At 38.1% G+C, this 72,089-nt stretch overlaps 2 long non-coding RNA genes across 2 annotated transcripts; one reads left to right on the top strand and one right to left on the bottom strand.

The window, feature by feature from the left end:
- The first annotated feature begins 16,936 nt into the window (after nucleotides 1–16,936).
- On the top strand, nucleotides 16,937–56,793 carry LOC134484638 (uncharacterized). Its single transcript, XR_010062164.1, has 3 exons — nucleotides 16,937–17,224; nucleotides 56,077–56,178; nucleotides 56,422–56,793. It is a non-coding gene; the product is annotated as an uncharacterized LOC134484638 (long non-coding RNA).
- LOC134484637 (uncharacterized) lies at nucleotides 31,360–49,696 on the bottom strand. Its single transcript, XR_010062163.1, has 4 exons — nucleotides 49,607–49,696; nucleotides 46,398–46,624; nucleotides 44,924–44,995; nucleotides 31,360–31,665 (listed from the first exon to the last, which is right to left on the bottom strand). It is a non-coding gene; the product is annotated as an uncharacterized LOC134484637 (long non-coding RNA).
- Nucleotides 56,794–72,089: the final 15,296 nt, after the last annotated feature.

Below are 72,089 nucleotides of genomic sequence, written 5' to 3'. Positions count from 1 at the left end.
CTGCTCTTTTACAACCCCCATTATTGTCTGCTTTCAGTTCACTGGTTTGCCACTAGAATGCACTTCTGTATTTGATATGCTCTAGCTGTGTCTCACATGGAAGATCTATGTACAGTTCCTGTCAGCATTCACTTCTTAGCTTCATCAATCTTATCTATTTTGGTGAGTGATACATACATATATATATATATATATATATATATATATATATATATATATATTTATATTTCTGCCACAAGTTCGGCATGATCTTAATGGGATTCCATCAGTCTCTGCTCTAAATTCATAGATAGTATTGTTCCACCTTTTAAAAAGGAGTGAAGCATGCACATTTTGTGTGTTCTTTTCTTAAGCTTCCAGTTGTCTGTGGACTGCATCTTGGGTAACTTGAGCTTTTTTGCCAATATTCACTTATGATGATTTCATACCATATGTGTTTTCCTGTAATTGGGTTACCTCAATCAGTGTGATATTTTCTAGTTCATTCCATTTGTCTATAACTTTTTTGAGATCATTGGTTTTGATACCCTAGTAGTACACCATTGTATAGATTTACCATATTTTCTGTATTCATCCCTCTGATGAATGCCATTAGTGTTCCTTCTAGCTCCTGGGTATTATAAATAAGACTGCTATGACCACAGTTGAGGATGTGTCCTTTAAGTATATTGGAGCATCTTTGGATTATATGCCAAGTAGAGTTCTATCTGGATCCTCAGGTAGTGAAATTTCCAATTTTCTGAGGAATCTCCAGACTGATATCCAGAGTGGTTAACCAGTTTGTAATCCCACCAACAAAGAAGGAGCAATCCTCTTTCTTGACATCCTTATAAAGATCTGCTGTCTCCTGAGTTTTTATTTTAGCCATTCTTACATGTGTGAGGAGGAATCTCAGAGTTGTTTTCATTTACAGTTCCTTGATGACTAAAAATGATGAACATTTCTTTAGATGGTTGTCAGATATTTGATATTCCTCAGTTGAGAAATCTTTGTTTAGTTCTGGACCACAATTTTAATAGGGTTATTTGTCTCTCTGTAGAGTTACTTCTTGAACTCTTTGTATGTATTAGGTAATAGCCCTCTGTCACATGTAGGATTGGTGATATATATATATATATATATATATATATATATATATGTATATACATATATATATATATATATATATATATAATCTCAAAGTTATTCTGTTCCTTGATACCCACTAGCAAGTTACTCAATAAGGAGTACAACAACAAGGAGTTGGTGAGCAAAGTTCCTCTATTAGGGGCTTTAGCAAGCTGAATGAATCCTCAGGCCTCCATATTTGTTAGGACAGGAATCTATATGGATGTCACACTGTCATTTAGACAGAGTACACCAAAAACATCATATTATTTCCACAGTACAGTATTGAAGCTACTCCATATCACACACATGGCATGCTGAGATTATTGTTAAACAGAGATGACAGCAATCTCTCCCTCCTCTTGTCAGGAATTTATTCTTCCATAAGGAAAATCAGTGTTTATTTTTATGTTTCAAAGCCTATATAAAGGTCTGATCCTGAAAAAGGGTTTATAAAGTTCATCCTGGTTTTATATGAGAAATTTGGAAAGCCAGATGTATCCCCATAGTATTTGTGACATCTAATAAGCACACAGTGGCATGTGTTGGCTGAAAGAATAACATAGTGTACAACAAGGTACACGATCAGCCTGCTGTAAAGGTTATTTTTTTTCACAGGTGAAAGGCTATGTATCATAGGATTTGTGTATTACAACAGCAGCTGATGACAAGTTTGAAGAAGCATTCCTGAGGGCTCCAATAGATTTTCAACACAGTGATATGCCATGGCAAGTAGGGCCTAGCAATCACTTGACTTGGAAACATCATATAATGTGATGTTTGACAGCTAGGTTGGATGATTCTGGATTATTGCTAAATTAGCACAAAAGAATGTAAATACAAGAGGCCATTCCAGAGCAATGCAGAGTCATTGTGAGGACCTTCACCCAGAACAAAGAAACTTGATCATGTACTGCAATTAAAGGCACAAGTCAGCACTATCAGGCATCTGAGGACTCTTAAAAATATCTAAGCAACCATACAACTTGTATTTAGACAGATAGTATCTGAATCTGTAACTAACACATCAGTAAACCTAAGAAGCTTATAAAATGTAATTGTAAGGTGTTTGGATGATGTCATAGTTGGTGATTTCATTGTCATGCAAATATGAGGACTTGAGTTTGCATTCCCAACAAGTATGTAAAAACCACCAGTTGCGAAAATAATTTTTTTTTTATGATGGCTAAACTCATCTAAGAATGCTGGTTCAAATGAGTTATGAGTTTTCTTTTTATGTTCAAAGAATGTTTATGTTTTAATCATGTGAATGTGTGCATGCATGTACACACACACACACACACACACACACACACACACAGACCCTCACATGCACATGCATAATCCCATGCACACACACAGGTATTTGTGATGTTTGTAGGAGCCAAAACGGATTATTGGAAGTCTTGAGGGTGAATTTACTGTCAGGGTGGGGTAGGAAGGCAGATGAGACCCAGAAGAGAGAACAGAGTGAAAAGAAGAGGAACGTGCAATGGTTTTTGGTTCAAAAAGGCATGGACATACCATCTGGTCAATTGGAATCAAGAGAAGGCCAGATAAAACATAGTAATAGTGTGGAATTATAGATAGAAAATATGTTTTAATGAGATAAAGTGTAAATATCTGGGCATTTCGATTTCTCAAAATGGCTTATCTTAATATAAAATATGTGTGTGTGTGTGTGTGTGTGTGTGTGTGTGTGTGTGTGTTTTATCAGGGAATAAAATGGACAAAGGCAGGGTAAAAACACCAGAATGGGAGTAAATTATTTTTTACAACAAACTACCTCCTTGTTTTTTGTTTTTGTTTGTTTGTTTGTTTGTTGTTGTTTTTGTTGTTGTTGGTGGTGGTGGTGGTGCTAGTGGTGGTGTGTGTTTGTGTGTGTGTGTGCATGCGTGTGTGTGTGTGTTTGTGTGTGTGTGTGTGTGTGTGTGTGTGTATGTGTGTGTCTTTTAACAGGGAATTAAATGGACAAAGGCAGGGTAAAAATACCATATTGGGATTAAATTATTTTCTACAACAAATTACCTCTTTGTTGTTTTTTGTTTGTTGGTTTCTTTGTTTATTTTTTGTTGATTTTGTAGTTGTTGTTGTTGGTAGTGGTGGTGTTTGTGTGTGTGTGTTCGTGTGTGTGTGTTTTGTGCTATGTCTTCCTATTGTCTCAAAGCTCCAAGGTCACCTTACAGAGATCAGGGTTAGCGTAAAAAGAATCATATGTCCTAGAGGTCCTGTGGACAGTCAGTGTGCCACAATTGCCTCATATAGCCAGGCTCCCACTGTGACATAAAAAGAGGCATAGATGCTGCTGTGCATTATGGATTAGTCAGACATACTTCCAAGGACAATGCACTCTTACAAGGCTCTTTGGTGATTTCTTGCCTTCCTAACCATCATTTCTCCTGGTGGCCCTGTTGCATACAATCCAGATTACAGTGTTCTAGTACACCAGGAAAGCACCCTTTTGCCTGGTTCTTCCTGATTTACCAGAAAGCAAGTAGAGGAACTCCACACAAAACTTGCACTCAGGATTCAGCAGCTTTTCCCACCCACTCCCAGCTTTGCATTTTCTCCCCTTAAAGGACTGAAGAAAAGATTCTGTCATCCACAATTGGTAGAAATCAGCTTCGAAAAGTGTCCTAGAAGGTTTCTAGACAGCGAAAATCAAAATATGACTTGAGGTGTGTTCTACAGCTGGCCTCCTTCTCAGCAGACAATCAACAAATATTTCTCCAGGCTCTTCAGTGTCACAGCTCTGTGCCCATGTCTGGGGGCCCCACAGGTGTGTGAGACAAGGGACATAAGTTAGGGATAGGAAGACTGCTACACAGTAAGAAAATCTGTGGGAAAAGTAAGTCATATGGCCAGTAATTCCTTTGTTTTAATTCCCTTCATCTGTTCCCTTTGCATCTGGATTACAGCCTTTCCCAAGTCCTCTCATCCCATTCCCACACTCACATGCTCTTCTTCCATTGCTCCTTATCCTTCACCTTAGAGAAGGGGGATTCCCACATGTGTTCTAACCTGCCATGCTATGCACCCTTTTTTTTTTAGTTGGGAGACTTTTAATGATTGTATTTCCTTAGGGGCTTTACCTTTATTCAAGTTGTTTACCTGATCTTGATTTAAATTTGAAATTGACTATTTTGTTCTGATTTTCCAATGTTAAGGAGTATATGCTTTTTTTTTTTTTTTTTTTTTTTTTTTTTTTTTTTGAGCTGGGGACCGAACCCAGGGATTTGCGCTTCCTAGGTAAGCGCTCTACCACTGAGCTAAATCCCCAGCCCGAGTATATGCTTTTGAAGTAAAACCTAAGGATTCTTTGAATTATCTCATTGTTCCTCGTTATGTCTTCCTTCATTTTTGTTAGTTAGGAGAATGTTCCTCCACGTTTGAATTAGATTGGCTAAGTTGCTAATTTTCTCAACTCTTGGGACCCTTTTTAATATTACTGTCTTCTTTTTTCTTATTTATTGATTCCAGCCTTGAGTTTGATAACTGCCTTCTGATAACTGCCCCTGTGGCATGTTTGTTTGTTTGTTTGTTTGTTTTCTTGTAGAGGTCTTCCCTGTGTTTTTAAGTTACTGGTATGTGATCTCTCTGATTGCATTGGAAAGGCCATTTTTGTAGTGATCTTTCCTCTTTGCAATTCTCTCATTGTTTCTCATGAGATTGTGTATGCTACTCCTTCATTTTCACTGAATTTTAGAATGTCTTTAATTTCTGTATGTCCTCTCCAGGCCATCAGTCATTCGGTAAAAAGTTGTTTAATTTACATGAGTTTGTAGAGACTTTTCCTTGATTTTTAATGCCAGCTTTAGTCCATGGTGATCTTTTCCTATATCTGTGTTCTCTTAATGTATGTAAGATATCTGCCTAGGCCCTTCTGACTTTTAGACTTTCTGTTAAAAATTAATATAGTTTTGTTAAGTGTGCCTATGTTTGTTACTTGGGCTTTTTTCTTTGTACCGTTTAATATCATTTTTCTGTATATTAAGATTTGATTATTATGTGGACACATTTGTTTGTTTTCTTTTCTTTTAATCCAACATATTTCTTGTTCTGTAAACTTCATGTACATTCATGGACATCTCTTCCATTGGTTTATGGGAGTTTTCTTCTATTACTTGGTTGAAAATAGTTCCTGGACTTTCAAACTGAGAATCTTCTCCTTGTATTCCTATTGCACTTAGGTGTGTTTGTTTGTTTGTTTGTTTTTTTCTTTTTTCATAGTGTCCCATATTTCCCGGAGGTTTTATATTTAATATTTATCTTTGCTGATAGATTAATTCCATCTGTCTTATATGCCTGTGATTGCTGCTCCCATCTCTTGTACTCTCTTGTTGATGTTTGCATCTATAGTTTCTGTTCTCTTACGTAGGGTTTCCATCTCCAGGGTTTCTTTATTTTATGTTTTTCTTATTTCTTCTATTTTTCTTTTCAGGCCTTGAACAATCTTATTCATTTTCTTCACCCATTTGATTTTATTTTCCTATATTTATTTACAGGGATTATTCATTACTTCTTTAAAGTTAGCTAGAATCTTCATAAGATTAGATTTAAGGTCATTTTCTGCTGCAGCTGTGATTTAATATTCAACAGGCTGCTTTAGTATAGTTAGAACATGGTTATACCAATTGCCCTGGGTGTTATTGATTGTGATCTTATGTTGCCCTTTAGCCCTCTTGGTTTTGCAGTTATTATGGATTTACATGATGATTTCTGAGATTATCATTGTTGGAAAAGTGCTTTTGGATGCCCCACTCCATTGATTCCTGTTTTCTTTCTGACTTCTGCTCTGAGTGTCCCAGAGCACAGGTTACTTGCAAAAGTTCAAACCCAGTAGGGGTCTATCCACAGGTTTTTACGGCCTATGCGGCCTCTTGGGTTTTGGGTCCTAAAATTGTTTCTATGTTACCTAGTATAGGTTTTGTTTGGGAACCCAGTTACCACATTAATCTAGAGCAAAGAAGGTGGAAGTTGTTCTCCAGATAATGGACCCTAGGTAATGGGGTGATATTTAAGGTTCCTGAGTGTGCTTTAAGGGGTCTTGTTACACAAGGAATTGGGTCAGGATCTTTCTTGGTTAGTCCTTGTCAGAGCTGGTCTCCATGAAAGCAGTCAGAGTTGTGCATCAGAAAATGGAGTGCAAGATTCAGGGTGTAGTTTAATCCTGCAGAGTGTGCTTTCAGGGGATTTGCTCGCAAGTGCTTGAAGCAGTGTCTTCCTGGTTGTCCATTGTGCCGGTAGGCCTCAGGGAACACAAGCGTCGTTTAAGCCTTGAAATGTAGTGCTAAAGACAGAGTCTAAATGCATGAAGCTTAATTGAAACCCAAATACTTTACTGGCATTCTTTAACTTTATTCTTAAGATACCTATAAACTCACACACAGTTTTGTTTATGTCCTGTGTAAGTGAGGACTAATTTGTGGAGTAAGTTTGCTTCCACAGCAGTAACAGATATCTTGGATTGAGAAGAATTAAGCACCAAGTACCTGTGACATGATTGGAGGCACCTACTCTATCCTGGGTCTATACCGATTTCACACAACCTAATATTAATCTATGTGTCTACTTATATGTCTAGGTATCTAGGTATCATGGTAGGTAGATAAACAGACAGAGAAGTATTGATCTGAGATATGCATATATATATACATAGATATACATATATATACATATATAGATATACATATATGTGTGTGTGTGTGTTTGTGTGTGTGTGTGTGTGTGTGTGTGTGTGTGTGCCTGTATGTGTTTGTGCACATATGGGGAGAGGAGAGATTATTTGAGTGACTTACAGGCTCTGGTACAGCTAATCCAACAATGGCTGGCTGTGAAAGTTAAGGTCAAGAATCTTCCAATTGCTGTGTGACCAAGAATGATGTCTTAAGTTGTCTTCAGTGGTTTTGGCATTCTTTCGAATTAAGATTTAATGCCAGTAATGAAATAAACTTGCTATCAAGACAGACCAAGCAGGATAAGAACAAGCATTTCTTTCTTCCTTGTCCTCCTATAGGCTTCCAATAGAAGGAATTGACCACATTGTAGCAGGATTAAATATCTGGATTCATGGTGTGTTTTTGTATTTTACATATTCAGACTAGAAGTAGATCTTGTCACTTTGAATGAAACCAGAAGTGCTTCAAAGATATGCCAATTATTTTATGGTTTTAGATAATTCCTGTTGCATTCACGTAGGCAACCGAAAATAGCCATCACGAGTCTACTTCTTGTCAACTTGAGACAACATCATATTTTCCTATATTGTGAATAATTTGTAAATGAAAATAATAACCAAATTATAATGGTGCCTTGATAAAATAGAATGATCCTACTTACAAATAGAAATGCATTATATATTTAACCAGGTCATAGTTATACTGAATGTGATATAATTATCAATTCCACAATGTCAAACACGTTATACATTTAGAATAGGTGCATTGGGTTTCATGGCACATTCTTTTAGTATCTCAAATTTGAAATGAATATGAAAATGATTGTATTGTCTTAATTGATATTATATTGCATGATAAATAAATGGAGGAAAGAAAACACAAAAATCTATAGAAACACTTTATTAACAAAATATGAAGGAATTATTGATTTCAATTATTAATCATTTTCTACTCTAGTTATGGTTATATAGACAACCATGTGTAAATACAACCTTAGGTTGTATTTATAAATACCTTCTTCACTACCCTGTTTTATTTTCTTCCCCCAACAGAAGCACCTCATTAGATACCAATCTCCATGCCTGATGGGTTTGCACCCTTTGTCATTCTGCACGAGTTTGACTATTTTCTTTTTACATTGGCTATGAGGACAAACATCTCTCCATCTTTTCCAAGTGCAAGCTGTCTCTCATTTCTACCAACTGGCCTGATAATGTTTCTGGCAGAGAACCCAACTCTTTTCTAGAAACTGAGAAGTTGAAGTTGACCTAGCTGACCGCATGTTCTTGACTCTTGTTAAACTTTCTTGTTTCCCTCAGCATTAGCCAAATAGGATGCATTTTTGTTCTTGTATACTTTTTCTTTAAAACTGAATCTGGTAATTTGCATTTAGAGTTAGTCTTCCTAAAATATTTCCCTCCAAGCCTTGGTCATTCTGAGTGGTCTTTCGATTTTACCCTGTAATATCGTGAAGCCATAGATTTATCTTTTTGAAATTGTAACCAGTTTGAGCAAATTATACATTTCATCATGTACTATGACCCTGATGTGTGTAGGTTTTTTTCAAGGTGCTACCTGAGGCATTCCACAGGGAACCAAGATAAAGAAACTCTACAGAGTGATTGAGGGACCTGTGATACCCTGGTCTACATTTCCTATAGAAATTTTCATGTATTTTGTTACTTTTAGAAGTAATACTGGATCTAAAACCTTCTGTTGAACACATAGTGATGGCCATTTTTACTGCCTCTAACAGACATCAAGATTCTAGGGAGATGTCTCCAAATGACACTTTTCCCAAGTGCATGATTTTGTTGTAGCCACCATTTATTGTCTCCTTATATTCATTTATTTGTTTATGTGTTGTCTATCTCTGTCTCAGCTGAAGACCTGTAGAGAGGAAAAACTAAAAGCCCAAAAGCAGAACATTCTGTCCCCATAACTGACTGAAAGAGAGGAAAACAGGTCTACAGCACTCCTGACACACAGGCTTATAGGACAGTCTAGCTACTGTCAGAAATAGTAGAACAAAGTAACACTAGAGATAATCTGATGGCGTGAGGCAAGCGCAGGAACCCAAGCAACAGAAACCAAGACTACATGGCACCATCGGAACCCAATTCTCTCATCAAAACAAATATGGAATATCCAAACAAACCAGAAAAGCAAGATCTAGTTTCAAAATCATTTTTGATCATGATGCTGGAGGACTTCAAGAAAGATGTGAAGAACTCCCATAGAGAACAAGTAGAAGCCTACAGAGAGGAATCGCAAAAATGCCTGAAAGAATTCCAGGAAAACATAAATAAACAAGTAAAAGCCCATAGAGAGGAGACACAAAAATCCCTGAAAGAATTCCAGGAAAACATAAATAAACACGTAGAAGCCCATAGAGAGGAGACACAAAAATCCCTAAAAGAATTCCAGGAAAACATAAATAAACACGTAGAAGCCCTTAGAGAGGAGACACAAAAATCCCTAAAAGAATTCCAGGAAAACACAATCAAACAGTTGTAGGTATTAAAAATGGAAATAGAAGCAATCAAGAAAGAACACATGGAAACAACACTGGATATAGAAAACCAAAAGAGGAGACAAGGAGCTGTAGATACAAGCTTCACCAACAGAATACAAGAGATGGAAGAGAGAATCTCAGGAGCAGAAGATTCCATAAAAATCATTGACTCAACTGTCAAAGATAATGTAAAGCGGAAAAAGCTACTGGTCCAAAACATACAGGAAATCCAGGACTCAATGAGAAGATCAAACCTAAGGATAATAGGTATAGAAGAGAGTGAAGACTCCCAGCTCAAAGGACCAGTAAATATCTTCAACAAAATCATAGAAGAAAACTTCCCTAACCTAAAAAAAAGAGATACCCATAGACATTCAAGAAGCCTACAGAACTCAAAATAGATTGGACGAGAAAAGAAACACCTCCCATCACATAATTGTCAAAACACCAAACACACAAAATAAAGAAAGAATATTAAAAGCAGTAAGGGAAAAAGGTCAAGTAACATATAAAGGCAGACCTATCAAAATCACACTAGACTTCTCGCCAGAAACTATGAAAGCCAGAAGTTCCTGGACAGATGCCATACGGACACTAAGAGTATACAAATGCCAGCCCAGGTTACTGTATCCTGCAAAACTCTCAATTAACATAGATATAGAAACCAAGATATTCCATGGCAAAACCAAATTTACACAATATCTTTCTACAAATCCAGCACTACAAAGGATAATAAATGGTAATGCCATACATAAGGAGGCAAGCTATCCACTAGAAGAAGCAAGAAACTAATCTTCTTGGCAACAAAACAATGAGAAGAAAAGCACAAAAACATAACCTCACATCCAAATATGAATATAACGGGAAGCAATAATCACTATTCCTTAATATCTCTCAATATCAATGGCCTCAACTCCACAATAAAAAGACATAGATTAACAAACTGGATACGCAACGAGGACCCTGCATTCTGCTGCCTACAGGAAACACACCTCAGAGACAAAGACAGACACTACCTCAGAGTGAAAGGCTGGAAAACAACTTTCCAAGCAAATGGTCAGAAGTAGCAAGCTGGAGTAGCCATTCTAATATCAAATAAAATCAGTTTCCAGCTAAAAGTCATCAAAAAAGATAATGAAGGACACTTCATATTCATCAAAGGAAAAATCCACCAAGATGAACTCTCAATCCTAAATATCTATGCCCCAAATACAAGGGCACCTACTCACGTAAAAGAACCCTTATTAAGCTCAAAACACACATTGCACCTCACACAATAATAGTAGGAGATTTCAACGCCCCACTCTCATCAATGGACAGATCATGTAAACAGAAATTATACAATGATGTCGACAGACTAAGAGAAGTCATGAGCCAAATGGACTTAACGGATATTTATAGAACATTCTATCCTAAAGCAAAAGGATATACCTTCTTCTCAGCACCTCATGGTACTTTCTCCAAAATTGACCATATAATTGGTCAAAAAACTGGCCTCAACAGGTACAGAAATATAGAAATAATCCCATGCGTGCTATCAGACCACCACGACCTGAAACTGGTCTTCAATAACAATCGAAGAATGCCCACATATACTTGGAAATTGAACAATGCTCTACTCAATGATAACCTGGTCAAGGAAGAAATAAAGAAAGAAATTAAAACCTTTTAAAAATTAATGAAAATGAAGATACAACATACCCAAACTTATGGGACACAATGAAAGCTGTGCTAAGAGGAAAACTCATAGCACTGAGTGTCTGCAGAAAGAAACAGGAAAGAGCATATGTCAGCAGCTTGACAGACACCTAAAAGCTCTAGAACAAAAAGAACCAAATACACCCAGGTGGAGTAGAAGGCAGGAAATAATCAAACTCAGAGGTGAAATCAAACAAGTAGGAACAAAAAGGACCATAGAAAGAATCAACAGAACCAAAAGTTGGTTCTTTGAGAAAATCAACATGATAGATAAACCCTTAGCCAGACTAACGAGAGGACACAGAGAGTGTCTCCAAATTAACAAAATCAGAAATGAAAAGGGAGACATAACTACAGATTCAGAGGAAATTCAAAAAATCATCAGATCTTACTTTAAAAACCTATATTGAACAGAACTTGAAAATCTTCAGGAAATGGACAATTTCCTAGAGAGATACCAGGTATCGAAGTTAAATCAGGAACAGATAAACCAGTTAAACAACACAATAACTCCTAAAGAAATAGAAGCAGTCATTAAAGTTCTCCCAACCAAAAAGAGCCCAGATCCAGACGGGTTTAGTGCAGAATTCTCTCAAACCTTCATAGAAGACCTCATACCAATATTATCCAAACTATTCCACAAAATTGAAACAGATGGAGCCCTACCGAATTCCTTCTATGAAGCCACAATTACTCTTATAACTAAACCACACAAAGACACAACAAAAAGAGAGAACTTCAGACCAATTTCCCTTATGAATATCTACGCAAAATATTCAATAAAATTCTGGCAAACCGAATTCAAGAGCACATCAAAACAATCATCCACCATGATCAAGTAGGCTTCATCCCAGGCATGCAGGGATGGATTAATATACAGAAAACCATCAAGGTGATCCATTATATAAACAAACTGAAAGAACAGAACCACATGATTATTTCATTACATGCTGAGAAAACATTTATCAATATTTAACACCCCTTCATGATAAAAGTCCTGGAAAGAATAGGAATTCAAGGCCCATACCTAAACATAGTAAAAGCCATATACAGCAAACCCATTGCTAACATTAAACTAAATGGAGAGAAACTTGAAGCAATCCCACTAAAATCAGGGACTAGACAAGGCTGCCCACTCTCTCCCTACTTATTCAATATAGTTCTTGAAGTTCTAGCCAGAGCAATCAGACAACAAAAGGAGATCAAGGGGATACAGATCGGAAAAGAAGAGGTCAAAATATCACTATTTGCAGATGACATGATAGTATATTTAAGTGATCCCAAAAGTTCCACCAGTGAACTACTAAAGCTGATAAACAACTTCAGCAAAGTGGCTGGGTATAAAATTAACTCAAATAAATCAGTTGACTTCCTCTATATAAAAGAGAAAGAAGCCGAGGAAGAAATTAGGGAAACGACACCCTTCATAATAGACCCAAATAATATAAAGTACCTCAGTGTGACTTTAATCAAGCAAGTAAAAGATCTGTAAAATAAGAACTTCAAGACACTGAGGAAAGAAATTGAAGAAGACCTCAGAAGATGGAAAGATCTCCCATGCTCATGGATTGGCAGGATTAATATAGTAAAAATGGCCATTTTACCAAAAGCAATCTACAGATTCAATGCAATCCCCATCAAAATACCAATCCAATTCTTCAAAGAGTTAGACAGAACAATTTGCAAATTCATCTGGAATAACAAAAAACCCAGGATAGCTAAAGCTATCCTCAACAATAAAAGGACTTCAGGGGGAATCACTATCCCTGAACTCAAGCAGTATTACAGAGCAATAGTGATAAAAACTGCGTGGTATTGCTACAGAGACAGACAGATAGACCAATGGAATAGAATTGAAGACCCAGAAATGAACCCACACACCTATGGTCACTTGATTTTTGACAAAGGAGCCAAAACCATCCAATGGAAAAAAGATCGCATTTTCAGCAAATGGTGCTGGTTCAACTGGAGGGCAATATGTAGAAGAATGCAGATCGATCCATGTTTATCACCCTGTACAAAGATTAAGTCCAAGTGAATCAAGGACCTCCACATCAAACCAGACACACTCAAACTATTAGAAGAAAAACTAGGGAAGCATCTGGAACACATGGGCACTGGAAAAAATTTCCTGAACAAAACAGCAATGGCTTATGCTCTAAGATCAAGAACGAAAAATGGGATCTCATAAGACTGCAAAGCTTCTGTAAGGCAAAGGACACTGTGGTTAGGACAAAACGGCAACCAACAGATTGGGAAAAGATCTTTACCAATCCTACAACAGATAGAGGCCTTATATCCAAAATATGCAAAGAACTCATGAAGGTAGACCGCAGGGAAACAAATAACCCTATTAAAAAATGGGGTTCAGAGCTACACAAAGAATTCACAGCTGAGGAATGCCGAATGGCTGAGAAACACCTAAAGAAATGTTCAACATCTTTAGTCATAAGGGAAATGCAAATCAAAACAACCCTGAGATTTCACCTCACACCAGTGAGAATGGATAAGATCAAAAACTCAGATGACAGCAGATGCTGGCGAGGATGTGGAGAAAGAGGAACACTCCTCCATTGTTGGTGGGATTGCAGACTGGTAAAACTATTCTGGAAATCAGTCTGGAGGTTCCTCAGAAAATTGGACATTGTACTGCCTGAGGATCCAGCTATACCTCTCTTGGGCATATACCCAAAAGATGCCTCAATATGTAAAAGAGACACGTGCTCCACTAAGTTCATCGCAGCCTTATTTATAATAGCCAGAAAATGGAAAGAACCCAGATGCCCTTCAACAGAGGAATGGATACAGAAAATGTGGTACATCTACACAATGGAATATTACTCAGCTATCAAAAACAATGAGTTTATGAAATTCGTAGGCAAATGGTTGGAACTGGAAAATATCATCCTGAAGGAGCTAACCCAATCACAGAAAGACATACATGGTATGCACTCATTGATAAGTGGCTATTAGCCCAAATACTTGAATAACCTAGATCCCTAGAACAAAGGAAACTCAAGAAGGATGATCAAAATATGAATGCTTCACTCCTTCTTTAAATGAGGAAAAAGAATACCCTTGGCAGGGAAGGGAGAGGCAAAGATTAAAACAGACACAGAAGGAACACCCATTCAGAGCCTGCCCCACATGTGGCCCATACATATACAGCCACCCAATTAGACAAGATGGATGAAGCAAAGAAGTGCAGACCAACAGGAGCCGGATGTAGATCACTCCTGAGAGACACAGCCAGAATACAGCAAATACAGAGGCGAATGCCAGCAGCAAACCACTGAACTGAGAATAGGTCCCCCGTTGAAGGAATCAGAGAAAGAACTGGAAGAGCTTGAAGGGGCTCGAGACCCCAAAAGTACAACAATCTTAAGCAACCAGAGCTTCCAGGGACTAAGCCACTACCTAATGACTATACATGGACTGACCCTGGACTCTGACCTCATAGGTAGCAATGAATATCCTAGTAAGAGCACCAGTTGAAGGGGAAGCCCTGGGTCCTGCTAAGACTGAACCCCCAGTGAACTAGACTATGGGGGGGCAGCAATGGGGTGGTTTGTTAGGGGAACACCCATAAGGAAGGGGAGGGGGGAGAGGGATGTTTGCCCGGAAACCGGGAAAGGGAATAACACTTGAAATGTATATAAGAAATACTCAAGTTAATAAAAAAAAAAAAAAGCGTGACAAGAGAGTATCAGGCCATTGTGACACTGTCCTCCCATTAGAAACATGGAAGTGTTGACAATCACAGGTTGTGGTATCATGTCTGAACTTTGACACCCAGCTAGGCAAAGGTTAACCTGTCAGTTAGCTTCCTGAGTACCATCCACAAGACAAGGGTAGGCTCAGATGATGGAACGTTGAAGATAGCTGCTATTCATTGTGAGCTACTTTTCAGGGTAAGTGGAAGACCATTTATCCTCTTGTGACATTGGAGATCAGAGTAATGAATGGGGACAGAGGAGACAAATCTGTGTTTTGTTTTGTTTTGTTTTCTGGACAACCATAACTACATTTTCTAGGCTAAGGATTTGCACATGGAAGTCTAGTGTCTCACATTGGTATATACCAATCTTGTCTGATCTCAGTAGCACAACTGGTTCCAGGCTTCTTTCTTAGTTACTGCGATTTACAGGCAGTCATTTATGTGTTGTCTCCTAGATTCACAAATTATTTTCTGGCTTCATATACACAAGGCATATTTTTACACTCTGTCTCTCTGTGTATGTTTCTTTCTCTGTCTTTCAGTCTCATCTCTCTTTCTCCTTCTGTCTGCCTCTCTTTCCTGTTTTTCAGCTTTCCTACAATAATCTTTACTAATGATAATATATTTCATTTCAGTTCAAGCACTTTATTCTCTCATAAACTCCAGTGTGATCTGAAATTGCTCTCTATTGTAGAACCACAATTAAAAATATAACTGATGTCCAAATCTACTAGACTAGAACTTTAACCACTGAGAAGATGTAGAATATCAATAGCTCCCAACAAGCCTAGGGGCCAACGATCATGTATGGAAGAAAAATTTTCAGAGATAAAAGAAATGCATGCCAGGATGACCATGGCTTCTCTTTACAGGGACTACCAGCATCAGGAGAAAGGTAACATGGGGCTTTAATAAACATGCATCGTGTAACAATACCTAGTCTCTTCCCTTATGTTACACTTCCCTGTCTGTATTTTCCTAATGGATGTTGTATATAAATGTAGTAGTGACTGCCTTTCAGGAGTATAGACGTTGTCACATGTGGCCCCCAAATGAAGAATTTGATTTTTCTTCCCTGGCTGAAGCTCCTTGCCAATGATCCACAACATATTTTTCCCTATGACTTCTGCTTTGTTTTGTGTGTGAGTGTCTGTGTGTGTGTGTGTGTGTGTGTGTGTGTGTTTGTGTGTGTATATCTGTCTGTCTGTCTTTCTGTCTTTGTCTCTGTCAGTCTGTTTCTTCCAGATGATACCTCTCTATACTTCAGTTTCACTTCTTAATTGCTCATTCCAAGATTGACCCATCATGCTTTCTCTGAGTGTTTGCTTTTGATGACTCAAATTACACATATGTTAATCAGTGCACCTGTAGCCACAACTGTGAACCATTGATCACATCATAACCACCCTCACGGCTAAGAAAAGCTATTTTTGAGGCTCTGAGGGAAGTTTTTATCAGAATTTAAAACTTTTCTGTATTTTTTACTCCCCTATCCAAACTGTTGTAGTTTGTGGATCTTCCCCAAGTCTTTGCTTAATTGTATTTATCAATGTTCCTGGCCTACTGGGAAGACATCATCCCAACCCTCCAATATTACTAATCAGGAGGAATAGATGAAGAAATTGGAGAAATTGGTCATTTATCTACAGAAGATGTCCCTGAGATGGATTAACTGTGTCGAATCATCGCATCACTGACAAGCATTCTGAACTATGTTCTCAGTTTATTTTCTTCTTTGTCATTTTGAGTGTGCTACCTAAGGTGGTGAGGACCATTTGTGGGCTGTGTTTGAGAATTGACTTTTCACTATTCATGCAGGAAGAATATCTGATAATTTTTTGGCAGAGACCAGGAATTGTCAAGCATGCAGCTGGTCTACTATGAGTTTCTTACTTTCATTCTGAATGAGGAAGAATTACAAGAAGAGCCACAGGAATAAAAATTTTGACTCTCAGTGTAGAGTATTGAATTTTATCTTCAGAGGATTCCTGGACATGCCATTGGAATTTTATGACAAGGGCTTCTACCCTTGACATGCATCAATATCTCTTTTTGTCTTGGACATACATGATTAAGGATTGGGGGTCCTAAACACTAATGACTCCAGGACTTACCTGCATCCCATCAGATATGTACTGAAAATGTCCTCCTTTTCTTCATGTCTTGGCCAGATTTTGTTGTTAAGGGCCAGGGGGACTGCAGAAGGAAGTGAGGCGTATGTCTATCGATCATGGTTGGGAGAAAGAAAATAGCTAATAGATCCAGCTTGACTAGAGCTTTCCTCCTCTTTCAGTGCTTCCTCGTGTCTGTAGACTTCCCCTTTTGTCATGCTTTATTGGGGAATTTGCATTTTTTCTCCTGTGTCTGGGCTACTACTATGCATGTTCCTTTGTGTTTATCTACAGGGTCTCCAGGGAAGGCATCATCCCAACCTTCCAGCATCAGTGAGCAAGTGCAACAGATTAAGAAGTTTGTAGAAATTGACTAAGGAGCTCCAGAAGATGACATGTGAGTTGGAAAATTCTCGTGCATAGGTAACCATTGCACCAACAGCATTTGAAGAGAAGTAGTCATTGTACCCACTTCTTTGTAGACAGTCCTGACCCCAGTGTGATAACCTCAGTTTTCTCAGACCACAGGAAAATGCAACTGTAATGTCCTCATGTACAAATTAATTTTCTTATGTTCCTCTCAGAATCACAACATAAAGAAAGGATAGTAGTGTGATAGGAAGCTATTTTATTTCTCAGAAATGCACAAGCAGTGGTTTGAATAACTGTCTTGGGTTACGGAAAGTAATGTGTGAGCTCTCATCATGGATTTTAATAGACAGAGAATGTATTTTCTGTCCTCAGACACACAGAAAGTTGGTAAGCTACAGAAGCATAGTAACTTAAACTTAGATAAGTAAACTTTTATTTTTTTATTTAAAGTTTTATTTTATTTGTTTTCAATGAGTATCTGTAAGTCTCAGACACAACAGAAGTGGAAGTTTAATGCCATTATACATGGTTTTATGCCACTATGATTTTGCTGGTAGTTGAACTCAGGACCTATGGAAAAACAGTTAGGACTCTTAAATGCTGAATCATCTCACCAGTCTAAATTACTTTTGACGATGATGGTGATGAAGATGATGATGATTACCATTATTATTATTATACTTAAACTCTAAAGGGATCAAGATTTCCCCTCCTCCAAAGCTCTTTCCCCTCTCCTGTCTCAAGATATCCTACAATAAAGAAGATACCATCACAGCTTCCCATCCTCCCCAGCACTGAAGAAAGAAAAGTTTTACTTTGTCATGGTTATGGACATATTCTTGTTTACTGGGCTCAGAGCTTCAGATCTGATGGAGGGAGACTATGGAAATGGAATCTCCTTTGGAGGAATCTGCTTACCTTGTAGGAATGGGGAAACAGTGAGCAAAAGTAAGATGTTGTTCCACGACTTCATCCCTTGCTAAGAAAAAAGTCTATTTTTCACAGCTTGGGAACTGGGTAAGCAGTCTAAGCAAGCATGGCTAATAAGCCAAACCAGATGGGTAAACATTTGTCCATTGGATACGAAGGGGGAGCATTTAATTGACTATGCTGACTGTATCTCCTGTCCACTGTGTTCTAATCCCATGCAAGGAAAGTTCGGTGGATTTTGTCTGTCCTGTGTCAGAACAATAGTGTTTTCCATTCTGAATGCTTTTTCTTCACTGATATGAACCTTGAGAGAACAGTGGGAGCCACGGAAAGCCACAGCCAACAACATTCTACATTCTAGAATATCAAGGGCTTCTCTTAAGAAACACTTTCTTGTAGTTGTGAATTCAGCAGGGAGGAAAATTACAACCCACCTCTGATCAAGCAGCATAAAAATTAGCATGAGATAAAGAAAGACTTAAAAATGAGTCAGATCTCTGATACATAACAAGAAGTGGACCCTGGCACTGTCACAAATAACATTAAGGTTATTTTGTTGAGCAAGAGTTACTCTCCTGGAGTCCTCAGATGTTCATATGTGGTTGAAAATCTGTCACAGAAGACTGTATTGATATCATACTCTAATCCAGAGAGACCATACAAAAAAGTATATTATTCCTTCTGGAGTATTGGTTGAAATTAATTCACATCACACATTTTGTATGTGAGGCTTAAATTAATGTTCTACATAGACAAAAGCATTATCTCAATCCTTGCCTTTGTAATTTGTTTTGTTTTGTTTTGTTTTTTTTTTAATTTTGAAAATGGCTTAGTATTCTTCAGTTAAACAATTGAACTGAAGTGACTGTTCCTCAGACTGTATACATAGAGAACAGCTGAGTAGTAGTTGACATTTTTAGTCGGGGCGTCTCCCCATGGATCTGTTTGTGCCTGAATAAGCATGCATAGACTTATTTCAGTTAAGGGAATCATGTAGTATACAAAAAATTAGAGGATCCATCTGCTGTAAATATTTTCTTTTACTCAGGTGAAGGAAGGTTTATCAAAGGCTGTGTATCAAAGGTTGTAGATATTACACCATCCATAGGAGATAATATATCAAGAAAGATTCTGCAGGGATGCAGAGATTGACCTAAATATCCCCACACAATTCTAAGCCAGGACGGACAAGATATCACTTCACGTGGAAATTTAAAATAATCTGATGCTATGGTATGTGGAGTGTTAATAAAGAAAAACCACCTAAAAAGCATATGCATATATAGAAGATGCTATTCAAAAATATCCAGAGGCAGTTTGGAACCTACATTTAGCACAAAGAGATTGAATCCCCACTTCACAGTTACTGAATAGAGCCACTGAGTATTAAGAAATCTATATTAGAAATCACTTGCCTATCACATGTCTGTATAACTAGGTAGTCACAGCAAACATGACATTCGGAAAGCATAGCTTGAACTTGTCAACAATGGAGGGAGTGCATGTAGTGAACGAGGTTTGGGCATGAAACTCAAAAGTCGAAAATACCACTGAGATTTGAGTTTTGAGGACAATAAATACTTAATGACTTTTGGGACAAAATTTGAATCTAAAGACTCCTAAAATTATTTATCAATCAGCTCTGAATCCCTATGGAGATTGGTGGATATTATGAATTTAGTCTGTGCCCCAGAGGTATAGGTAAATGGTGTAATTTGAAGTGATTAGGTATGCTAAAGAGGCATACAAAACTGAGGAGGCCATGGTATCATTGAATAAGTGTGCTTCTCCAAAACGTAGCATGATTTTTTGTGCAGTGACCTAGACACTATACACACACGCGCATGCACACACATAAACACACAGATACACATATACACACATACACACAAACACACACACAAACTCACACAAACACACACACACACACACACACACACACACACACAAAAAACCCACAAATAATTGACTTCCTCTGTGCTGTGTGTGGCATGCTGGAATTATCCAAGATATGAAGAGTATTCTCCACAAGTAAGTTAAACCCAAACTCAATGAAAAATTTAGAATTCCTCCTCCTTTCTTGAGAAAGCATTCTGTGCATGAGTAATGCTTACATTTTAAAGTTTAAGAGGGATGACTTGAAAACAGTAACTACTTAATCCACGTTGAAACAGCATTTCAGAGATGTGTAGTGATTTAATTTTGATTTTATGAAACTGCAATTGCTCAGGTCTCATGATTGCAGTATTGAACCACGTCATTCCTAAACATAACTGTAGGGACAGTAAGAGTTTGGAGATTTCTCTAAGTTGAAAAACCTCAGAAATCGTATTAGCAACAACTTAATTCAAAAATGGAGAAACTTGTGCTTGGGTAAGGTCCGGTACCTAAGACTGAGCAGCTGGTTCAAAGCCAAGGACAAACATTGCATGTAACCAAGGACTGCTGGGTACAGAACCTGTTACTAAAATGGAGAAAGCTGAAGTCTTCAGGAAATATGGATAAGGAATACTTGGAATGGTAGAAATTATATGCTATATATTTAGTGGTACACACTGAGAGGATGAATTTTTGAAATGTTTATCTCCTTAGGAGTGTAAACATTTGAGCTAAGTAAATGCTGTAGCCTAGGTAGGAAAGGGAAGTGAGTTTCCATTCAGACACTGGAATTACCTTCATGCCGAACATAAACATGGGAGGGTTTCAAAGAAATGTTGAAGCATATCAAGAGCTTCTGAGCATCCAGGAGGAGTCTGAGAGGATTAATTTGTTCTTGTTATGGGGGATTTTCTACTTTATTGTTGGAAATCCATCAAGAGAAGTTCAAAGTCTAGAAACCAAATTCTATACAAGTCTCATATTAGCTTTGGAAGACTGTGACCTATAAAGGCCTCAAAAAGGCATAGCTAGATTCACCTGTTAAAATGTATTACAATTGGTGACTGACTGCCTTTCCACTATGTTCCCAAGGCCAGCCGCAGGGTACGACTGTGGTGCTAAACCTTCAGCTGGAGAATTCTGCTTAGCTTAATTACTGTGTTTTGTTTTTGGTTTGAGTTGTGTTTGCTTCAGGTATTAGTACTGTTGGTTTGGTTGGAAGTTTTGTTATTCATTCTTAATAAATTTTTGTTCTTTTGGTGAATTTGCAGTTTTGATAACATCATGCACATTGGGTTATGATTGTATCATTAAACCCTTTTTGAAAAAAAATTAATATATATTTTTCAGAATAAAATGTGTTTTTCAACTCATAAGAAACAAGTTTTTTCTTGTGTCGTGTTGCACCCTGTAATCCCAGAAACCATATGTAGAGATAGATGACTAAAATTTGCAGTTCTTGGGATTTACAATTGTTCCCAGTAAGCCAGAGGTAACATGTGGATTGGCCTTTCGATGTGTCTAGTGTGGCCTAATCTGTATACCAATTTCATGATGGAAAAGGTATCCATACTCTATCCTTGTGGTCATATATTTAGCTACTCCTAAAACATAGTACTTTAGGAATGATTTCATAGAACAAATTAATGAGAAAATCAACAGTATTTGTCTAATGACTACCAGAAAATGAAAACATTCACCAATGTATTGGAAATTAAACTCCGGAATATCTGACGTATTCTGTCTCTACTTTATTGAAATATAGTCTCAGTGCGAACCACATAGAAGAGATAATGAATTCCATGTTCTTAAAAATCTTTTTTATACTTTGTTTTTATGTTGTTGGCCTTGAATATGTATTTGGTGCCTATTTTGGATAGTTGTTTGGTTCAGATAATTATCATTACCATTATTATTGCTATTATTTCTTTTTTTATTAACTTGAGAATTTCTTATATACATTTCAAGTGTTATTCCCTTTCCCGGTTTCCAGGCAAACATCCCCTTCCTTTCTCCCCTTCTTTATGGGTGTTCCCGTCCCCACCCTCCCCCCCTTGTCGCCCTCCCCCCAACAATCTAGTTCACTTGGGGTTCAGTCTTAGCAGGACACAGGGCTTCCTCTTCCTCTGGTGCTCTTACTAGGATATTCATTGCTACCTATGAGGTCAGAGTCCAGGGTCAGTCCATGTATAGTCTTTAGGTAGTGGCTTAGTCCCTGGAAGCTCTGGTTGATTGGCATTGTTGTATATATGGAGTCTCGAGCCCCTTCAAGCTCTTCCAGTTCTTTCTCTGATTCCTTCAACGGGGGTCCTAATCTCAATTCAGTGGTTTTCTGCTGGCATAGGCCTATGTGTTTGCCGTATTCTGGCTGTGTCTCTCAAGAGAGATCTACATCCGGCTCCTGTCGGCCTGAAATACTTTGCTTCGTCCATCTTGTCTAATTGGATGGCTGTATATGCATTGGCCACATGTGGGGGAAGCTCTGAATGGGTGTTCCTTCTGTGTCTGTTTTAATCATTGCCTCTATTCCCTACCAAGGGTATTCTTGTTCCCCTTTTAAAGAAGGAGTGAAACATTCACATTCTGATCATCCGTCTTGAGTTTCATTTGTTCTAGTCATCTAGGGTAATTCAAGCATTTGGGCTAATTGTCACTTATCAATGAGTGCATACCATGTGTTTTTTTCTGTGATTGGGTTACCTCACTCACGATGATATTTTCCAGTTCCAAACATTTGACTACGAATTTCATAAGGTCATTGTTTTTGATAGCTGAGTAATATTTCATTGTGTAGATGTACCACATTTTCTGTATCCATTCCTCTGTTGAAGGGCATCTGGATCCTTTCGAGCTTCTGGCTATTATAAATAAGGCTGCGATGAACTTAGTGGAGCACGTGTCTTTTTTATATGTTGGGGCATCTTTTGGGTATATGCCCAAGAGAGGTATAGCTGGATCCTCAGGCAGTTCAATGTCCAATTTTCTGAGGATCCTCCAGACTGATTTCCAGAATGGTTGTTCATGTCTGCAATCCCACCAACAATGGAGGAGTGTTCCTCTTTCTCCACATCCTCGCCAGCATCTGCTGTCATCTGAGTTTTTGATCTTAGCCAATCGCACTGGTGTGAGGTGAAATCTCAGGGTTGTTTTGATTTGCATTTCCCTTATGACTAAAGATGTTGAACATTTCTTTAGGTGTTTCTCAGCCATTCGGCATTCCCCAGCTGTGAATTCTTTGTTTAGCTCTGAACCCCATTTTTTAATAGGGTTATTTGTCTCCCTGCGGTCTAACTTCTTGAGTTCTTTGTATATTTTGGATATATGGCCTCTCTCTGTTGTAGGATTGGTAAAGATCTTTTCCCAATCTGTTGGTTGCCGTTTTGTCCTAACCACAGTGTCCTTTGCCTTACAGAAGCTTTGCAGTTTTATGAGATCCCATGTGTCGATTCTTGATCTTAGAGCATAAGCCACTACTGTTTTGTTCATGAAATTTTTTTCCAGTGCCCATGTGTTCGAGATTCTTCCCCACTTCTTCTTCTGTTACTTTGAGTGTATCTGGTTTGATGTGGAGGTCCTTGATCCACTTGGACTTAAGCTTTGTATAGGGTGATAAACATGGATCAGTCTGTATTCTTCTACATGTTGACCTGCAGTTGAACCAGCACCATTTGCTGAAAATGCTATCTTTTTTCCATTGGATGGTTTTGGCTCCTTTGTCAAAAATCAAGTGCACATAAGTGTGTGGGTTCATTTCTGTGTCTTCAATTCTGTTCCATTGGTCTATCTGTCTGTCTCTGTACCAGTAGCATGCAGTTGTTATCACTATAGCTCTGTTATACTGCTTGAGTTCAGGGATAGTGATTCCACCTAAAGTCCTTTTATTGTTGAGAATAATTTTAACTATTCTTGGTTTTTGTTATTCCAGATGAATTTTCAAATTGTTCTGTCTAACTCTTTGAAGAATTGGATTGGTATTTTGATGGGGATTGCATTGAATCTGTACATTGCTTTTTTAAAATGGCCATTTTTACTATATTAATCCTGCCAATCCATGAGCATGGGAGATCTTTCCATCTTCTGAGGTCTTCTTCAATTTCTTTCTTCAGTGTCTTGAAGTTCTTATTGTACAGATCTTTTACTTGCTTGATTAAAGTTACACTGAGGTACTTTATATTATTTGGGTCTATTATGAAGGGTGTCGTTTCCCTAATTTCTTCCTCAGCTTGTTTCTCTTTTGTGTAGAGGAAGGCTACTGATTTATTTGAGTTAATTTTATACCCAGCCAATTTGCTGAAGTTGTTTATCAGCTTTAGTAGTTCTCTCTTGGAACTTTTCAGATCACTTAAATATACTATCATATCATCTGCAAATACTGATATTTTGAATTCTTCTTTTCCGATCTATATCCCCTTCACCTCCTTTTGTTGTCTGATTGCTCTGGCTAGAACTTCAAGAACTATATTGAATAAGAAGTGAGAGAGTGGGCAGCCTTGTCTAGTCCCTGATCATAGTGGAATTGCTTCAAGTTTCTCTCCATTTAATTTAATGTTAGCAATGGGTTTGCTGTATATGGCTTTTACTATGTTTAGGTATGGGCCTTGAATTCCTATTCTTTCCAGGACTTTTATCATGAAGGGGTGTTGAATTTTTTCAAATGCTTTTTCAGCATCTAATGAAATGATCATGTGGTTTTGTTCTTTTAGTTTGTTTATATAATGGATCACATTGATGGTTTTCCGTATATTAAACTACCCCTGCATGCCTTGGATGAAGCCTATTGATCATGGTGGATGATTGTTTTGATGTGCTCTTGGATTCAGTTTGCCAGAATTTTATTGATTATTTTTGCGTCGATATTCATAAGGGAAATTGGTCTGAAGTTCTCTTTCTTTGTTGTGTCTTTGTGTGGTTTAGGTATAAGAGTAATTGTGGCTTCATAGAAGGAATTCGGTAGTGATCCATCTGTTTCAATTTTGTGGAATAGTTGGGTAATATTGTTATGAGGTCTTCTATGAAGGTTTGATAGAATTCTACACTAAACCCGTCTGGACCTGGGCTCTTTTTGGTTGGGAGACCTTTAATGACTGCTTCTATTTCCTTAGGAGTTATGGGGTTGTTTAACTCTTTATCTGTTGCTGATTTAACTTTGGTACCTGGTATCTGTCTAGGAAATTGTCCATTTCCTGTATATTTTCAAGTTTTGTTGAATATAGGCTTTTATAGTAAGATCTGATGATTTTTTGAATTTCCTCTCAATCTGTAGTTATGTCTCCCTTTTCATTTCTGATTTTGTTAATTTGGACACACTCTCTGTGTCCTCTAGTTAGTCTGGCTAAGGGTTTATCTATCTTGTTGATTTTCTCAAAGAACCAACTTTGGTTCTGTTGATTCTTTCTATGGTCCTTTTTCTTTCTATTTAGTTGCTTTCAGCTCTGACTTTTATTATTTCCTGCCTTCTACTCCTCCTGGTTGTATTTGGTTCTTTTTGTTCTAGAGCTTTTAGGTGTGCTGTCAAGCTGCTGACATATGCTCTTTCCTGTTCCTTTCTGCAGTCACTCAGCCCTATGGGTTTTCCTCTTATCACAGCTTTCATTGTGTCCCATAAGTTTGGGTATGTTGTACCTTCATTTTCATTAAATTCTAAAAAGTCTTTAATTTCTTTCTTGACCAGGTTATCATTGAGTAGAGCATTGTCCACTTTCCAAGTATATGTTGGCATTCATCCCTTATTGTTATTGAAGACCAATTTTAGTCCGTGGTGGTATGATAGCAGGCATGGGATTATTTCTATCTTTCTGTTCCTGTTGAGGCCCGTTTTTTGACCAACTATATGGTCAATTTTGGAGAAAGTACCATTAGGAGCTGAGAAGAAGGTATATCCTTTTGCTTTGGGGTAGAATGTTCTATAAATATCTGTTAAGTCCATTTGGCTCATGACTTCTCTTAGTCTGTCTACGTCTCTATTTTATTTCTCTTTCCGTGATGTGTCTATTGATGAGAGTGTGGTGGTGAAGTCTCCTACTATTATTGAGTGAGGGGCAATGTGTATTTTGAGATTTAGTAAGGTTTCGTTTACGTATGTAGGTGCCCTTGTATCTGGGGCATACATATTTAGGATTGAGAGTTCATCTTAGTGGATTTTTCCTTTGATGAATATGAAGTGTCCTTCCTTATCTTTTTTGATGACTTTTAGTTGAAAATTGATTTTATTTGATATTAGAATGGCTACTCCAGCTTACTTCTTCTGACCATTTGCTTGGAAAGTTGTTTTCCAGCCTTTCACTCTGAGGTAGTGTCTGTCTTTTTCTCTGAAGTGTGTTTCCTGTAGGCAGCAGAATGCAGGGGCCTCGTTGCGTATCCAGTTTGTTAATCTATGTCTTTTTATTGGGGAGTTGAGGTCACTGATGTTGAGAGATATTAAGGAATAATGATTATTGCTTCCTGTTATATTCATATTTGGATGTGAGGATATGTTTGTGTGCTTTTCTTCTCTTTGTTTTATTGCCAAGTGGATTAGTTTCTTGTTTCTTCTAAGGTATAGCTTGCCTGTTTATGTTAGGCTTTACCATTTATTATCCTTTGTAGTGCTGGATTTGTAGAAAGATATTGTGTAAATTTGGTTTTGTCATGGAATATCTTGGTTTCTCCATCTATGTTTTGCTGGATACAGTAACCTGGGCTGGCATTTGTATACTCTTATTCTCCGTATGACATCAGTCCAGGATCTTCTGGCCTTCATAGTTTCTGGCGAGAAGTCTGGTGTGATTTTGATAGGTCTGCCTTTATATGTTACTTGACCTTTTTCCCTTACTGCTTTTAATATTCTTTCTTTATTTTGTGCGTTTGGTTTTTTGACTATTATGTGACGGGACGTGTTTCTTTTCTGGTCCAATCTATTTGGAGTTCTGTAGGATTCTCGTTTGCCTATGGCAATATATTTTTTTAGGTCAGGGAAATTTTCTTCTATGATTTTGTTGAAGATATTTACTGGTCTTTTGATCTGGGAGTCTTTACTTTCTTCTATACCTATTAACCTTAGGTTAGATCCTCTCATTTAGTCCTGGATTTTCTGTATGTTTTGGACCAGTAGCTTTTTCTGCATTACATTATCTTTTAGAGTTGAGTCAATGATTTCTATGGAATCTTCTGCTCCTGAGATTCTCTCTTCCATCTCTTGTATTCTGTTGATGAAGCGTGTATCTACAGCTCCTTGTCTCCTCTTTTGCTTTTCTATGTCCAGGGTTGTTTCTATGTCTATGTTCCATGTGTTCTTTCTTAATTGCTTCTATTTCCATTTTTAATTCCTTCAACTGTTTGATTGTGTTTTCCTGCAATTCTTTCAGGGATTTTTGTGCTACCTCTCTGTAGGCTTCTACTTGTTCTCTAAGGGAGTTCTTCACGTCTTTCTTGAAGTCCTCCAGCATAATGATGAAATATGATTTTGAAACTAGATCTTGCTTTTCTGGTGTGTTTGGATATTCCATGTTTGCTTTGGTGTGAGAATTTGGCTCCGATGATGCCATGTAGTCTTTGTTTCTGTTGCCTGGGTTCCTGTGCTTGCCTCTCGCCATCAGATTATCTCTAGTGTTACTTTGTTCTGCTAATTACTGACAGTGGCTAGACTGTCCTATAAGCCCATGTATCAGGAGTGCTGTAGACCTGTTTTCCTGTTCTCTTTCATCCAGTTATGGGGACAGAGTGTTCTGCTTTCGGGCGTGTAGTTTTTCCTATCTATAGTCCTTCAGCTGATCCTGTGGGTCTGTGTCTGGTGTTCACCAGGCATGTCACTTGCAGCAGAAAAGTTGGCCTTACCTGTGGACCCGAGGCTCAAGTTTGCTCGTGGAGTGCTGCCTACGAACTCTCTGCAGTGGCAGCAACCAGGAAGATCTGCGCCGCCTTTTCTGGGAGCCTCCGTGCACCAAGGTTCCAGATGGCATTTGGTGTTTTCCTCTGGTGTCAAGATGTGTGCAGAATGCAGTCTCTTCTGGTTTCCCAGGTGTGTCTGCCTCTCTGTAGGTCTAGCTCTCCCTCCCATGGGATTTGCGTGCAGAGAACTGTTTATCCGGTCTGTCCCTTCAGGCACAGGGGTCCTGTCGCTCCTGGGCCCTCATCCACGGGAAGCCAGAGCAGTATACAGTTTCCTCTTGGGCCAGGGATGTGGCCAGGGGTGGGCAGTGTTGGTGGTCTCTTCCACTCTGCAGCCTCAGGAGGGCTCACCTGACCAGGCGGTGAGGTCTCTCTCCCATGAGGTTTGGGAGCAGAGAGCGCTATTATTTCTTTTATACATAATTTTTCATTTGATGTAAGTGCTATGCACCACATACATGCAATTACCCCAGAATCCAGTCAAGGTTAGTGAATTCCACTTGGAACTGGGTTATCCTTTTGGTCCTATGTTAAGGAAATTTGAAAAAATGGATGAGCTATCTCTCCAGAACCTGCCCATGACTTTTGTCCTTCCTTTTGTACTGCATTAGTTGAACTTTAACAAACTCATTCAAAGAAAGAAGGTTTGTGAGAACTACAGAAATACATAAATGGCCCCTCCACTCTCATCCTTTCCCCTCCCCTTTCTCCCCCCACCTCTCCTCTCCCTCCCTCTCCTCTCTCCTCCTTTCCATTTCCCTTCCTTCTAGAAAAAAAAAAGAAATACATATAAGGAATAGGAATGCTTATTGTCTAAACTGCCAGTCATCCATGAGGGCATTAGTAGATGCACAATCATACCTTAGCATCACTTATTGAAAGGGTTGGAGCAGAACTGTCAATCTCATCCTGTGTTATGATGTAGATTAGACTCATCAGATTAAATTAAGAATTGAAAAAAAAATCTCCTGGGGTTGAAAGTGGTAAGGAAATCATGCTTATGTATCATAAATGCAGTGCTAAGAGCAGGATTCAATCTAGTCTGGGGGGATGCATCCTTCAGCAGAGTCAACAGATCTTTGGAGAATGATTCAGTTCAAAACTGGGTATGGAGAAGGATTGTTGATATTGTTTTAGAAGACATCCCAACATTTAAAAAGTGTTTCTTTCAGATCAGTGAATGATTTTTGTAAAACAACTCATGGAATGAACTTTTGAGACCAACCATCAGCCTGAGAATTATTGTGTGAAAGAAGAAATTCTGTGTCTTTCCAGACTGTTGCTTTCAAAGCAACAGCCAAAAGTGTCCATCCTATGAATGATACATAGATATATACACATTATAGCAGGATGGATACTGAGTTTCTTCAGGTTCATGAATGAGGTATTCTGCAGTTGACCTGGCTCAGAAATTAAGGAAATTTGTGCCAACTCTTGAGACCTGAGTTCCTTCCCCATGAGCCCCATGATTGATGAAAAGAACAAATTTCAGACAACTTGTCTCAGATTTTTTGTAGTTGTGGTTTCCTGGTCTTGATCTACAGAAGGAAGGAAATCTAGTTTTCCAATTCTTGTTTATCCTATAATAATTCTTTCCGATGCACTCATGCAAATATATTACTGTGGATTTCATTGATAGGTTACTTTTGCTATTTGAATTCTGTTGCCAAGAACTCTAGGAAATAAGAAGCACTGTATCAAAGCATCATATGAAAATCATGCTAAGGGAATGTGGCCATTGGTAATTTGTAACTGAGCTGAAACACTTACTAGACACAAACTTCTGTAAAAGGTCTTCTCTAGATTCCTGGTGTAGAAGCCGCTGTTCCCTAACAGAGAGTAGAGGATGAATCTCTTTGTACAGAGAAAAGGGATTTATCACAATGATCACAGTCTGTGGTCCACATAATTTAACAATGGATGGATATTTGTAAAGTCCAAGAATCCAGTAGTTGATAAGTCCACAAGCCTGGATGTCTCATCTGTTCATTATTATATGATTAAATCCTCAGTAAGCAGGTTCTAAGGTATGTGAGGGTTTGGTAGGAATGTGAGTGCAAGCTAGAAAAAGTAAAAGTTTCTTTCTTCCATGTTTTCTATGGTCTTCAATTATAATGCATTGTTCAGAATACATTGAGATTACCATTTTTCAATAGAACGTTCCTTTCAGGGAAACTGCAGCCTCACAACATGGCTCAGGAGTATGGGAACTGCAAGACCCAGTCTGGGAAGATGTTCCTATTCATCGAGCCCACCTACCAGTATTGCAAAAATACCCAAGAAATTCTCAATCAACTCCCTTTGAAACATGGTCTTCTGGGATTTGTAGACATCACAGCCACTAACAATACCAACTCAATTCAAGATTACTTATAACAGCTCACTGGAGTGAAAATAGTTCCTAGGTCTTTAAGCTAATCAAAGATTTCATAGGCATACTCAGTGAACTAGTCTCCCTCCATCAGAATGGGGCGCTGATGACGTGGCTGAAGCAGATTGGAGCTCTGCTGTTATGAAAAGGATGGCAGTAAATCCCATGCTGACAGCTGTCATCCAGGCATGTGAAGGCCAGTGCACCTGAGAGTTTATGTGCATCATGGAGGAGGACAGTACTTTTTGTGACTTGGATTTACAAAAAATTGACTTTTATTCAATTCCTCAGTGCTTAAATATAATGCTGTTTGCATGGAACCATGGGGTAGGGAAACTTAACATCACACAGGATTGATTCTCCATACTTTATGTGCTCACATGTCTCTACCTCTAAGCCCATGTTCAACAATCCAGTGCATCTATATCTCCAGTGAATCAATTACCTTTTTTCTACCATGCTTTTCTGCTGAAGTCATTTTGCAGAAGTCCACTTCCTAGTGAATATTAAAACAATGGATATTCTGAAGTTGTGTATGATCCACACACAGGCCTTTCCCACTTCAGCATTTCCAACTTTCAAATGGTGTTCTCAACCTTTCCCTCCACAAGCACAAAAGTCCGCAGTGGTATGAGGATGCTGTTTGAAAAATCAGATGAAGAGTTTTACCATAGTTGTTCCTCACTGTAGCAATATTAATGTAGATGGAAGAGCATATGATAAATTCAGCTCTGTTCACAAACTGGTTAATTGCCAAGAAAATCCCAAACAGTTGTGAGTTGATTCTAGTCAGAGTCCCAGAAAAGTCAAATATGAAATGCAAAATTTCAGAGCTCTTCAAAGACTGTCTATGAAAGAATTTGCTTGCAAAACACTGTCCTAAAATATTTATTCCATTCAGACTTTTATATTTTGCTTTGATGTTTATTAATAATGTAACTGCAGGTCTCTTCTCTGGTCTCCAGTGCGAAGGATTCATTCCTAAAAAAGATGTATCTGCAGATGACTAAAAATATAAAAATAAGAATAGATCTTGATTAAAGTTCTGAATTAAAGATGCAACATCCTATCACAAAGATCATATTAGAAGTAGATTTGACATATATGTGTATATATTTTTATTTTTAGTGTCTTCTTGAATCTGTTCGCACGGATTTTATTGAGAATATGTGTGTATCGGTGTAAATTAGTATGTAATACTCAGTCTTCCTCTCTTTCTGTCAGTTGTCAGTAATGGAGTAGAAACACTTTTTTATTTTTATCAAAGTTAATAAAGATTTATTATAGGTAGAGGGACAGAAGATAAAATATGGATTGGGTTTATCTATGTAATTTTTCAATAATAAGTATATCCCAAAATATGGATTTTACCTTTGAGCAAACCTTTTGTATAGTCCTTAAGGAATGAGATGTGAATGTCTCTGTTGGAAACATGAACATATTATATTATAAACATTATATGTATACAATAATCTATTCCTTTGTTTACATTTCAAATGTAATTTCCCCAATTGGCCTTTCTTTCTTGAATCACACAAGCCATTCTGATCCTCTTAGTTTCTAAGGTGGTGCTCCCCCATCTACATGCCCACTTCCACTTTAGTCCTCTACCATCCCCCTTCTCTGGGATATGGCATCTCCACAGGACCAATTGACTCCCTTCCCAGAAATGGAAGATGAGGCAGTTGTCTTCTCCATATGCTCTACAATCTATGTAGCAGAAGCCATCTACTGGCACAAATATACACTTGTTTGTGTTAAATTTCCTGAGACTCTGAAGGGTAAACTTTATTGATAGTGTTGTTCTTCATATTGGGTTCCAATTCCCTTCAGATCCTTCAGGCAATCCACTAGCCATGCTTTTCTGGCTCTCAGTTTCTGTCAAATGGTTATGTGTATGTGAATCTGTCACCATCCGGTAATGGCAGAGCCCCTCAGATGACAGACATATTAGGGTCTCATCTGCAAGCACATCTTGATATCAGGAGTCATCTGAGGATTTGGAGTATGTGGATGAAATTGTTCTTCTAGTCTGGTGGTCTCTGGATTGCCTTTCCTTCAGTCTTTGCTCCTTTTTTTCTTTGCATTTTTTTTTCATTTTGGACATTTATAAGTTAAAGATTTTGAAATGTGGGGGCATCACCTTCTCTTCACAGGTGGGCATGTCTAGCTACAGGAGGTAGTCTCTTGTGGTTCTATCTCTTTGCTGCTTACTATTTCAACTACCATAGTCCCAGTAAATTTATGGAATCCTCTTGCATCCCTGGCATCTGTGACTTTCCTGGAAATGCCCAAGTTCAACACCCACCACTGATGCTTATTGTTATTTATTCCAATGTTCCTTTAGATTTCTCTTTTGTCTTTATATTGTTTCTACACTCCCCATTTTGTCCACCCTTCCTACTTCTAGCAAAGTCCCTCCATTCCTCTCTCTTTTATTATCATTTTGCTCTCAATTCTAAGTCGGTTGCAAGAATCCTCAGTATGGCCTTCTAACATTTTACCTTCCATGTGATAAATGATTTGTTTATTGGGTATACTGATCTTTTTGGCTAACATTCACTTCTCACTAAGTACATCCCATGTTATGTCCTTTTCGATCTCTGTTACTTCACTAATTTCCAGGTCCATCCCTTAGCCTACAAAGTTCTTGGTTTCCTCATTTTTAATACCTGAGTAGTATTTCTTTGTTTAAATATAGTACACTTTATGTATTTATTCCTAAGTTGAGTTGACATATATCATGACTGTTTGCAGCATTTGACTTATATAAGTATGGCTGCCCTGAATATGTTCAAATACTTGTCACTGTTATATGTGGATCATATTTGAGTATTTGCATTGAAGTGATTGGTAAAGCCGGGTCTTCAGGCAATGCTATTTGCAATATTCTCTGAACCTCCACATTGATATCCAAAGTGGCTATACATATACCAATCCCACCAGCAGTGGAGGAGTGTTCCATTTTCTCTACATCATAGCCTAGTCTGCTACTGCATTAGTTTTTTGTCTTAGTCACACTGATTGGTGTAATGTAAGACTCTCAAGTTCATTTCAGTTTGTATTTTTCTGATAACTAAGGATTTCGAAGATTTCTTGATATGTTTCTCAGCTACTGAGATACCTCAGTTGAGAATTCTTGTGTTAGCTTGCTAACCCAGTTTAAAAGTTGGATACTTTGTTGTGTGGGAGTTTACCTTTCTGAATTATTTCTATATTTATTATTATGGCACTTTACCAGATATAGGGTTGTTTAAAATCTTTTCCAAATGTGTAGATTTCTGTTTTATCCTATTGGCAGTGATCTTTGCGTTAACAAAAATTTTAAGATTGTTGAAATTTCATATATTGACTGGTGATCTAGGAGCCTGAACCTTTGGTATTTTGTTCTGTAAACTTTCTCCTGGCAAATGTGTTTTAGGCACTTTCTGACATTTTCCCTTCTGTTGGTTTCTGCATATATGGTTTTATATAGATTTCCTTGATACACTTGGACGCGAACTTGTAAGAAAGAGAAAGAAATGGATCAATTGGCACTCAGCTATAGCCAGACCAACAGTTAGGTAGCATCATTTCTTAAAATGCTTTCTGTTATGTACAACATACTTAGTCATCAGGTAAATGCACATCAAAACAACCCTGAGATTCCACCTCACATCAGTCAGAATGGCTAAGATCAAAAACTCAGGTGATAGCAGATGCTGGAGAGGATGTGGAGAAAGAGGAACATTCCTCCATTGTTGTTGGGATTGCAAACTAGTACAACCTCTTTGAAAATCTGTCCTGAGTTTCCTCAGAAATTGGACATTGCACTGCCTGGGGACCCAGCTATACCTCCCCTGGGCATATACCCAAAAGATGATCCAACATACAACAAACATACATGTTACACTTTGTTCATATCAGCCTTATTCATAATATTCAGAAGCTGTAAAGAACCCAGATGCCCTTCATCAGAGGAATGGATACAGAAAATGACATATATTTAGACAAAGTACTACTACTCAGCTATCAAAAACAATGAGTACATGAAATTCATAGTAAAATAGATGGACCTAGAAAATAATCATCTGGTGTGATCTTTCCCAATCACAGAAAACACACAAAGTATGGATTCATTGATAGGTCGATATTAGCCCAAATGCTCAAATTTCCTAACATACAATGCACCGAACACATGAAACACAAGGAGGACCAAAATGCAGATGATTCACTCCTTCCTTATATTTAGAGTAACTAAAATATAAATAATAGGTGTAGGTAGGCATTGTTTTAAGGAGACTGAAGGAATGGCCATTCAGAGTTTGCTGGACATGTTCCCCCATATATATATACCCAAACTTGAAAAGATTGATGAAGCTAAGCAGTGCATGCTGGCAGGAACTGTATATAGATCCCTCCAGAGAGACACAGCTAGAGCATGTGAAACACAGAGACAAATGCCAGCAGCAAATCACTGAACTAAGCATAGGACCACCTTTGGAGGAATTAAAGGAAGGACTGAAGAGGCTAAGGGACTTACAACCTCAAAGAAAATACTGCCAGCCAACTAGATCTTTCAGGTACTAAATCACAACCCAACTCCATATGTAGCAGTGAATAGCCTTGTTGGGGCACCATTGTGACGCTCTTGGTCCTAATAAGATTGGACCCTTCATGTAGAGGAAAGTACGGTCGGGTGCTTTAAGGATAGGAATGGATGTGGAGGGTACAACCACATTATAGAAGGGGAGAAGGAGAGGTTCGGGCTGATGGCCTGGAACCACAGAAAAAAATAAAATATGAAATGTAAATAGTAAATACCAAATTTAATAAAAATGGGAAAAATTGTAATCTTAAACGTCAAAAATTTTACTCTTAAATAAATATAGCTTTTGAGATTTTAAAACATTTATTTCCTATGGAGATGAATATTGTTTATACACATGGAATACAAGTGCTCAGCACTATATTAGCTAGTTATATGGAGCCTCAGAAATGAACTTCGATGTTCTAGAAATATCTTTCAGTATAATTTTAAAAAGTTTTTGAATTATTTCAACATTTATCTGATACTTCTTTATTATGTCCAATTGCTGTTAAAAAGATACAGAAAAGTACTTATTCTTTTTACAAACGTTGTTACACATATTCCAGCACTGACTCAATATGAATTAGGGGGGATATTATAAGGTATTATTAACCTACTGTCTTCCTGTAAAAGTAAATTCTGTAAGCAATTATTTATTGGATCTTGATTTTTTTATTGTATGAAATATCAAAATCTACATTGACATGCCATTATCATTTACTTAAACTATTAATTTAATCGATTGTAATATGGACCACATGTAGTGCACCATAGGAGAAATGTAAGGATTGCTGTAAATCGTACTGTCTCCTCTTTGTTAAGCTTGGTATGTATCAAAATCAGAAAGGTATAGTGACTCATATTGACATGTAAAAATGATGTAATTACATATGGTGTCCTCTGCGGTGAAAATGATAAGCAAGCTTAGTATTTAAGATTTTAAATATTTAATGGAATCAAAGTTATGTTAGATTGCTTTTAATGGTAATCTTCTGAGGAGATAATTGGGCCTTAGTAACCAATGCCCACAAATATGATACACTCCTCTGCTTATTATTTTAAATTAATAATACCTGGAGTAGGCAAATGCTGTATGAAGTTTCATCCACTATACCCCTGTTTAGAGATTGGATATGTCAGAGATGAAAAGGGTTATCTTCGGTTCTTTATTGAATTTTATTTAATTAAATGAATGTTTTCAAAAAGAAATATTAAAGAATATACCCATACATGAACAGATTTTTGTCAAAGGTTATTGTTAATGTTTTCACACTGTGTAGTTTCGCTATAGGGTCATGCAATATTGTTAATGTATCTGAGGCATTCATCCCATTAAATCGACCAATAATCTTCAGCATGTTCAAATTACCAACATCCATATTGAAACCTGTACCAACTTTTAACTTCATTTCCTTTTCTGCTCTTTTACAATTTGATGCCATTTTTCTAGTATTTACCATGTATTTATAAATTAACCTGTTTCTGTAACCCACTCAGAATCACTTGTGTATATTCTTCAACAACTTTCACTCAATATGAAAGTTCAGGTCTTTTACAATTTTTGTTTACAATTGAATGAAGCACTTCCCTGCACAAGGTCTTCTTCTACAACTCTGGGTTCTCTTCCAGAAGTGTTCTTCCTATGATTCCTTTCACATAGCCAGGTTTCTGTTTTAGGTCTGAGTAGAACTAGAACTTTGTAACAACTTTGTTTTTCCTGTCTAAAGTTTCAATGGAAAAAAAAAAAACTCTTGGTACATAATTTATTAGGGGAAAAATAGATCATTTTATTTTCTCAAATAAAGAGAAACTATAAAATGGTTGATGTTGAAAATGGTACTTGAAAGAGAGAAGGGGATAGTGATCACATTGGTGACAGAGAAATAATAGTTATCTGTAAGAGAACAATGGTAGTAAAGATAAAAAATGATGGATCATGATTAATTTTCATGAGAGCACATGAGGAATTGTTAGAGACTTAAACATTGTGATAGGATTTGAGATAGAATGCAGAGCAGGGTGGAAAGTAACGAAGATTTTAACTTGGAGACAAAGTTTGATGTTTTCCATTTAAGTAACAAAGACAAGATGATGGGATAATTTAACAGATTAATGTAAAGGAAGTTAAGTATTTAATGTCTCTTAATTACCTGAGAGGATATTTCAAATAGACATTATATTTTAAATATTATGGCTGATAAATCTCCCTTTAGGTATTAAAATATGAACGTAATTCACATTTAAAATTTTGCTTCATATAGGAAGATATTTTCACATTTTAATACTAGTTATTTCATGATCGATGATTCTGAGTATGTGATATTTGTCTACTTTTCATCTGTGATCTTTCATCTTTGTAACTATGTATGTATGTATATATGTATGTATGTATCTAGTTATCTATCTATCTATCTATCTATCTATCTATTGCTCTCATCTATCACATATAGCAATCCATTTGTTTTATTTTCTACCTTACATAGGTCTAGAATCCTGAAATTATATCACATGCTGGAAAAACTAATGAGATATGTTACATGCTAAAACATATGTACAGTGACATTACTAAATTAAGTCTTAGTGTTTTTATCAAATAGATAAGGAAATTTGATAGTATAATAATTAATCACCTACATTGAATCTATTTTCTGAACAGTGATTTTAAAATGAATCAAATTTATAGAGCAGGTTTTAAAATTCTTGAGTGCTAATGTATTTAGCAATAAAGTTTCATAAAATTAGAAAATAGAGTTCATTTTTATGTTACATATTTATATGTATATACATGTACATACACACATACACACAAATATATCTATATACATACATATATATATACATATTTTAACTGTGTCAACATACACATATATATGTATATACACATACACACATGTATATGACATATACATATGTCCTGATGTACACATACATATATAGACATATATACACATATACATATATCCATACATGCTTTTTTAAAGTAAAGACCTTGCTTTTAGAAGAATTTGCCTAGGCATGACATATATGGTTTAGCCAAAGAAGAGAAAAATGTTGTTATTTCTAAATGACTCTGTGTGAGTAATCATTTTTTTTGTTTAACATGATGATTGTTTAGCGATCTGACTTCCATGTACTTGGGGATTGATATGATGTCCTTTGCTTCTCTAATTCACTCATACACTTACTCCAGAAATAAGTGATTCCTTATTATGTTTCCAGTACAAATCTAGAAAATAGACGTATAAAAATATATTTGTAGTTTCTGCTTTCCTTCAAGGGCTTCACCATCTAGTGAATATATAATCAAATATCATTGTTTATTAAATATATAATCTGCACAAACAATTTTCTTCCTATATATATCATTTTTATCCTCCAAAAATTCATTTAGTTATCAGTCCACTTCTTTTTTAAATACTAGAAACAACAGTGTGAAAAATTCCTCTTTAAAATAAGATATAATGAAGTTAAAATTCAAGTTCCCATAATATATTGCTCCAAGTCATTTTTAAAAATGTATTATACTTGATGCCTTAAGTCACCAAGTTCAATAAATTGTAACTATTTTGTTAGTAAAATATAAAACAAAATAAAATCTAAGGGAAATATATTAATAAGATACAATTACAAATTGTTTATTCACTCACATATTCCCTTCTATATCTTTACATTTAATATAGAACTAGAGGATTGGGGATTTAGCTCAGTGGTAGAGTGCTTGCCTAGCAAGCACAAGGCCCTGGGTTTGGTTCTCACCTCTGGAATAAAAAAAATAGAACGAGAAAATAATTAAAACCCCTAACACAACTTCCTACAACCCTGGGATCAATGTTTGGAAATGGAATTTTCGAGATGAAAAGTGAAAAAAAAAAAGTGAAAGTATGTGACCCTGCTAGTAGATGCTTGAAAAAACATGTATACTTAGGTTGATGTTCTACAATATAAACCTGACTTATCCCTACAACTAGATGGTGTGTGCTTTTGGCCAAACAGAACAGGAAAATTAACAGATGAGCTCCATGTCTTACACACTTTTTTTGTAAATTTGCTTGAAATCATAGTTTTGATAATTATCATCTTAACCAAAGACATCATTAGGCTTACATACTCACAAGCGCCTTGTTTTCACCTTTTGTTAACTAACTGTATTTTATTTCATACAAGAGTAAGAATAAGTAACTGCTATTGATGTGGTTTTAAGGGTTTGTAGTACCATTACAGCTCATAAGTTGTAAGTGTTTTTAAACTTTTTTATAGGAAACATGGTCAAAGCATGTACTCTGTCTTAATTTTTCTCATCTGATCACATATTGGATTACCCATTTCAACATTAGCTGCAATAGCTGTAAATGATTGGAATGATCTCTATCCCACTGAGGAGAAAATCATGTACAGAATTACTCAGCTACAGTAATATATTTGTAGCAGCAGCAAAAGTTTCAAATACCTTATATTTTTCAAGGAAAAGTTGACTATACAGACTATGGCAAACACTTAAAGCAGCAGCAGCAATGTTTCTGACTCTTGAGTCTCTGCTGATCTTCAATTCCCTGAGAGCGGCACAGCATATAACTTCTCTCTTTCCAGGTTACTGACAGAAGCCTGGTTGTTTCTAGTATGTTGTGCAACTGCTGTTATTTCCTGTTTGTTATGACAACTCTACAAAACTGGACTACTAGTGTATTCATGAAATACTTTCTATTGGAACAGACTGCCTCTGCTAAACTGTGAACTGATATTCTGCTTTCCAGACAACACAGATGGGAGTTGCTCCAGTGAACCTTTCTTTCTTTTTTTTTTCTTTTTTCTTTTTCTTTGGAGCTGGGGACCGAACCCAGGGCCTTGTGCTCGCTAGGCAAGTGCTCTACTGCTGAGCTAAATCCCCAACCCCTCCAGTGAACCTTTCTAAGCAGGGCCACCAGCACACCCATCAAAGCCCCCCATTCTTTCTTTTGCCTTGTGTGGGTGGAGGGCTAAAAAGGAGGGTAAAGCTTTTAAGAGTCATCATCAAACATAGATATGTGGAAAAAATAAAGTATAATTTGAAGAGTTATCAGCTGTGGGCTTTCCTTGGAGTGGAATATTACTCAGGCATTTGATGTATGCTGCATGGCAGGACCCTGAGGATACCAAGTTACTACAAAATGACTGGGATTCTCTGGTTCTGTATGTATCAGTGAATATAAAATTATCATAAGTAGTGGCAAGAAACAGGAGGTTTGAGGTCTGGTGGAGGGAGAACAAAGATGGTTCCTGTGTGCAAAATCCATGGCATCTCAGCTTCATAAATTCAAATAAAGCTGGGTTAGAGAGGGAGTGACAGACACACACCAGACATGCTGTGCACTATACCAATAATAGCAAAGAGCTAACTTTTCTGCTGTATATATTTTGATTTCAAACCAAACCAAAGAAAACAAACAAACAAACAAAAAAAAAAAAAAACAAAGAACTATGAGTGTGAATAAAGATTCACTGGAAGAACTTTGTCGGAGGCTCTCAATATTCAACACTAAATAAATAATCTAAAATCAATGATGACCCACTCACTCATGGAGCTGGGCACAAAGTAAACTTGGCGATAATATTTTGAAACTGCATTGAATCCCATGGTAAGTGTTCATTGTGCAATATGTTGAAAATATTTGCACGCTATTTTTTTTCAGTCAGTACAAGTTTTTAGTCATTTGTGTGAACATTCAGCTTCCTGAGGTCCAGGCTCTCTAACCATTGTATTCCTGCTGCAAGGACAGCACTGACAGCAGTGAATCATAATGAGCTCTTGTCCAGTTACAGAAGAAGGAATTGAGGGACTAAACTACAAATCAAAGAGTTCACAGGTAGGGATCCATGGCTCCAGCCACATATATAGAAGAGGATGGCATTGTCTGGCATCAATAGGAGGAAATGCCTTGTCCTATAAAGTCTGGTTTTTCTAGTGTAGGGGATGCCAGAATGTTGAGGTGTGAATATGCAGGCAGGATTGGTAGCAATCTCAAAGAAGCAGGGGGAGGGTGGATGGAAGAGACGGGAACCAGAAAAGGGTATAAAATTTGAAATGTAAATACATAAAATATTCAATTAAAAAAGAAGGAAATGAGGTAGAAAGTTACAGGAGGCTTAACTCAAAAGAGTGAGAGAGCTTCTAGATGCTGGTATAAGTCAAAGATTAAAGCATTTTAGTTATGTATGAAAGGCAAGGGTCAGGAGACTATAGCATTTTATGTTTTTCAAGAAAAATCATTGAAATAATAGTTCCATTTCTTATATGAACACAGAAATTTTGCAGCCATCTTTGTTTGATGGGGCCTGTTGTACCTCCCCTTGATCAGAGGGGTCTTCTCCAACAAATTTTGGAGGAGAATTGGAAAGATTGGAGAACTGTAAGATAGGGAATGAACATTTGAAACTCCTTTGGAAACTCTGTGGGACAGAAAGGTGATCACACAGAAGACTGGGCAATACTGAGACCTCAGGGAAGGAGAGACTGCCAATTCTGCCCACCTGGGCCCACATCCCTTGCCACAGACGAAACTGCAGAGTGTGTCTGAACACATGAATATAGGAGCAGTCAAGCTGCAGGATTCCTGCAGTCCAAACTGCACCTGGATCTGAATTGGTCCAAAAAGCATTCTACACCCAAATCTCTTGTGGGGTGGGGAAGACTTATACCATCAGAGGGGCAGAAACCCCTGAAAACTCTTCTCACATTCCTGACTCAAGAAAAAAAACACCTAGTTCCATCTGGGCCTCCTGTTCATAGGGACTTAGGAACAGTAGGGGCAGGACATTTCTGATTGCGGCTCTCATAGAAACCTGAAAGTCAACCGGAGGAGCGACATCAGACCTGAGACCAGAGGTGAATCAAACTTTTCTGCTCTAAGTGACCTGACTGGTGGACTCAGGACAAGCAAAGGCAGAAATCCTCTGGGACCAGGAACTTCCGGTTTCCAGCTGGCTCCTGAACCTCGTGATCCCAGCCCAGAGCTCCCTGCTCTTAAATGCAGAGACAGAATGCTGATCACCCAGGAGTGTGGACAATACTGAGCCTACAAGAAACTGAGACTTCCAGGTCTGCGCACCGTTATACACATCTCTGGCCCAAGACAAAACAGCATAGTGCTTCTAGCCCAGGAATATAGTGGAGTAAAACTGCAGGACCACCATGTTCCAGACTGTGCCTGGATCCGAATTGACCTGATCAAACAGCTCCCTGCACCCAAAAGCTGATGGTGGGGGGAATAGAACACTCCTGGGAAACCAGAGGAGACAATTCTCTGCCCAGATTCCTGACTCAACAGGAAAACACCTTGTGCCATCTGTGCATCCCCCCCTCCCACAGAGGAACATAGGAGACGTAGGTGCAGGTCCTTCTGATTCCTACCCACAGGGACAGCTGAAAGCCAGTGGACAGGAAAACTATCCACCTGAAAGGAGAAAACTCTGTTCCCATAACAGGGATCTACATACATAAAAGACACCTTACTAAATCTCAAAGCACACACTGCACCGAACACAATAAGAGTAGGAGATTTCAACTCCCCTCTCTCATCAATGGACAGGTCATGGAAAACAGAAACTAAACAGAGATGTAGATAGACTAAGAGATGTCATGAACCAAATGGACTTAACAGATAATTATAGAATATTCTATCCTAAATCAAATGGATATACATTCTTCTCACCACCTCATGGCACTTTCTACAAAATTGGCCATATAATTGGTCATAAAACAGGCCTCAACAGATACAGAAAGATAGAAATAATCCCATGCATCATATCAGTCCACCACGGGATAAAGCTGGTCTTCAATGACAATAAGGGAAGAACGCCCACATATACGTGGAAGTTAAACAATGCTCTACTCAGTGATAACCTGGTAAAGGAAAAAAAAATAAAGAAATTACAGACTTCTTAGAATTTAATGAAAATGAAGGTACAGCGTACCCAAATTTATGGGACACAATGAAACCTGTTCTAAGGGGAAAACTCATAGTGCTGAGTGCCTGCAGAAAGAAACAGGAAAGAGAATATGTCAGCAGCTTGACAGCACACCTAAAAATCTAGAACAAAAAGAAGGAAATACACCCAGGAAGAGTAAAAGGCAAGAAATGATCAAACTCAGAGCTGAAATCAACCAAGTAGAATTAACGATAATCATAGAAAGAATCAACAGAACCAAAGGTTGGTTCTTTGAAAAATCAACAAGATAGATAAACCCTTAGCCAGACTAACGAGAGGACACAGAGAGTGTGTCCAAATTAACAAAGTCAGAAATGAAAAGGGAGACATAACTATAAAATCAGAGGAAATAAAAAAAAACATCAGATCTTACTACAAAAGCCTATATTCAACAAAATTTAAAAATCTGCAGGAAATGGACAATTTCCTAGACAGATATCAGGTGCCAAAATTAAATCAGGAACAGATAAACCTTTTAAACATCCCCATAACTCCTAAAGAAATAGAGGCAGTCATTAAAGGTCTCCCAAATGAAAAAAGTCTGGGTCGAGATGTTTTTAGTGCAGAATTTCTTATTCATAATAGCCAGAAGCTGGAAAGAACCCAAATGCCCTTCAACGTAGGAATGAATGCAGAAATGCGGTACGTCTACCCAAAGGAATATTACTCAACTATCAAGAGCAATGACTTTATGAAGTTCATAAGCAAATGGATGGAATGGAAAATATCATCCTGAGTGAGGTAAACCAATGACAGAAAAACACATAAGGTATGCACTCATTGATGAGTGGCTATTAGTCCACCTTGTCGAATTACCCTAGATGCACAGAACACATGAAACTTAAGACAGATGATCAAAATGTGAATGCTTCAGTCCTTCTTTAAAAGGGGAACAAGAATGCCCTTGGGAGTTAATAGGGAGGCAAAGATTAGAACAGAGGTAGTAGGAATGCCCATTCAGAGCCTGAGCCACATGTGGCCCATACATATTCAGCCACCAAACTAGATACGTGGATGAAGTAAAGAGCTGCTTGCCGACAGGAGTCAGATGTAGATATCTCCTGAGAGACACAGTCAGAATACAGCAAATACATAGGCAAATGCCAGGAGCAAACCACCGAAGGAATCAGAGAAAGGACTGGAAGGGGCTCTGGACCCCATTTGAACAACAATGCCAACCAACCAGAGCTTCAAGGGACTAAGCCACTACCCAAAGACTATACATGGTCTGACCTGGGCTCCAACCACGTAGGTAGCAATGAATATCCTAGTAAGAGCACCAGTGGAAGGGTAGCCCTTGGTCCTGCAAAGGCTGAACCCCCAGTGTACTTGATTGTTGGAGGGAGGGCTCTAATGTGGGGAGGATGAGGAAGGGAACACCCAAAGAAGGGGACAGGGTAGGGTTAGGGGGATGTTGGTCTGGAAACCGGGAAGGGGAATAACAGTCGAAATGTAAATAAGAAATACTCAAGTTAAAGAATGTAATCAGATAAACGCATACCGATTTTCACTTCTTCATAATTTCAAGAAGAACCTGAAAGAGAATATATAATATTCCAGAGGCAAAAACAGGAATTTAAATTAGCCAGCATAAATATGTTTTTAAAATTTTCTTTTTTCTGTTATTTAATAATTCTGAGTATTCCTCTATAAATGATAAGATGGTTGTGTAATGTCTACCGATCCCGAAAGCCTGAAACACTGTGAAAAACTGTATTTCTCCCTATGTGGGTCTTTGGTCAGCATCCATTTCATTGCCCATCTAAATTCTCTGTTTCTCAAGTAGATCAGAGGACTACGTGAGGATGTCACTCTCATGTAGAGGACCAAGGAACTTTCCGTACTTGCATTTATTTGCTCTTGTGAGCATGTAAATAAAACTTTCAGTTCCAACAACAAAACATGGCCATCCAATGGGATCCCCGTGAAAAAAAAATCTTTCTTTCTGCCATCAGTGAACTTTAGCACACTGGTAACAACACAGACAATAATATAAAGGAATAATCCTGGAATAATAATAATAATAATAATAATAATAATAATGCCCTCGAGGTATCACAGACTAAGGAAAGTAAATGTTGAGCCCTGTTTTTCAAGGGATATTATATCCATGAAATCAAATTACCTCACACATAATAATCACTCACCCTGTCACGGCTTCAAGAGTGAGTTGAGAACCAGAGTGGCCTTTTCTTAGGAAAAGAGAAAGATCCATCAACCTTCCAAAAAGAAAACCAATCCAGACAGTCTGTGTGAGGATGGTTAGCTTATACATGACTAACACACACACACACACACACACACACACACACACACACACACACACCACGCACACACATGCGCACACACACACATGCACACCGACACACAAGCACACAGACACACAAAGAAACACACACTCAGACACACACACAAACACACACAAACACATCTCTGATCTCTGTTTCTTAGAGTGTCCAGGTGCACACCAGGTGTGAAAGGATGAAGTGGGCCCAGGAAACTGTCAGTCAGCAGAATCTTGGTCTGCCTGCAAGTGAGTTAGGGGTTCCTCCAAGGAATTCAGTGTCACAGTTCTTTTCGAAGGTATTAGGTGATTTGCGGTGTGCATATATCTTACTCAGGGTGAAAAAGGGCTACACAAACCTTGGAGACCAGGACGTGTTTTTCGGGTGCATTTACATTGATGGAGACCTCCTTTGGTTGACCTTCTTTAATCTCTGTCTCAGCCTCAGTCTGTGGTTCAGGGATCTCCGTTTGACCTCCTCAGAAATCGACTCCACTGAATGTGCCCCATCCCCACCCGTGAGGTCTTGCTTGCTCGAGTTCAAAGGATTTCATTTTCGGACTCTACTTTCTCCATCAGATTAAATCCTCAGGAAGGTTGCCCTCTAGATGCCATGAATTAACCAGTCCATCGACTTTCTGCATTAACCCGTATGTCCCCTAATTCTGGCCGGTTCTCTCTGCACTGAGCTATCTCTCCGTCATCCCCACCGACCCTCTGCTCCTGTCCTCAGTCGCCCTCAAACACTCACAGAATCTGTTCCAGATTTCCTTTCAGAGAGGTCGATGCTTTCCCCCTCACGGGCGTTCTTGTTTCCTATGTCCTCTCTGCATTTGTAGATTGTAGATGGAATGAGATTTATCGCACAGCTGATACCATGCATAGGTAAACGCCAGCCATGTTTGTGTCTCTAGGTCTCAGTTCCCTCTCGAGCTGTTTTTTTTTTTTTTTTTTTTTTTACAGTTTCATATATTTTCTCTTAAGCTTCATGATGTCATGCCCCATGCAATGATGTCAATTCTAGACCCCATTATGTGATGTCCCCGCCCTAATGATGTCATGCCCCACCCCATGATGTCATGCCCCACCCCAATGATGTCACACCCTGATCCTGTTAGGTCATGTTCCCGGTACCCTCCTTGCCAGAATGATTGTATCTATTTATCAGGTAACATTCTGAATGCTGACCTGACACCACACTCCTTCAGTCTCCCACCATTTACAGTCCCTCCTTCTAACCTCTCCCCTTCTTCTCTGAGAGAGTGGAGGACCCCTCTGGGTACACCCTCTCCCCTGGCACATCAAGTCTCTGCATGACTAGATTCATCGTCTCCTACCAGCTCTTGAAAACGCAGCCCGGGTAGGAGAACAGGATCCACAGACAGGCGACGGGTTAGTGACACCACGTGAAGACCATTGTGCAACTCTGCCTCTCTCAGTCCTTCCCTCAGCTTTTCAATGAGACTCACTGAGCTCCATCTGATATCAAGCCCTGTGCCTCTGCTTCTGTGTCAGTCGGCTGCTTGGTGGAGCGTTGCAGAGGACAATAACGCTACCCTCCCATCTGCAACACAAGAAAGGACCGTGAATAATGTCAGTTTTGCTGATTGCCCAGGGGAAAAGTCTCACATCCGGCCACTTATCCTTTGGCCATTCCCTCATTTCCTGTTCCATCTCTGTCCCTGTGTTTCTTATAGAGGGGTCAATTTCTGGGTCAAAATTTTGGGGGTGGGTTTGGGTACTTATCCATCCAACTTGGGTCCTCTGTGGCTACTGAAAGTGGCCATTTAAGAATCTGTATCCCCACTGTAACAAGTCTCAGCTAAAGTCACCGTCAAGGAAGCCAGGGTAGCCTCACAAATCACAGATTGCTGGCAAATCATACAGATAGTACCCACCCTGGACAGTCACTGAATCAGTTTATTCACTTGGCCCTCTGCCCCTCTTGCCCGTCTCTACCAAGAAATGATCCTCAAACCCCATTTCCCTTCCCATCCCCTCAGCCACTCAATTCTTTCCTTCCATCTGCCTCCTGTCATTATTTTATTCATTATTCTGAGTGAAATTCAAGCATTTTCTTAGGTCTTTCTTCGTGCTTAGCCTCTTTGGTTCCATAGATCATAGTGTGTGAATTCTGTACTTTATGGCTAATACCCTCTTTTAAGTGAATGTGTACATGTTATTTTGGGTCTCAGTTACCTCATTCAGGACAATACTTTCTCATTCCATCTACTTGACTTTATCTTCTCAATGTCCTTATTTTTCATATGTGTGTAGTATACCATTGTGTAAATGAACCACATAATCTGTAGCCATTATTTGTTTTAGGGGTATCTGGCTTATTTCTATTTTCTGTTCACTATGAAGAAATCCACTAGGAAAATGATGGAGTACATGTCCTTGCGGTATGGCAAAGGTCTTTTCAGATATAAGTCCAGGTGTAGTATAACTGGGTCTTTAGGAAGAATATTCCCATTTTCTCAGAATCCACCTGACACATATGCTAAACATATACGGATTTGCTCTTCCCCCAGCAAATTCTATTTGTATCCTGATATTTATCTGCTTCCTCAAAAGAGGTTTCCCCCGGACAAGGCCTCTATCATAGACTCAGGTAATCGCATATTAACCTTCTTCCCATTTTACATGGTCAGTAAATGCTAGAGCCTATTACTGATAGCCAGAGGGGAAAGTTGGTACTGGAGGTTTGACTGTCGGGATTGTAGAGATGCAGAAGAGAGTAAGAGGAGAAGCGAGAAGACTGAAGAAAAAGAGGAGGAAGTAATGATGGAAACAATCCATATGGCCTGGAGAAAGCACATGTAGCAAGGGGTTTTATGGTTTGGGAATAAGTTATAATAACGTTAGATCTACCCAATACACATTTATAGATTATAATTATAATAACCAGATTGTGTGTTTTCTTTATGGGCTCATTAGGTTTGGAAATTCCAACAAGCTTTCCTCAACAGTATTTCTGGATCAAATTTTCTGTTAATAGAGATCTCCTCTTGTATGGACTCTAACCATTGCTCCATAGTCCAGTAGACACAGCTGTTTTTTTCCTCAGTCATGTCTCTTGTATTTTCTATGGACATCTGTGTCTTCAGTGTTCCAGGCCCAGTGTTCCTTTTTCTCAAGATCTTCAATGATCTCACCAAGAGGAGTTTCAGTTTTCTCAACTCGTTCCACCTAGTTGACCGCAGCTTCACAATGTCCTTATTTTTCATAGGTGCATAGTATACCATTCCAAATATTTCCTGATAACAGTGAACCATGGTGAGCAGGGTAAATTTTCCCAAGGAAACTTAAAACATTCAATCTCTAAATCTACATCTCCTAATCCCATGATGCTTGGGTTGACTGAATGGCCATGGCATGAGCAGATTGTTCTAAGGGACATCAAAGCCATTTCCTTCTCCAGTAATGGCTGCCATCCCTCTGTCAGAGATTTTTCCCCTGGTAATTTTCGGTGACTGATGTGATTTAGAAATTGTGAAAACATCTGCATGCTGGAAAGCCAGAGATGTTTCAGGTTGACCTTTCTTCCACAGCCAGGTGACCTTCACCAGAGGAATGGATAGAGAAATGACCTATATTCACACAATGGACTACTACTCAGCTATCAAAAACAATGAGTGCATGAAATTCATAGGGAAGTGGATAGAACTAGAAAATATCATCCTGAATGAGGTTACCCAATCACAGAAAAACACACAAAGTTTGCACTCATTGATAATTGGATATCAGCCCAAATTCTCTAATTAACTATGATACAATGCACAGACCACATGAAACTCAAGACAGAGGACCAAAATTCAGATGTTTCAGTCCTTCCTTAAAATGGTAAATAAAATATCCATAAGAGGGGTAGGGAGGCATTGTTTTTCAGAGACTGAAGGAATGGCCATTCAGAGTCTGCTGGACATGTGGCGCACACACACACACACACACACACACACACACACACACACGCACACACACACACACACACATATATATATATATATATATATATATATATATATATATATATGCACCAAAACTATTTTGAATAAGAATTTGGGAGTTTATCATTTGAAGTCGGTACAAAATATTTACACTGTTATATTGACTTTGTAGCTGGGCCAACTGTGTTGACAAAATCATTGCAATAAATGGAATTATAAAACAGAATTTTTGAGTACACATTAAGGAATATTTATAAAGTCCCCTATCAAGGAATGTACAATAAGAATGTGAAATACAATATTCATTCAATTAAATATTTGTAGGGAGAATACTGACCTTTTGGAAACAGAGAAAACTTAGAAAATTGAACTATATGTTCACAGGAATGAACTTGGGAATTAATTATTATCTAGAAGAATCTCCTCCAATCCATATTTCTAAATCTTTTCTACCCATGCCAAACCCTGACTACCTTTCTCCATTCAGAACATGTAACCACTAATGAAGCAAGAGATTTCTCTAGCTTTAAAGAGATGGAGTATGTAAAGGTTTCCACTGTGTCACAGGAGACATACCTGTCTCACAGGAGACATACCTGGAAAGGGCACTCCAAATCTGATCAGTGTAAGGAAAACTGTTTAGGTATTAGGCCATGGCAGGTCTCAGTGACGTCATCATTAGTCCCTCCTTGAAATATCTCTTGTAACCTGGAGGTCCCTGTCTTCTTCTGTGATGTCACAAGTGTTGTCGTGCCTGCAACTGCCTCTCAGATATTCCTGCAGTACCTCTGGGGTATACTAATTGGCCTCTAATTGAAATAAACAGGGAGGAAGAATAAAGAGGATGAAGATATCAGTGATGGGGAAAAGAATGCTGGACTTCTGTCTTGGTATAACCAAAAAGGAAGAAATATGTGATACTTGGGATAGCACAAAGGGACCTTAGTAGTGATTGAGTGGGATCTCTGAAGAGATAGCCTTGATTTGACACTACCACATATGGGAATAAGGAGCTTGGAGCCTCTCAGAAACATATGGACTTCCCTGTTGTTTGGTTCCTGTAAGTCAGAGAATTTATATCATTAATTCTTTATTCCAAAAGCCAAGTGTTCAGCAGGGCATAGTTGTTTCCTGAGAGCTCATGGCCTTTCTTCTTTTGGTCAAGAAGAAAAAGGAAATAAGGAAGAAGGGAAAGACAAGTGTTGTGTCATCCCCTCAAAGTAAACTCCTCCATTCTTTGGATTCATATAGTGCAGTTTGTGTCTGGCACCGTTATCTGGGAGAGAGAAATGATTCTAGTTGAGATTTCATTATCTCGGGCATTCCACTAGTATTACTTTTTCTATCATTCCCTGAAAATGACCTTTAGATTTCTGAGTCAATAGCTGTTATTACATGGCAGTTATCTTCTCTTTTATTTCTTTCATTTTTTAATTTTAAGCAAATTTTATTCATTTTTTCTAATTGGATATTTTATATGTACATTTCAAATCTTATTTCCCTTCCCAATTTCTTGACCATAAGATCCCAAACTGGCACCCCGCCTCTTCTACAACCCCCATTACTGTCCGTTTTCAGTTCACTGATTTGCCACTAGAATGCACTTCTGTATTTGATATGCTCTAGCTGTGTCTCACATGGAAGATCTATATACAGTTCCTGTCAGCATGCACTTCTAAGCTTCATCAATCTTATCTATTTTGGTGACTGATGTATATGTATTTCTGCCACATGTACGGCATAATCTGAATGGGATTCCGTCAGTCTCTCCTCTAAATTCATAGATAGCATTGTTCCACCTTTTAAAAAGGAGTGAAGCATGAACATTTTGTGTGTTCTTTTCTTGAGCTTCCAGTTGTCTGTGGACTGCATCTTGGGTAACTTGAGCTTTTTTGCCAATATTCACTTTCGATGGTTTCATACCATATGTGTTTTTCTGTAATTTGTTACCTCAATCAGTGTGATATTTTCTAGTTCATTCCATTTGTCTATGTCTTTTTTGAGATCATTGGTTTTGATACCCTAGTAGTACACCATTTTGTAGATGTACCATATTTTCTGTATCCATTCCTCTGATGAATTCCATTAGGGTTTCTTCTAGCTCCTGGGTATTATAAATAAGGCAGCTATGAACATATTTGAGGATATGTCTTTTTTGTATGTTGGAGCATCTTTTGGTTATATACCCAGGAGAGGTATATCTGGGTCCTCAAGTAATGAAATTTCCAATTTTCTGAAGAATCTTCAGACTGATTTCCAGAGTGGTTTAACCAGTTCGTTATGCCACCAACAAAGATGGAGCTTTCCTCTCACTTGACATTCTTATCAACATCTGTTCTCTCCAGAGTTTTTATTTTAGCCATTCTTACATGTGTGAGGTGGAATCTCAGGGTTGTTTTCATTTACATTTCCTTGATGACTAAATATGATCAACATTTATTTAGATGCTTCTCAGATATTTGATATTCCTCAGTTGAGAAATCTTTACTTAGTTCTGTACCACAATTTTAATAGGGTTATTTGTCTCTCTTAAGCGTAATTTCTTGAGTTCTTTGTATGTACTAGGTAATAGCCCTCTGTCAGATGTAGGATTGGTGTAGACCTTTTCCCAATCTGTTTCCTTCTGTTTTGTCCTAATGACAGTGTCTTTGGCAGACAGTTTTCTACTATATTGAAGAAATATCAATTAGTGAACAGAAGAGGGACTGGTTCCTTCCTGACTTCTGTACGTGTCCTGAACAGTAATTGGGGGAACTAAACAACCATGTTCTATTCCTATAAGGCATGTCTATCTACACCTGTAGGTCTAGAGAGACTTAGCAGTGATCCTGGGCATATGCACATCAACTTTATGCTGACATAGTTTGTAGTTTTCATCCTGGCTTCTGTAACTACAGCCAAAGATGTTCTGAAGACAAATTACACCCAGTACAGATGTGGATATGCTTGAGGAGAATGTCTCCTTGGTTTTCTGAAGCATAGCTAAGGTAGACATAGGAAAACAGAACTCCCTGCTCAACTGATCTCTGGGAATGCTGACATTCTGGCTTCATCTCCTTATATGTTCTTGAATATCCTTTGGTGTTCTAGCATTGGACTGCAATGAAATACTATGCTGGAGAGGTGTGGGAAACACCTGAACTCTTCCATTAGAGATCAGCAAGATGAGCTGTATTTGCATTCAATTGATTGTGTACGTTTCTTGTCTTTGTTTGACAATGCAGTTCTGATGTCTCCTACTTCATTTTTCATGTGTCCAAGTTGTGGGAAAGCATACCTCACAATTGCTTCCCATCCTCCATCCTAGTGTCTTAGATTTTAGTGTAACCCTTCATATTTTATATTATCGATACACTATCCTAACTTTTTTTAACATACACATCTCTATTATCCCTGCACACTGTGTGTGTCTGTTTGTGTCTGTGTGTGTCTGTGTGTATCTGTGTACCTTTTGTGTCTATGTGTGTGTGTTTGTGTCCTTAAATAGTTAGTTTGTATGCAATTTACAGAAACCATTTTCACTGAAAGAATTCTCTGTAAAAAATCTATAAACTGTGGATGGGGCATAATCCAAATGGTCTCCCACAATGTGGCCTTCTAGAAAGATTAGCATTATCTGTAATAAAAGAATACGCTTGACAAGTAAGGGCAGGCTGACAGGAACTGGATGTAGATTTCACCTGAGAGAAATAGCCAGAATACAGCAAATACATAGGGGAATGCCAGCAGCAAACCATTGAACTGAGAACGGGACCCCCGTTGAAGGAAACAGAGACAGGACTGGAAGTACTTGAAGGGGCTTGAGAACCCATATGAACAACAATGCCAAGGAACTAGAGGTTCCAGGGACTAAGCCACTCCCTAAAGATTATACATGGACTGATCGTGGGCTCCAACCTCATAGGGAACAATGAATAGCCTAGTAGGAGCACCAGTGGAAGGGCAATCCCTTAGTCCTGCTAACATTGAATCCCCAGTGAACGTGATTTTTGGGGCAAGGGCGGTAATGGGGGGAGAATGGGGATGGGAACAACCATATACAATGGGCTTAGGGGTTAGAGAGTGGGGTTAGGGAGATGTTGGCCCAGAAACCGGGAAAGGCAATAACAATTGAAATGTAAATAAGAAGTACTCAAGTTAATAAAGAAAAAAAAGAATATGCTTCAAAGCAAAACTTGGAGGAAATACCCTGACATGTCTACATTATAGCTGTGAACTGTGACATTGTTTTCGTGGCTTCTGTAGTCAGACATGTGGCCTTTGAAGCCAAGCTGCATCCTGTGGATCTGTAAATAATCTGAGAGAGACTTTCAACTCGGACACATAAAGCATGTGAAATGCATGAAAAGACAGGTGCAGCCATTGTGACACTGCCATCCCAATGGATAAATGGAACTGTTGACAATCACAGAGTGGGATTCTCATGTCTGAAGTTTGACACCCAGCTAGGAATATGTAACCTGTCAGTTCAGTTCCTGAGTACCATCCAAAGGCCAAGGGTAGGCTCAGATGAAGTACTGATGAAGATAGGTGCTGTTCCTTGTGAGCTGCATGTGAGGGTATGTGGAAGACCACTCAGCCTCTTGTGACATGGGAGATCAGAGTAATGAGAAACAGACAAAGGGGACAATTCTGTGTTTTGTTTTGTTTTGTTTTTTGGGGGGCCACCATAACTACGTTCTCCAGGCTAAGGATTTGCTCATGGAAATGTAGTGTCTCACATTGGTAAAGGCCAAGCTGTATGAAGCCTCAATATCAAAACTGTGTCCAAGGTTCTTTCTTAGTTACTGGGATTTACAGGTAGTCCTTCAAACCTTGTCTTCTAGATTCACAAATTCTTTTCTGGCTTCATGTACATAAGGCATATTCTTTCATTCTCTGTGTGTGTGTGTGTGTCTCTCTGCGTCTCTGTCATATTTTTTCCTCTATCCTAGAACAGTCTTTACTAATGATAACATATTTCTTGCCAGTTTAAGCACTTCCTTATCTTATAAACCCTAGTGTGATCTGAACTAGGTGTCCTCTGGAGAACCACAATTAGAAATAGAGTTGACATGCAACTCTACTAGACTAGTACTTAAACGCCTGTGAAGATGCAGAATATTCAACAACTCCCAACAAGCTTAGAGCCCAATAAGCATGTATGGAAGGTAAATTTTCAGAGATCCAAGAAGTGCATGGCAGGCTGACCATGGGCTTGCTTCTCTTTGCTGGGACTGCCAGGATCATGACAAAAGTTACATGGGGCTCTAATAAACATGTATAGTTTAATAATACCTAGACTCTACACTTACTTTACCATTCCCTGTCTGTAGGTTTCTAATGGATGCTGTCCATAAATGTAGTAGTGACACCCTTTCAGGAGTATAGACGTTGTCACATGTGGCACCCAACAGAAGAATTTGACTTTTCTTCCCTGGTTGAAGCTCCTTATCATTGATCTACATATTTGTCCCCATGACTGATGCTTTGTTTTGGTGTGTGTGTGTGTGTGTGTGTGTGTGTGTCTGTCTGTCTGTCTGTCTGTCTGCCTGTCTTTGTCTCTGTCTGTCTCTTTCCTTCATATAATAACTCTCCATAGTATAGCATGACTTCTTAATTGCTCATTCCAGGTTGACCCACCATGCTTTCTCTGACTGTTTTTGAGGTCTCAAATTGCACCTATGTTAACCAATGCACCTGCAGCCTGACCTGTGAACTGCTGCTCACATCATAAACAGCCCCATGTCTAAAACATGTTATTTTTGAGGCTCTGAACAATGTTTTTGTCCAAATTTACACAATTATTCCTAGTTTTTTACTCCCCCCCCAAACTGTACTACTCTGTGGATCTTTCCAAAGTCTTTGGTTACTTGTATTTATCTATGTGCCAACGCTACAAAGAAGGCATAATCCCAACTCTCCAGCATCATCCTGACCTAAGTTCTCAACTTCCTTTCTTCCTTGTCATTTTCAGCCTGCAACATAAGGTGGGGAAGACAAATTCTGGGCTTTGATTGAAAATTTAGGCTTCAATATCTGTACATGATGGTGGGAAAGAATTCAATAAATCAGTCATATCTCCATTTTAGAAGGGAGAGTATTGGAAAATCTTCGCTTGTGTCTCAGGCAAAGGTACTTGAAAGGGCAACTTGGCTTGTTGATTTGGAGAAGATCTAGTTAATGGGTAGTTATGTGATGTTGAAGGGGACACTCCTCTGGATACACTATTGTATACCTGAAATTCCGTGGTATTCTCTGTGATATCACTAGTGTTATGGAAACAGAAGCTGCCCTTGTGGTATTTAGTTAGTGCATATTGGTTTACACACAGACATGTTTTTTAGGATTATCAAGTTATTTACAGGGAAAACAGAATGCATGGTGAGATGAGAGAGAGACCAAAAATTAGGACTTCTTTCTTGTTATAAAAGTGCAAAATAAATAATCTGGTGTAAAGCAGAGAGAGTAAGCCCTGAGCCACTGCTGGGGAGCTTCCTCGAGAAGCTGTGCTTGGGTCAGACCTCTTAGGAGCAGGACTTATGGTCTGAAACCTCTAGATTCTAAAAGAAGGGACCAAGCATCAAGAATATCTGATGAATGTTGGGCAGACCACCAGTAATTGACAAGCATGCTGTTGGTTTGCTATGAGTTCCTTATTTTCACTCCGAATGAGAAAGATATCCAATAGGAGCCACATAGATAAAGCTTCGCCACTCAGGGTAGAGTATTGGACTTCATCTTCACAGGATTCCTGTACATGTCATTGACATGTTGTGATAATAAGAGAGAGATACTGCCCTGGACATGTATCAAAATCTCAGACTCATTTTTCTTGAACATACATGTTTAGGGCTTTGTGGTCCTAAGCAGTATGGACTACAGAACTTACCTGCATATGTCTAGGAATCATGGTTGTAGGTAGGAGAGTAGCTAATAGGTCCATCTTGAAAAGAGCTTTCTTACTCTTTCAGTGCTTCAAAGTGTCTGTAGAGTTCCCCTTTCCTCATGCTTTGTTGGGGGACAAAGCATGGTCTCTCCTGTGACTGGGCCATTAATATGCATGTTCCCTTGTGTTTATCTACAGGGTTTGCTGGGAAGGCATCATGCCAACCTTTCACCATCAGTGAGAAAGTACAGCACATTAAGAAGTTGGAGAAACTGACTATTGAGCTCAAGAAGAAAACCTGTGAGTTGGGTAACTTCCAGGAATACTGACCCATTGCATCCACAGAATTTCAACAGAAGATAGTCATTACATTCAGTCATTTGTTGACCCTCTTGACCCTTCTGTGTTAACCCCAGTATTCTCACATCAGAAGCAACTGCAACGCCAGCATCCTTATGCACAAACTCATTTTTCTGATGCACCTCTCAAAAGCAGAACTTGAAGGTAGGATAGGAGTGTAATGGGAAGCTATTTCATTTCCAGAAAAGAAGAAGGTGTGTTTGAATAACAGTGGAGATATGGCAAGCAATGTGTGAGCTCTCATCCTGGATTTTAATAGAAAAAGAATGGATTTTCTGTCCTCAGAGGAACACAGAAAGCTGGTAAGCTACAGAAGCATAGTAACTTAGACTTAGATAAGAAAACTTTTGATTTTTATTTATTTTAAAGATTTAATTTATTTTATTTTTAAGAGTATACTTTACTTGTCAGACACACCAGAAGAGGGCATCAGATGACATTATAGATGATTGTATGCCATGATGTGTACACTTGGAATTGAACTCATGACCTTTGGAAAAAACAGGCAGTACTCTTAATTGCTGAATAATCTTCCCAGCCTAAACTATTTCTCCTTCCTCTTCTTCTTCTTCTTCTTCTTCTTCTTCTTCTTCTTCTTCTTCTTCTTCTTCTTCTTCTCCTCCTCCTCCTCCTCATCCTCCTCCTCCTCCTCCTCCTCCTCTTTCTTCTTCTTCTTCTTCTTCTTCTTCTCTTCTTCTTCTTCTTCTTCTTCTTATTATTATTATTATTATTATTACTATTATTATTATTAAGAAACCCTAAGTAGATCAAAATTAACCCTCCTCCAGTGCTCTTCCCCTTCCTGATTCAAGAACTTACAATAAGGAAAGTCACAATAATATCTGCCCCTCCACCTCAGCACTAAATAAAGAAAAATTTTACTTTTTCTTAGCTATGGAAATTTTCTTGTTGACTGGGCTCATAGCTTCAGACTTGAAGTCAGGCATCCTATGGACAATGTAGATCCTTTTGGAAGAAGCTGCTACGTTGGAGGAACTGGGTAACAGTGAGCAATTGTAAGATGTTGGTCCACCACCTGATGCCTTGCTGAGAAAAAAGTCTCCTCTTCTCAGCCAGAAAACTGGGCAAGCTGGGTAAACAGGCATAGCTAACAAGCCAGTCCAGTTTATACAAGGTATAAAGGGAGAGCATTTCATTGACTAAGTTGAATATAAACACTGTCCACTATTTTCTTATCACATGAAAGGAAACTTTGGTGGATTTTGTCTATCCTCGGGTCCACAAAGATCACTTCTCACTATCATTGCCATTTCTTCCCTGGTAGGACCCTTAAGAGAACTGAGAGAGTCAGAGAAAGACACAGACAACAATAATCTACATTGTAGAGATCAAGGCCATCTCATAAGAAACACTTCCTCGTGGCTGTGAATTCAGCAGAGGGAAATTGCAACCAACGCTTGATAATGCAGCTGATATCTGGTATACAGACTCATTGACTAACTGTTCTATTGGAGAAAGGAAGCATCAAAAGTTAGCATGAGACCAAAAAAAAATACTAAAATGAGTCAGAACTCTGATACATTTAGTAAGTGTTCCCAGTGTGGGTCACAAATAACATGAAGGATATATGTTTGAGCTAGAGTTACTCTGTTGGAGTCCTCACATTTCATATGTACTTGAAAATCTGTCACAGCAAACTATATTGATATCATATGCTAGTCCGAGAGACCATATCCAAAAGTATATAATTCCTTCTGAAATACAGTGTTGAAAATACTGCACATCACACATTTGTATGTAAGGCTAAAATTAATGTTCTACCTAGATAAAACCATTCTCTCAATCCTTATCTAAGTAACTTGTTTTTATTTTTCCGTTTGGAAAATGGCTGAGTATTCTTCAGTTCCAAACATGAACTGAAGTGACACTTCCTCAGACTGTACACATAGTGGACATCTGAGTAGTAATTGACATTTTTAGCCAGTTGGGTCTCCCCAACGGTCTTTTAGGCATGAATAAGCATGTATAGCCATATTTTAGCCACGGGATTCATGTAGTAGCCTAAATATTACAGGATTCCTCTGTTGCAAATAATTTTCTTTTACACAGGTGATGGAAGGTGTATCAAAGGCTGAGTATCAAACGTTGTAGATATTACACCATCTGTAGATGATAATATACCAAGGAGAATCCCTTAGGATTACACTGATTGATCTAGATACTCCCACATGATTCTAATACAGAACAAGAAATCACTTGGCTTGGAAACTTACAATAATATAGTGCTGCGGAGCTATGTGGAGTGTTAATAGATAATGAGAAACCACCTAAAAAGCACAGGCATATGTACAAGATGCTATTCAAAAATTATCCAGAGGCAGTTTGGCAACCTACATTCAGCACAAAATGATTGATTCTTCACTTCATAGATTCTGATCAGGTAAATTGAATATTGAGAAAGCTATATGAGAACTCACTTGGTTATCACATGACTGTACAACTAGGTAGTCTCAACAGACATGTCAATCAGGAAGCATAGCCTGAACTTGCCAACAATGGATGAAGTGCATTTAGCTGATGAGGTCTGACCATGAAACTCAAATTTCCAAAATACCAGGTAGGTTTGAATTTGCAGAACAATAAATACTTAATGAGTTTTGGGGCAAAATTCTATTCTAAAGACTCCAAAAATTATTTATCAACCAGCTCTTAATCCCTATGGAGAGATTAATTGTAGAAAAAATGAATTTAATCTGTACCCCAGAGGTATAAATAATTGGTGCAATTTGAAGTGATTTGATATGTTAAAGAAACATGCAAAACAAAGGAGTTCAGGCTATCCTTGAACAGATTTGCTTCTAAAGCATGTACCACGAGTTACTGTGGAATGACCTAGACACATACATGCACATATCCTACAATTAATTGATTTGTTCTGTGCTGTGTGTGGTATGCCAGACTAATCCAAGGTAGGAAGTATATAATGCACAAGTTTTTTAAACCCAATATCAATGAAAAGAAATCAGAATTCCTCTTGTGAATGCCATCCTAGATGAGTTAATCCAGATCAAATGGAAAAATGAGTTATATATTCACTTTAATCTAAATGTTAATTCTCTAAACTGTGTATCTGTATGATCAGTTTTGTGTAAGTGTCTAGTAGGAACCAGGCCGTCCTTATTTTGAGAAGTGCAAGTGTCCTTATGTATTGCTGAAAGACACAGTCAGGAACAGGAATATCAAATGTGAAGAGACAGGGAAAAGAGCAACAAGGAAGGGAATGTAGTACATACAGTTAAATTGAGAGACATTTGAGGCATTGAATGGAAAACTAATGGAGTAGAAAATTTTTTTTTTAAATTTTTATCAAGTAATTAAACATTTGCTATAGTTACAAGGGCAGAAGATAAAATATTGGATGGGTTTATCTATGTGAAATTCAAATAATAAGTAAGTCACAACAATTTTGGATTTCAATTTTAGTAAACCTATGTTACAAATATTGACTGTAGTCATTAAGGAGAGAGATTTTAACATCTCTGTTGGAAACATACATATCTTATATTATAAACATTGCAAGTGTAAAATAATCTATGTATTTGTTTACATTTCAAAGACATTTCCCAAACTCTTCTTTCTTTATTGAATCCTCCAAGCCTTTCCGATTCTCTTTGTTTCTATGATGGTGCTCCTCCATCTACATGGCCACTTCCACTTTACCCATCTAACACCCTCCTTCTCTGGGTTATGATGTTTCCACAAAACCAATTGCCTTCCTTTCCAGAGATGGCAGATGAGGCAGTTGTCTTTTCCCTATGCTTTACTGTCTACATAGCAGTAACCATGTACTGGCCAAGTATACTCTTGTTGGTAAATTTCGTGAGACTCTGAAAGGTAAACTTAATTGATACTGTTGTTTTTCATATTGGTTTCCAATCCCTTTAAGATCCTTTAGGCATTCGACTAACTCATCTTATGTGGCTGTCATTTTCTTTCAAATGTTTAGCTGTATCACCATCTGTCTCAGTCAGGTGATGGCAGAGCCCCTCAGAGGACAGACATATTAGGGTCTAATCTGCAAGCACATCTTTACATCAGGAATAGTGCGAGGATTTACGGTCTGTGGATGAAATGATTCTTATGGTGTGGTGGTCTCTGGAGGGCCTTTCTTCATTCTCTGCTCTTTTTTTTACATTTTTTAAGCCTTGGATATTTATACGTTAAAATTTTGAGCTGCGTGGCAGCACCATCCCTTCAACAGGGTCATGTTTAGCTACAAGGGGCAGTCTGCAGTCGTTCTATCTCTTTGCTGCTTTGTATTTCAACTAACATCATCCCAGTAGGTGTATGGGAGCATTTTGGATTCTTGAAATCGGGTATTCCCTGGGAATACCCAAGTTCACCACCCATCATTGATGATTATTGTTATTTATTCCACTTTTCCTCTGGATTTCTCTCTTCTGTCTTTTCATTGTTGCTGCTCCCCCGACTTTGTCTATCCTTCTGTACCTGTAGCTAAGTCCCATTTTCCCTCCTCCTTCTAAGTTTGTTGCAAGCATCCACAATTGGTTTTCTTTCATGTCACCATGCATGTGATGAAGGATTTTAATTGTGGGTATTCTGTACTTTGTGGCTAACATCCAAATGTCCCTAAGTACATCCGATGATAGGACCTTTTCAATCTCTGTTAATTCACTATTTTCCAGTTCCATCTCTTTGCCTACAGTGTTCTTGGTCTCCTCATTTTTAATACCTGAGTAGTGTTCTTTGTTTAATTATAGCACACTTTCTCTATTTACTCCTCATGGAGATGACACTAGAGAGGGGTGAAGAAATTCCCTGAAACCCTGGGAAGACGAGGAACATGACTTTTTGGTATAAAAAGGAGTTACTTGATCATCTTGGGACAATATGGAATGGCCAGCATGCCCTTGTAAGGAATGACAACTTTCCACAATTCCTTGGTCATTTTTTGGAAAATTCCAGGTTCCTTTGGACAGATGGAGAAGGTGTGGGTCTCACCTGAGGAATAGTTGTAGCTTTTGTTGTCTCTTTGGCAGCAGAAGATGGCACAAGGTCTCTTTTGGCAGAAGGGAGAAGGTTGAAACTGTCTTCCTTTGAGGAGAAATTTCTCAAGACTGTATCAGAATAATCAAATCATAAGACTTTGTTTCTAGAAACTGGGTGCCTGTGGTCTACTGTGGTGGAGGGAGAATGTCGACTATTTCTCCCCAGAGTGGAAATGTAAATAAATCTACTTGGGTAGATGGGGACAGTTGTAAAGCATGCTGATCAGATGCAGTAGATACTAAGATATCCTTCTCAGATGAGGAAGGTCTTATTGTACAGTGTATATGTGTGGAAATCCTGAATGCAACATCATAATGGGGGGAAGGTATTAGAACTACCTCTGAAGATGTGACCTCTCCTAGAGCATCCTAGACAAATGTTAGAGGTCTGAGAGACTCATGAGCATATAAGGATGTTTCTAGATATTGTTGTGTAATTGTGGAAATTCCAAAAAAAATTCTTAGGCTGGAGAAGTGAAAACAGACTTTTGAATAGAAGTGTCATGTTTCCTAGGTTGTTTGATAGGCAAAACAGGTTCCAAGACCCCTTCAGAAGATATAGTAAAATGCAAAGCCTTTGAGGTATTTGGCAGATGTTCTGGGTCTGCTTGTGGGTATAAAGAAGGACTCAAAACCATTTGTGCATATTTGGAAGAGTGTGTAGCATCTTCTGTAGTTGGGGAAAATGGTTGATCTTGAGGAGATAAAGAAGTTCCTATAGCCTCCTGTGAAGTTTGCTGAGGTCATATGCATTCTTTTGCACAAATGGAATCCAAGGAATCTCTTTCCTCAGATAACGAGGATGCTACAGACACTGGTGTTTGCATATCATGTTCCCCCACCCCTCATTCACATATGGTTGTATCCATAACCTTCTCTACAGATGGAATATGTCCAAGAACATCTTTTGTACATGTGTCACGTCCATAAGCCATCTCTAAAGATGTGGCTGTGGGTAGGACTACTTTTGTAGATGTTTCTTGTCCCACAGTCCCTTTATGAGATAGAGTACTACTCAGAGAATCCTGCTCAGTTTTGGGAAATTCTAGCATCTCTGATGTATATGTGGAAAATTTTGGAGCCTCTCCTTTCAGGACAGAACAACCTAGAGTCCCCTGAAGGGGAAAGGGATGTTTTATCTTCTCTGGAAATTGTACAAATATGGAGCCTGCATGGCTCATTGACTGTGTCTTGTGATAAACTTAGTTGTTTTGGTGCTTATGACAAGTCAGGGGGTCCTTTTGTGTGATAGAGGATATTTGAGTAACTTCTGATGTATAGGGATATAGGAACCACTGGGGGAGATGGTGAGGGTGCAAGATCACAATATTTATGAGCAGAAGGCTCAAGAGTCACTGGTTAGATTCAGAATTTTCTACCACATCTTGCATGGGTGTGGAACTCTCAAGAACCCCTTCTGAAACTGTAAATGGTCCTTAATCTAATGGTGTACAGGAAGAAAGTTTTGTCTTACTTGGGCTGGTATGTGTGTTATGAGATTCAGTTTGCGGAATTTTGATTGTATTTTGTCCCCTTTGAACATAATGATGATTTAAGCCCATTTTTAATAGTTGAGGACTTTGAAGGCCCTTTTGGTTTGATATGGAAGTTCTGAAAACCCCTTTGTCAGCAGAAACAGTTTTCAAACTCATTTTACCCAAAGCAGATTGCATAAGGCACTTTGTTGGAGAGTGGGGACATCTTTGAGTTTCTTTGTGAGTGGACATAGCTCTGTGCCCTGCTAAGACCATCAGAGGGGCAGAAACCCCTGAGATCTCTGCTCACATTATGACTCAAGAAAAAAAAAAACTAGCTCCATCTGGGCCTCCTGTGCTAGGTACCTAGGAGCAGTAGGGGAAGGACATTTCTGGTTGCAGCCCTCATGGTAAGCTGAAAGTCAGCACAAAAAGTGAGCTCAGGCCTGAGACAAGAGGTGAATTCAACATTTCTGCTCGAGGTGAGCTGACTGGTGGACTCAGGACACGCAAAGGCAGAACTCCTCTGGGATCAGGCATTTCCAGTTTTTAGCTGGCTCTTGAATGTAGGCACAGAGACTGCTACTTCTGCCCAGCATTGCCCAGGTCTCTGGCCCAAGACAAAACTGCATAGTCTCTGGACACAGGAATATAGGAAGAGTAAAGCTACTGGAGCACCATGTTCCAGACAGTGCCTGAATCTGAACAGAACTGGTCAAACAGATCCCTGTACCCAAATCCTGAAGTTGGGGCAACTAGACTTCAGAGAAGCAGACATTCCTGGGAAACCAGAGGAGACTACTCTCTGCCCAAAATCCTGACTCAAGAGGAAAACATCTTGTGCCATCTGTTCCCCCTCCCCCAACAGAGGGACCTAGGAGAAGTACGGGAATTTCGCTCTGGTTCTAGCCCACAGGGACAGATGAAAGTTAGTGGAAAGGAGCAATTACATGCCTAGATCAGAATACACTGTTCTCATAACTGGGTACAAGAAAACAGGAAAACAGGTCTACAGCAGTACGGACACATGAGCCTACAAGACAGTCAAGCCACTGTCAGAAAAAACAAGCCAGTCTAACTCCGGAGACAACCTGATGGCTAGAGGCAAGCACAGAATCACAAGCAACAGAAATCAAGAATACTTGGAGTCATCAGAACCCCATTCTCCCAACAAAACACACACTGGATATCTAAACACACCAGAAAAGGAAGATCTAGTTTTAAATTCACATTTTATCATGACGAAAGAGGATGTTAGGAAGGTCATAAATAACTCCCTTAAGAAAATACAGGACAACAGAAAATACAGAAGTAAACAAGTAGAATCCCATAAAGAGAGACACAAAACTACCTTAAAGAACTACGGGAAGAACAGCAAAACATGAAAAGGAAATGAACAAAACCATCCAGGAATTAAAAATGGAAATAGAAACAATTAAGGAAGCACAAAGGAAGACAACCCTGGAAATGAAAAACCTAGTAAAGAGACCAGGAGTCATAGATGTGAGAATCACCAACAGGATAAAAGATATAGAAGACATAATCTAAGGAGCAGAAGTTTGCATAGAAATTATTGACACAACTGTCAAATATAATGTAAAACTGAAAAGCACCTAGCCCAAAACATACAGGAAATCCAGGACACAATGAGAAGATCAAACCTAAGCTTAACAGATATAGAAGAGGGTGAAGACTGCCAAATCTAGGGACAGTAATATCTTCCACAAAAGTATAGAATAAAACTTTTATAATCTAAAGAAAGAGATGCCCATAAACATATTCAAAGCCTACAGAACTCCAAATAGATTGGACCAGAAAAGGAGATCCTCCCATCACATAATAATCAAAACACCAAATGTGAAAAACAAATAAAAATATTAAAAGCAGTAAGGGAAAAGCTCAAGTAACATATAAAGGCAAACGTATCAGAATTAAACCAGAATTCTCAAAAGAGACTATGAAAGCCAAAAGATCCTGGACAGATGTCATACAGACATTAAGGTAACAAGAATGCCAGCCCACACTACTGTATCCAGCAAAACTCTCTACTAACGTTGATGGAGAAACCAAGATATTCCATGATTAAACCAAATTTACACAATATCTTTCTATATATCCAGTCATACAAAGGACATTAACTGGAAAACCCCAACATAAGGAGGCAAGTAAAATCATAGATAAAGCAAGAAATTAATCTTTTCACAACAAAACAAAGAGAAGAGAAGCACACAAACATAAACTAACCTCCAGTTATGAAAATAGGACAAAGTTATCATCACTATTCCTTAAGATCTCTCAATATCAATGGACTCAATTCCCCACTAAAAAAACACAGACTGACACTCTGGATATGTAATGAGGACCCCACGTTTTGCACTACAGGAAACTCATTTCAGAAACAAAGATAGACACTACCACAGACTAAAAGGCTTGTTAAAAACTTTTCAAGCAAATGATCTGAAGAAGCAAGTGGGAGTAGCCATTCTAATATCATATAAAATCCACTTTCATCCAAAAGTCATCACAAATCATAAGGAAGGACACTTCATAATCATTAAAGGAAAATTCCACCAAAATGAACTTGAAATTATAAATATCTATGCTCCAAATACAGGGGTACCTACATACAAAAAAGAAACCTTACTAAAGCTCAAAGAAAATATTGCACCTCAAACAATAATAGCAGTAGATTTCAACTCCCTATTCTCATCACTAGACAGATAACAGAAACAGAAATTAAAAAGAGTCATAGACAGACTAACAGAAGATATAATCCAAATGGTCTTAACAGATATTTAGAGAACATTCTATCCTAAAACAAAAGGATATACCTCCTTCTCACCATCTCTTGGCACATTCTCCAACATTGATCATACAATCAGTCAAAAAGCAGTCAACAAATGACACAGAAAGATAGAAATAATCCAAGGCATCTTTCACACCACCATGGGCTAAGGCTGTTCTTCAATAACAATTAGGAAAGAACACCCACATATACATGGAAGTTGAACAATGCTCTACTCAATGATAACTTGGTCAAGGAAAAAATTAAAGAGTTCTTAGAATTCAATGAAAATGAAGGTACAACATACCCAAAACTCTTGGAACACAATGAAAGCTGTGCTAAGACAAAAACTCATAGCTCTGAGTGCCTGCAGAAAGAAATAGGAGAGAGCATACATCAGCAGCTTGAGAGCAAACCTAAATCATATAGAACAAAAAGAAGCAAATAACTGCAGGACTAGTAGTAGGCAGGAAATAATCAAACTCAGAGCTGAATTCTACCAAGTAGAAAAAAGGGACTATACAAAGAATCAACACAACCAATACCTGGTTCTGTGAGAAAATCAACAAGATACATTAACCCATAGCCAGACTCACCAGTGGATACAGAGAGTGTGTAAAATTAACAAAATCAAATATTAAAAAGTAAGACAAGGGGGTTGGGGATTTAGCTCAGTGGTAGAACGCTTGCCTAGAATGCGCAAGGCCCTGGGTTCGTTCCCCAGCTTCGGAAAAAAAGGAAAAAAATAGGGAGACAAAACAGCAGAATCAGAGGAAATTAAAAGAAATCATTGTATAACAAAAACCTATGTTCAACAAAACTTGAAGATCTGGAGAAGGCGGACAATTTTCTAGACAAATACAAGAGACAAAAACTAAATCAGGAAATGTTAAACCATTTAAACAACCCATAACTCCCAAAGTTATACAAGCAATCATCAAAACTCTCCCAACCAAAAAGAGTCCAGGAACAGATGGGCTTAGTGCATATATCCATCCAAATTCATTGAAAATTTCAAAACAATACTGTCCAAACCATTCCATAAAATTGAAACAGATGGAGTACTACCAAGTTGCTTTAATGAAGCCACAATTACTCTTATAACTAAAACACAGAAAGAGCCAACAAAGAAAGAAAATTTCAGACCAATATCCCTTATCAATATCGGCACAAAAATACTCAATGAAATTCTTGCAAACCTAGTCCTACAACACATTAAACAATCATCCATTATGATTAAGTAGGAATCATCCCAGGCTTGCAGGGATGCTTTAATGTACAGAAAACCAACAACGTAATCCACTATATTAACAAACTCAAAGATGAAAACCACATGATCCTTTCATTAGATGCTGGGAAAAAATTTGACAAAATTCAACATCACTTCATAATAAAAGTCCTGGAAAGTACAGGAATTTAAGGCCCACACCTAAACATATACAGCAAATACGTAGCTAACATTAAACTATGTGTAAAGAAACTTAAAGCAATCACACTGTAATCAGGGAATGGACAAGGCTACCCACTCTCACAAAACTTATTCAATATAGTTATATACATCTTAGCCACAGCAATCAGACACTGAAGGAAGTCAAAGGGATATAGTTTGGAAAGGAAGAAGTCAAAATAACATTGTATGTAGATGATATGATAGTATACTTAGTGACACCAAAGGTTTCACAAGAGTAGTACTAAGCCTGATATACAATTTCAGCAAAGTGGCTGGGTATAAAAATAACTGTGCACAAAACCTAAACAAGCGGAGAAAGAAACTAGGGATATGACACCCTTCACAATAGCCCCAAATAATATAAAATATCTCGGGGTGACTTTATCCAAGCAAGTAAAAAATATGAGCATATGAGTAGAACCTCAAGTCTCTGAAGAAACTGAAGGAGATTTCAGAAGATGGAAAGATCTCCTATTTCCATGGACTGCCAGGATTAATATAGTAGAAACGGCCATTGCACCAAGAGCAACCTACAGATTCATTCCAACCCCATCAAAATTCAAATCCAATTATTCATAGAGTTAGACAGAACAATTCATAAATTCATTTTGAATAACAAAAAACACATAATAGCTAAAACTGTCCCCAACAATAAAAGGACTTTCCTAGGAATCACAATTCCTGTACTTAAGAAGTATTACAGAGCAACGGTGATTAAAAAAAAAAAAAAAACTGTATGATATTGAGACAGAGTCAGCAAATAAACCAGTGGAATAGAACTGAAGACCCAGAAATGAACCCATACACCCTTGGTCACTTAATTTTTGAGAAAGGAGACAAAACCATACAATGGGAAAAAAAGAGCATTTTCAGCAAATGGTGCTGGTTCAACTGGAGGTCAGCATGTAGAAGAAGGCAAATGCATCCATTCTTACTGCCCGGTAGAAAGCTGAAGTACAACTGGATCAAGGACCTCCACATCAAACCAGGTAAACGCATACTAACAAAAGAAAAAGTGGGAAAGCATCTAGAACACATGGCCAGTGGAGAAAATTTCCTTAACAAAACAGGAATGGCTCATGCTCTAAGATCAAGAATCAACAAATGCTAACTCACAAAACTCCAGAGCTTCTGTATGGCAGAGGACACTGTTGTTAGGACAAAGTGGCAACCAACAGATTGGGAAAAGATCTTTACCAATCCTAAAACAGATAGAGGGCCAATATCCAAAATATACAAAGAAATCATGAAGTTAGACTACAGGGAGACAAATAACCATATTGAAAAATGGGGTTCAGAGCCAAACAAAGAATTCACAATCGAATGGCAGTGAAACACTTAAAGAACTGTTCAACATCTATAGTCATAAGGGAAATGCAAACCAAAACAACCTTGAGATTTCACCTCACACCAATCAGAAAGGCTAAGATCAAAAACTCATGTGACAGCAAAAATCAGGCCACATGCTGGTGAGGATGTGGAGAAAAAGGAACACCCCTCCATTGTTGGTTGGATTGCAGACTGGTACAACCATTCTTAAAATCAGTCTTGATGTTCCTCAGAAAATTGGACATAGAGTTATCTGAAGTCCCAGCTACTCCTCTCTTGGGCATATACCCAAAAGATGCCCCAACATATAACAAAGACACATGCTCCACTATGTTCATAGCAGCCTCATTTATTATAGCCAGAAGGTGGAAAGAGCCTAGAAGCTTTTCAACAGAGGAATGGATACAGGAAATATGGCATATCTACACAATTTAGTGTCATTAAGAGATACTAAGTTAATAACGATGGAGAAAAGAAAACTTTACTGGCTCTTTATATGACATGGATCATATCTATAAGACACAAAATACCTTATTCATCAGAAATAAAGTAATGGAATTAAATATGCTATATATTTGAATAAATGCTTAAAATAATGGCACAGTAATTAGCAAAAATTACATGAAAAATACTAAATACTAAACTCACAAATCGTTGGTGAAGTACAAATACAAATGACAGTGAAATTATTTGTGATTCAATAGTACCACCGAAAGAATATGTCGTTGATGGAATCTGTCTATTTCAGTTATAACTCCATAAATGTCTTTACCTTCTCACTGTTCACAATATCCATGTTACAAAATTGGAAAAATAAATTATATAGGCACTAGACCTTTATTTAATCATCAAATAGCAAAATTTTATCATTGGCATGGATATTGATGAAACTAGACATCATTTTGCAAGTTGAAAATTCAGAAGTATGAAGACAATTATCTAAATCTTATGAAAGTGGGCAACTGCTGTTTGTTTGAATTTGAAGCCTCTTCTATAGAAGGAAAGTCAGATGTCATGTTATAAACATTGACAGTTTTCACATGGCTCACATGGTCACAGAGAGGATCCTACTACTCCTGTTTTGCTAAATGGCCATGTTGTCAAACTGCGTTCCAATTCTCATTGTTTTTGTCCATACATTACTGCTTTTATGGGCTGTGGTCAGAGAAATGTATAGGTGTACTGGGCAGCAATTACTGTAGATCTGTGTAACTGGTATAAGTGCTAAGACCGTGAGAAGAAGAAAGCTGAGCATAAGGCTGGGGAAACATTGCAGAAAAGGAGAAGACAGAACTTGAGGAGAGAGGATGTAATCATGACATCTAGTTATGACACAGTTATTGGAATTATGGACTCACTGCATCTACAGTAGAATGCACAAGTCTTGTACACAATTAAGACAATGAATTAGGGAAGATCCCAGCAGGCAATACTCAGTGAACCAATGGATTATAAAGAAAATAAAACAGGAAAATATAAAGAACATGAAGCTAGAAAGGGAATTTATCCAGAGAGAGTAGAACCAAGTTAATGATCGGTGTGATCAAGGTACATTATATACATGTGTGAATAATAAATCAAAATTACAAAATAAGAAAACAGTTCTGAAAATATATTATGGATTTTTATATCCTATGTAAGTCATTTTTCCCTAAAAGTAGAATAGAGTATCCTAACTTGTAGTAAATTGCAAAAAAGTCAGTGTAAGAAGGTAGTTACATTAGTCAGTGCATGCTGTCTCCAATATGGATATATCAAACTGAGGCTCATTAATCTGTACAGTTACCTTATATCACCTGTTCAAATAAAATAAAATGAAAAACTGTGTAATGATCCACCAAAATCAAACGGCACACTGGAGATATAAATGCAAACCGAAAAATGGCCTTTCTTAAACTCAACCATTTCACTTTTTGAAACTCGGAATACATTTAAACATAAAAGTTCTAACCTGATGCCCAGCATATATTATGGTGTCTTTGTGACTTATATGGTAAGACTTTTAGGGTTGTGCATTGCCATCAATTATGTCATTAATATTTAAAATCCTAGGACATCAAGATCTAAAATCCATGGGCTTTGGTCCTGACAGCGAGGAATTGAACTCTGTACATGATCACTTTATATTAATAAACTAAACTCTGAAAGGCAATTTGCTGCCTCACAAAATTAAATTGATTCATTGCTATGGTTATGATAAGGATTTCTTGTGAGAATGTATATAAATTTCTCATGACAAATTTTGCTTTCTTTTCTGGTGTTTTGTGGGCTATAGATGAGCTTAAACCTCTCTTCCCAACATAGCACTTACAATAGATTATTTCTCACTGTCGATGCTAGACACACTAAAGAAAGGAAAAACACTGAAAATAGTATGTGCTTTGTTATCTGTCCGAAAAGATCATTTTTGACCTCTTCTTCATCATCTTCACCACTACCACCACCACCACCACCACTACCACCACCACCACCAATACCACCACCACCACCACCACCACTACCACCACCACCACCACCATCATCAACATCATCATCATCTTCATCATCTAATTTACATGACATTGAATTTGCAATTTTGATTCACCAAAGAATGAAATGAGAAGTATTCTGCTTGAAGAAGATCTATTGATGAACACTAGGCCCTGTACAGTCATTTTAATGTTATAAAGTCATTGCCAAAGTTGCTTCAGATGATTTATTGAAATGCCCTATACAACGGGGTTTTAGAGTCCCTTAGTGAGATAATGGTCTTTTACAGCAAGGCCTTCATTATCAGACTTTGATTTAACCCATCTACCAACGAAGTGAAATTGTCCCAGAAATAGAATAGTGCCTCTCCATAAACAGCTTTTATCCACTAATACGCATCTACTTCTATTTCTTAATTGTCATGTTGATATGGGCATAGGATGTATTAATTATATTTTAGTATTATTTGGTTTAATTTTGAACATTACAAAGGAACACACCTATGCCATGATTGTATCCCATACAACTATTAATTTGACCTTGAAGAGTTTCATGAAAACTGAAGTATCGAAAATGTATATGTTCCAATTCAACATTTGTAACATCCATCATGTGAAACTCCCAATGAATATCAGTGGATTGATGTCTCTGAAAGCATTTAAAGAATCTCCTACTACATTATTACAACTCTACAGAAGCTTCACTCCCATAGTGGCAGTTCCAGATTGGCTCTAAACAAATAATTTTCTGTGCCTTGGAAATGGTTTAAATATTTTAATTAACTTTTGATATGAAACTAGTTAGAACTTTGTGAAAAGGGAGCAGACAGGTCCTAGAAAGTATGTTTTTAAAATTCTTTTCTCAAAATTAGACTTTTTCATTCAATATATTTGAATTATGATTTCCCTTCCCTCTATTCCCCCACTTCTTCTATTACCCTCCTGTCATCTGTATCTACATTCTTCTGACTCTTACTATAAAACAAACAGTCATCTAAGGGATAAAAATAAAATGAAAATTAATGAGCTGGAGTAGAACAAAACAAGCAGATAGAAAAGAGCCAATACAAGGTACAAGAATCAGGTACAGACAGAGAGACCCAGAGTTCCATTCACACACTCAGGAATTCCATGGAATCATAAAACCAGGAAAAATATATACACAAAACAAACAGGGTAAAGATTAATAAATAAATAAGCAAATAACAAAAAGAAAAAGACAATCTGAAGAAAAAGTCCTGACCCATTATGAAACTAGGATACTCAAAAGATGATGTTCAGGTCCTTTAGTGCGTTATATGCAGTCTACCCTTA

This window comes from Rattus norvegicus, assembly GCF_036323735.1.
Source record: "Rattus norvegicus strain BN/NHsdMcwi chromosome Y unlocalized genomic scaffold, GRCr8 chrY_unlocalized_20, whole genome shotgun sequence".
In the NCBI taxonomy this organism is placed as follows: domain Eukaryota; kingdom Metazoa; phylum Chordata; class Mammalia; order Rodentia; family Muridae; genus Rattus; species Rattus norvegicus.
The sequence above is the reverse complement of the archived record's forward strand: the minus strand, read 5'-3'. Positions and strand labels throughout refer to the sequence as shown.